This window comes from Podarcis vaucheri (genome assembly GCF_965113315.1).
Source record: "Podarcis vaucheri genome assembly, chromosome: 1".
Lineage (NCBI taxonomy): Eukaryota > Metazoa > Chordata > Lepidosauria > Squamata > Lacertidae > Podarcis > Podarcis vaucheri.
Genome location: NC_138759.1, coordinates 22,494,510 through 22,566,598, shown reverse-complemented (window position 1 = coordinate 22,566,598; position 72,089 = coordinate 22,494,510). Strand labels below are relative to the sequence as shown.

The following is a 72,089-nucleotide window of genomic DNA, read 5'->3' as shown; positions in this document are numbered from 1 at the left end:
ACTCTATTACGAAGCGGCGTGTTTGTGTTGGACAAAGGATTGGATAACCCAGGAGAACCCAGACTTGTTAGATCTGGAGGGATACAACAATAGATTTGGATGGCACTCCTACCTCTGGTATGGTAAGGCAAAAGTGCATAAAGGGTTTACAAACCATGTGCTAAGGGGTGCTTTATTTGAAGTCTGGGATAGAAATAAGAATTTGTTGGAAAGGAAAACACTGTGGTGGGTGTCACCAATTGATATGTTAACAGTCAAAAAATTGAACACAGAAGGGAGAGGTGCCACTTATGAGGAGATTCTAATGAAATCAGAGAAAGGTTGGAAATTGAAGCCCTATAACTGCATTGCCGGAAAATTTTAAGTACCGTAATTTTCGCTCCAAAACACACACTTTTTTGCTCCTAGAAAGCAAGGGAAAATGCCTGTGCGTGTTATGGAGCGAATGCACTCGACTGGATCCATGGCTGCCGTCAGTCAAGCAAAGCGGGAGCCGCTTGCAGGGCTTTGCACGGCTCTAGCTTTGCTTGCTTTACAACCAGGAGGAGGGGGAGGAGCCGAGGACGGAGGGAGGGAAGGAGAGCCATGGCAGCAAAGCGGGCAGCAGCCGCTTACACGCGAGGAGGGACAGACAGGAGCCATAGGGAGCCGGAAAAGCGCCGCGTAGCCAGCAACAGCTGCTGCAGCCTCAGCTAGCAACGCTCTCTAAACGGAGCAATGAGGCTGCAGAGGGACAGCAGGGCACAGGAGGGCTCTGAGCCACGAGCGCAGTGAAAACCAGTAAAAAAGTTTTTTAAAAGGCTGCTGGGGACAGGAGGGCACGGGATGAGGGAGAGGGGGAAATTACGATTCTCCCAGCGTCTCAGCTGATCCGCTGAGCAGGACTTGGGTTGCAGGGGATTCGCCATTAGCTGCGTAAAGCAGCAAAGAGGGAGAGAAGGAGCAAAGTGAGAGAGGAAAGGAGCTGCTTGCACTGCTGTAAGTGGCTGCTGTCTGGTTGGCTCCTTTAAAGCAACAGTGCTCTTTCCCTCCCCCCTCCCCTCTCAGCTCATCGAAAAGCTCCTTTTCCACACACCCCACTCGAGCTCCTTCTCCCCTTAAACACCTCTCCTGCATTATTAGCCACATCCTTCTCTACACACCCCACGCGTGTTCCTTCTCCCCTTTATTCCCTCGCCTGCATCATTAGCCACATCCTTCTCTACACACCCCACACGTGTTCCTTCTCCCCTTTAACAGCTCGCCTGCATCATTAGCCACATCCTTCTCTACACACCCCACGTGTGTTCCTTCTCCCCTTAAATCCCTCTCCTGCATCATTAGCCACATCCTTCTCCACACACCCCACGCGTGTTCCTTCTCCCCTTAAATCCCTCTCCTGCATCATTAGCCACATCCTTCTCTACACACCCCACGCGTGTTCCTTCACCCCTTTAACCGCTCGCCTGCATCATTAGCCACATCCTTCTCCACATTCCCCACGCATGCTCCTTGTCCCTTGAATGCTTTTCCTTCCCTCCCCACTTAAAACGTGGTTACAAAGCACGGATCCACATGGATCCTCAGGATTTTTGCACTGGGTCACCCCAAGTTCACCATCAGATCACATAGCATGTCCATGGCTACAGCCTGCACCAAAAAAATCACGCACCCACTGTTTCATGGGGCTGCAATGGCGCAAAAACGTGGTTACAAAGCATGGATCCACATGGATCCTCAGGATTTTTGCATTGGGCTACCCCAAACTCACCGTCAGATCACGTTTGTGGCCACAGCATGAACCACAAAAATCTTACATCCACTATTTCGTTTAGAATACTTTTTTTCTTGCTTTCCTCCTCTAAAAACTACGTGCGTGTTATGGCCAGGTGCGTGTTATAGAGCGAAAAATACGGTATATGTTTAAGTATAGTTTTCCCAAAAAGCCGGAAGAATTTTTGCTAGGTTTGGTTGGAGAAGGTATTAAGAAGATAGACCAAAGATTATATCTGTTTCGCTCAAAACACACAGAGCAGCAATAGATGTTGGCAAAAACACCTGGTGCACTTTGGTTTATGAACTGAACCACGAGTTCAAATAAGGTTATGCAAACTGAACTGACAAGTCAGTTTGAAAGAGAATTTAACACTGGTATAAGGGAGATATTATCTCCGCTAATTACAATAATTTTATGGATGTCTATAACCTGTTCCAGGAGTATGTTTAAGCTGTGAATCAGTGTAAAAAGGCCAGCTAATATACACAACGGGATATTTACTCTCTTCTTTTTGACATCGTTTTTTGAAATGATTGAGGGTATGATCACTCCTGTTTTAGGAGCTACCCCTTAAAAGGGGGCCGCTCAATACTTTAAATAAATAACTTGGCAGGCTTCCATCATCTGCATGCTCCCCTTTTGTACTAAATATGATTTCCAGATGTGGATGGAAGAATTGGGCTAAATGAAAACAAGAAGTTAATGTTCTGTGTCACCACGGACACTAGTGACCATGGTTTTGTCCCCACTAGGGCACATGTGAGTCACAGTTTTGATGAGCACATTAGTGTGTCTTATCAATACAAAAGCACTTCCAGGTTTATGTCTCCAAAATCTATCTTGGTGTGTCCTGTCCACATTAGTGGGTAGTGCTAGATGGGATTGTTGGGGAAAGCAAATAAACTTCCTTCTCCTGAACCTCTAGGTAATGCACGTACTACTTTAAACCACACAAGAGCACTGTTTGTGTAGCAAGCAAGCCAGCATTTGCTCGTAGTCTTTTTCTAAGTTAACTCCACCTGTAAAAGCTGAACCTTTTGTTGTTCTCTCCTGAAAAGATGCCCACTATTTCTCTCTCTTTTTATCTCTACTCATCCTGTAAATCGTTTTTGCCAAGATAATTCTGTTCCTGCATGAATAAATCTGTAGAAATAAAGAAACTGTACATACACTTCTCAGTTTACTTCATCAAAGCTTCAAGGTCTGCTAACAGGGATGTATTTTGCTGAGGCTGAGCTCCATTATGGACCTGCCTTCAAGCTTATTTCAAATATGTGTGTTCCAATAGTCCAGACTTGTCCAAAATTGCAGTAATTTATTTTAAATGTGTGTTGCTCCAAGCCATGAAATCTGTTGTCTTTTTTTGTTTGTTTGTTTACCTGTCTGGCATACATTGTTTGTTGTTGTTGTTGTTTAGTCACTTAGTCGTGTCCGACTCTTCGTGACCCCATTGACCAGAGCACGCCAGGCACCCCTGTCTTCCACTGCCTCCCGCAGTTTAGTCAAACTCATGCTGGTAGCTTCGAGAACACTATCCAACCATCTCGTCCTCTGTCGTCCCCTTCTCTTTGTGCCCTCCATCTTTCCCAACATCAGGGGCTTTTCTAGGGAGTCTTCTCTTCTCATGAGGTGGCCAAAGTATTGGAGCCTCAGCTTCACGATCTGTCCTTCCAGTGAGAACTCAGGGCTGATTTCCTTAAGAATGGATCAGTTTGATCTTCTTGCAGTCCACTGGACTCTCAAGAGTCTCCTCCAGCACCATAATTCAAAAGCATCAATTCTTCGGCGATCAGCTTTCTTTATGGTCCAGCTCTCACTTCCATACATCACTACTGGGAAAACCATAGCTTTAACTATATAGACCTTTGTTGGCAAGGTGACGTCTCTGCTTTTTAAGATGCTGTCTAGGTTTGTCATTTCTTTTCTCCCAAGAAGCAGGCGTCTTTTAATTTCGTGGCTGCTGTCAGGCAGTGAGAGATTTTACTTTCTTGGGCTCCATGATCACTGCAGCTGGCATACATACCTTTGATTTTTTAAAATAAAAATTAACATAAGTTTTCTCTACACTTCTGACACAATTTGTCACATTTCTGGGCATCTAAGGTGCAAGAAACGTCCAACCAAGCACTCAGAGTGTAGAAGAAGCTCTCCTGCAGGAACCTTAAAAGCAGAACCATTTGCCACAAGGCTACATTACAATGTTTAATAAGTTGGAGAGTTGGAGTTCTTGTTATGAAATATACTAGCTGATGAATGTGAATACATCGAAACAGGGCCCTGTAAGAATTTAAATGTATTTTCATGTAATATTTGATACTTCCAGCTGATGAAGGTGAATACATCAAAACAGGGCCCTGTCCTGGTCTCCAGTCCATAACTGACTTCTGCTTAACGGTTGAAACTGAGTATCCATCTGCAAGCTGATAAATTATAAGGATCAACATTATTGTCGAGTGAAAAGGAGAAACTCTTTGTAACGAATTATTGTTTTATACATATCTCCTTGAGTTTGAGTTTGTAATCTCTGTTAGAGTTTGTAATCTCTATTTGAGTTTGTAATCTTTATTAGAATACATACTTTTGAATGGATTGGTTTTTGTTTCTATTGACTAATGAATTGTGAGTAGGGACCACCCCCACTATTAAAACTTATATTGATCTGAATTCTTGGTTTGCTTCTTTCTTGGCACATTACAATGTTTGGCAGAAAAAACTGAACCCCTGGTTGTCTTACATCACAGACCTTGTGTACAGTAATGCCGTTATCATTGCCTTAATAATCAATGAAGAAAAAGAAGTTCAGAGAAGATCATTTCTTGATTCTGCAATCTTATCTACTTAATGGCTAATTTCATTTACTCAGAGAAACCTAGAATTTCTATTGGTGAAAATTCATGTATATGTGACCTCCTCAGAGTATATAAAATTGGAAAGCAAATTAATTCATCTAGAGTCATTTCAGTCACTGTTAGCTGGTGCCATGGAGCCTCTAGGGACATTGACCTCTAGGGACCTTGGGGACAGGTAGGTGCCATCTGGTTAAATGCATTCTTTTCCACAAACTCTAAAGTTTACTAGCATGTAGAATATTTATTTTATGTAAATACTGCCTCTGGATGTGGCCATTTTCCTGTTGTTTAAATGTCTTGCTTCCAGGCTTCTCATGGCCCATACTGCCTCTGCCTCTTAATATTTCTGTTAATGTCCTAGTTGCAGGCTTGCCATGGGTAACTGGTTAGCCACTGTGACAGCAGGATTGGCCATTGGCCTGATTCAATAGTCTCTGAATACGTTCTTATGTTTTTAATTTGGAGATCCAGTCAAGGCCGGTGCATACAATGCCAATGCTTGGGTCTAGTAACCAAGGTTTGACTTAACAGCAGCCCAGTGGAACAGGAAGTAAAGATTAACCAGTAAAACCCACAGGCTCAAGTTTATAACTGGAACTAATCACTTGGGATGTATATACACTGCCATTGCCTCTGCATCCAGTGTGCTTCCACTACTGGTTTAAGAAAGTGTGAATACATGACGTTAGCCACAATCCATATCTATTCTGCCTTGCTGCCTTGCTGTACACAGCCTGGTTTCAACAGGAGGAGCAGATGGGACTAAATTTAGAGATATGTATGTAACCCCATAGTACAGCTTTACACCATTTGGCTTATTTATATAGGGTCCCAGAGTCAATTCCTAGTAGCATCCCTAGTTAGGAATGATTTTTGGCAATTGAAATTCAAGTTCAAGGTGAAAAATTTTTGATATTAGGGATTTATGCACCTAATGAAGGGAAGTCGGAATTTTTTAAGAAGTTGCATGAGATCTTACTGGACTATTTGGACTATAATTTAATCATGATGGGAGATATGAATGGAGTAGTATCTACAAATATGGACAAATCACAAAGACAGGTAGTCTCCAAAGATGGGAGACTACCAAAGACTTTTTTTGAAATGACTGAAAACATGGACCTGATTGACATTTGGAGAACAAAGAACCCTCTCGAGAGAGAGGGAACTTTCTTTTCTGAAGCTATGATGACCTGGACTAGAATTGACCAAATATGGATTACTAGTGGGATGGCCCCAAAGATTAAGAAAGTGGAAATCTGCCCAAAGACTTGCTCCGACCATAATGCCATAAAGATGGAGATGAAATTAACAACAGTTGGCTCTTTCAGATGGAGGATGAATGACACCTTATTTAGAGATGAGGAGGTCTATAAAAAGGCCCAAAAAACATTGAAGGACTATTTTGAAATAAACTTAAAAACAGACGTGGAAAAAAGAGTAATCTGGGACGCAAGTAAAGCTGTGATGTGAGGATTTTTAATACAACAAAATTCAATAAAAAAGAGAGACCAAAATGAAAAGAAGGATAAGATCTTGGAAAAGATAAAAGAAGGAGAGAAGAAATTGAGATCTAAACCAAAGTCCCAGGAGATCCTGAGAGAAATTAAGTTATATCAGACACAATATATGGAATTGATGAACCAAGAAATAGAATGGAAGATCAAACAAATGAGGCAAAAGACATTTGAATCTGCAGATAAATGTGGTAAACTTCTGGCTTGGCAATTGAAGAAAAGACAGAAATTGAATACGGTTACAAGCCTAGAAGTTGAAGGAAAGAATATTTATAAGCCAAATGAGATTAGAAACTGCTTCCAGAGTTATTTTAAAAAACTATACTCACAAGGGCTGCAGAAGGAAGAGGACATAGATGAGTTTCTTAAGAAACATGGACTACAAAAAATCTCTCAGCAAAGTAAAATAGACCTGAATCAGAAAATAACTGAACAAGAGATAGAAGGTGCCATTCAAAACATGCAATCGGGCAAATCTCCAGGACCAGATGGGTTGACTTCCAGATATTATAAAGCTTTGAAGGAGTGGTTGTTACAACCTTTGAAGGAAGTCTGTAATGAAATATTGGAGGGGAAGAAGGCACCAGAATCGTGGAAAGAAGCGTATATCACACTCATACCGAAAACAGAGACTGAAAAGACTCAGCTTAAGAACTACCGCCCTATATCACTACTTAATGTGGATTACAAAATCTTTGCAGACATTTTGGCAAAAAGATTGAAAAAAGTATTGGCGGAAGAGATTCATAAGGACCAAGCAGGCTTTCTCCCAAGAAGACATTTGTCAGATAATGTGAGGAATATAATAGACATTTTGGAATTAGAGGTGAATATAAACACTAAAGCAGTTTTGATATTTGTGGATGCGGAGAAAGCCTTTGACAATATTTCTTGGAGTTTTATGAAGAAGAATCTACATGGGATGGGGGTAGGCCAAAGATTTGAGAATAGTATGGGTGCAATATACTCTGAACAAAAGGCTAAGTTAATTGTAAATAATGTGATAACTGAAGAATTTAAAATAGAAAAAGGGACACGACAGGGGTGCCCAATCTCCCCATTACTTTTTATATCAGTCCTGGAGGTTTTGCTAAATATGATTAGAAGTGACCAGCTGGTTAAAGGGGTTCAGGTCGGAGCTAAACAGTATAAGTTAAGGGCTTTTGCAGATGACTTAGTACTTACTTTACAAGAGCCAGACACTAGTACGAAAAGGGTTTTAGAGTTAATTCAAGAATTTGGTCAAGTTGCCGGATTTAAACTGAACAAACAAAAAACTAAAGTTTTGGAGAAAAACTTAACAGTCATGGAAAGGGAGAAGTTCCAGAATGAAACAGGCTTGACAGTGGTTAAGAAGGTGAAATACTTAGGGGTTAATATGACATCTAAGAATGTGAATCTATTTAAAGATAATTATGAGAAATGTTGGACAGAAGTCAAAAAGGATCTAGAAATATGGTCAAATCTGAAGCTTTCCTTGTTAGGCCGAATTGCAGTTATAAAGATGAATGTATTGCCTAGAATGTTATTTTTGTTTCAAGCATTGCAAATCCTTGACAAGATGGACTGTTTCAAGAGGTGGCAGAAGGACATTTCGAAATTTGTCTGGCAGGGCAAAAAACCCAGAATAAAATTTAAAATTTTAACGGATGCAAAGGAAAGAGGGGGATTTGCCCTGCCGGACCTAAAACTTTACTATGAATCAGCAGCTTTCTGCTGGTTGAAAGAGTGGATGCTCCTCGAGAATACAGATATCTTGGACTTGGAAGGTTTTAATAATGTATTCGGATGGCATGCATATTTATGGTATGATAAGGTTAAAGCGCATAAAGCCTTTAAAAATCACATTGTTAGGAAAGCATTATATAAGGTCTGGACCAGATATAAAGATTTGTTGGAAAATAAAACTCCAAGATGGCTATCACCAATCGAGGCTAAAGCTGTGAAAAAACTCAATATGGAGGCTAAATGGCCAAAATATTGGGAAATTTTGGAACAAGAGGGTGATAAATTGAAACTACAGAGCCACGAGAAATTGAAGACCAAAGTACGAGATTGGCTCCATTATTATCAAATAATGGAGGTGTATAAACAAGACAGGAAAATTGGCTTCCAGGTGGAGAAATCAAAATTAGAAACAGAATTGTTAGAACCCAATGTTAAGAATCTGTCTAGAATGTATAACTTGTTGCTGAAATGGAATACACAAGATGAAACGGTTAAATCAGCTATGATTAAGTGGGCACAGGACATTGGTCATAATATTATGTTTGCTGATTGGGAACAGTTGTGGACCACCGGTTTGAAATTTACGGCATGTAATGCCTTAAAGGAAAATATTATGAAAATGATTTATAGGTGGTACATGACCCCAGTCAAGCTAGCAAAAATTTACCATTTGCCTGATAATAAGTGTTGGAAATGTAAAGAAACTGAAGGTACTTTCTATCACCTTTGGTGGACGTGCCCAAAGATTAAGGCTTTCTGGGAAATGATATATAATGAAATGGAAAAGGTACTTAAATGTACTTTCCCTAAGAAACCAGAGGCCTTTCTCTTGGGCATTGTCGGCCAAATGGTGCCAAAGAAAGATAGAACTTTTTTATGTACGCCATCACAGCAGCAAGAGTACTCATCGCAAAGCATTGGAAAACTCAAGATCTACCCACTCTGGAAGAATGGCAGATGAAGGTGATAGACTGTATGGGACTGATTGAAATGACTGGCAGAATCAGTGACTAGGGGAAAGAGATGGCGGAAGAAGATTGGAAGAAATTCAAAGTTTATCTTAAGAAGCATTGTAAAATTAACGAGTGCTAAAATGTCAAGTTTTTAGGGGGGGGAAAGGGATTACAGCTGTAAAAGATTAAGTAAAAGAAAAGAATGAGGGTAAAATTTGATAAAACCAAGTGTTAGGATTTGCTGAAATAATTTTGGAAATTGGGATGTAGAAAGGGGAGGTATGGGGAAGTCGGCGAAGTAAGGTTTAAGAAAAAGGGATACGAAATTATACATGTTTGTGTGTTTGTTTGTTTGTATTGTGTATTGTTTGTGTTTATAAAAACTGTGAAAAACCAATAAAAAATTTATTAAAAATAATAATATATATATTGATCTGAATTCTTGGTTTGCTTCTTTCTTGGCACATTACAATGTTTGGCAGAAAAAAACTGAACCCCTGGTTGTCTTACATCACAGACCTTGTGTACACTAATGCCGTTATCATTGCCTTAAAAATCAATGAAGAAAAAGAAGTTCAGAGAAGTTCATTTCTTCATTATACAACCTGATCTACTTAATGGCTAATCTCATTTACTCAGAGAAACCTAGAATTCCTATTGGTGAAAATTCATGTATATGTGACCTCCTCAGAGTATATAAAATTGGAAAGCAAATTAATTCGTCTAGAGTCATTTCAGTCACTGTTAGCTGGTGCCATGGAGCCTCTAGGGACAGTGACCATTTTGACGATCATATGTATCTCTTGCCTTGTTTTCCTTGCAGTCAGGAGCAGGACGCCAGAGAATGCAAAGCAGCTGCCACCTGGCCCACCTCCACTGCCCATCGTAGGGAACGCATTGCAGCTGAAGACCAACAACCTGCCCCAGGTTCTCCAGGAGGTAAGCCAAAGATGAGCACCTTCCTCAACAGCTGTCTGTTGATGACCGTTACCTGTTTGCAAGCCTCGTTCCATCTGACTCTTTTGGAAGGGGACAATCCATTGTCAGTTTGTTTATTTATATATGGTACCATCTGTGTGCAGGGCACATTTGCAGAGTATAAGGCAACAGACTCTGCACTTTGACAGAGGAGAGGCAAGGGAGGGAGGGGAGGCACCCAGACCATAAGAAAAGAATAGCAGAATCGCTGTGATGTCAGTGGCATGGACTTGTGCTTGGCTACATCGGCAGGGATGGGGAGCAGGGACTTGTCCCAAAGGCTCCACAGAAAAGAGGTGGACTTTGAGCAGGTCCCACAACTCCACAAAGGGGGTGATTTTATTGTCATTTTATTGTTTTATCCTTAAAATAAAAGCCATAAAGCCCCTTTCTGAGTAAAGAATGTTAAAAAGAAATAGTGCAGTTTGCATACTATATTAGGGACAGGGGGCGGGGGCGGGGGCGGGTCCAATTCTCCCTCCACACATGGATGGTTTGGGCATTTTTGCCCTCTGAACATTTTAAGCTTCTGCTGGACAGTGGGGAGTTCATAGTCTTCTTGTATTTTGAAAAGCTGCTCCTTTATTTTCCCCAGAATGTGCTTGGTTGGAAGGTACTTTAAGAATTCCCTTAGAAAAATGAGTGTGAGGGGGACATAACAGAGCAGTATAATCATATTCATGGTATAGAGAAAGTGGGCGGGAAAACACTTTTACCCCCCTCTCATAATGCCATACCCTCCAACATTTCTCCAATGAAAATAGGGACATCCCATTCCATAAAGATAATTTTACTATAGCCCACAAAGCTTACTGGGTTGCCCCAGCAACTCCGGACAGCTTCTAACATATATAAAAACATAATGAAAACATTAGAAATTAAACAGAAAAACACTTCCCTATTCAGGATTGCCTTCAGAGGGGGTCGGATAACTCTATACCCTCCAACATTTCTCCAATGAAAATAGGGACAGCCTAAGGACATTCTGTGATCAAACTGGGATGGCTTCTCTAAATCAGGGATGTCCCTGGAAAATAGGGACACATGAAGGGTCTGTAATGCTAAAACATGGAGCCTTCAGTTAAAGCTGAGTGTTAGAAGATTTACAACACACACAAGATAGTAGTTCTTTATACAGTGCATATTGAAACTGTGGAATTCACTGTGGAATTTTGTTAAGACGACGTTCATTGAAGATAAAGCTACCCATAGCTGCTAGCAATGATGCTGAACCTCCACCAGTTCCAGGGACCTGCAGGAGGGGAGCGTGCTATTGCACTCAGGTCTTGTTTTTGAGCTTCCCAGAAGAACTGTGTTGGCCACTGTGATAACAGTCATGGACTAGTTGGCCTTTGGTCTGATCTAGCTGCAGAACTCTTCTGTATGTTATTAAGAGTCATGTGGTTCAGATGCCCATAGTGAGTCTGGGGGCAGCGGGGCTCTCCATCAGCTATATGACTCTCTCCTAATCCGTAAACCCACCTAGATGTCCTTCTCTATCTTTTTTCCAGTTTGGTGAGAAGTATGGCTCTGTGTTCACAATGTATTTTGGAACAGAACGGGTTGTGGTGCTGCATGGCTATGATGCAGTGAAAGAAGCGCTGATCGACCGTGGAGATGAATTTGCTGCCAGGGGACGCCTGCCATTAGCTGATGATGTCAACAAGGGATTAGGTATTTTATGCTGGTTGACCAGTGGAGGGGAGGGGACGCAGGAAAATCCCTCTATTCATGAAAATAAAGCAAAAAAGGTTGCAAAGACAAGTCATTGCATTTTGAGACAAACTTTCCTAATTAATGTTCCCACTGGACAGTAGAAATAGATAATTATCAGCCTTTTAATGGCATAGCTATATATTGGCCATTGCCATTTAAGAGAGAAATGAGCCATCTCATAAAAGTACTTAAGCAATATCTAGGGCAGTAGCGGAGAAAGGTGGGTGTGGTGGGTGCTGGCCGCCCTGGGTGCAATCCCTGAGGGGAGTGATATTGCCACAGGTGGCGCCCCCCCTGGGATGTGCGTTGCTGCTGGCACCCGCCGGAAGGTCCCCGCCGCCGCGCGACACCTTACACCCAAGGTTGCTTACCCCTGCCCACGCAGGCCACTCCAGATGCCGGAGCAGCTAGCTCCGCCTCTGGTTTAGAGCAAGCACCAAAAATTAAAGCAGGATTGAATGAGTCTCTAGCCTTTAAAAATAATGGTTTGGGGTAATTCTGGTGTGGGCAGTAAGTGCTTCAAAGTTACTGCAAACTATCTATAAATTTGTTACCAAGAAAATAAATAAATACAAATCAACACATTGCACTTATACAACTAGCAATGTAGTCCAGTTTTCTTTAAGTTCTTTCTGGTTAATATAGTCCAAGAACTATTGCTTCTTCATTATACTGGCAGCTTCAGAGAGAGACCCAGGCTCCAAGAGATGAATTACCAGTTAACATAAATATCGAAACATTGAAACCTCTTTTTATGTTTTAGCTGCAAAAATGGACATTCTGCAAATGCAAACCTCCACTATGTTTTATACACAACACACACAAACATAGCATTTTATGCACATTAAACACATATATTTTACGGTAAGGGCATGTATCAGAAGAATGGCCAGCTACTGATTATGAACTAAGGAGGCACCAAAGTACCAAGTCTCCAGGTGGTCTGGAGCCAAGAATAAGAGCCTCCTGCTCTTCCAACCTGCTTCTTCTGCTCTCTCTTTCAGTCCATCCATCTCCTTTATGCCCATTTCCTCTTCTGCTTTCCAGGAATTATATTCAGCAATGGGGAGGCGTGGAAGCAGCTCCGACATTTTGCCCTTACCACCCTGCGCAACTTTGGCATGGGAAAGAAAAGTATTGAGGAGAGGATCCAGGAGGAAGCACAGTTCCTGCTAGAAAAGTTCCGGGACACACAGGGTGGGTAGCCACTGCCCTTCATCGACATAGGCTTATCAAGCAGACCCCCTTAAACATCACAACAGATTCTGGGGTACATTACAACAGATTATTAACCACCACCTGGTCCTAGGTCACTGAAGGCTTCATACACACCAGTAATGAACTGAACTTACCTTGTCAATGTACTGGCAAACAATGCATAGCTTTCAGCAGGGGTGTAATATGCTGACACAGACCAGTTCCATCTAAAGCCCGGCTGCTGCTTCTCTATCAACTGCAAGAGTGCTCCGCAGATATTGTTGAATTCCAGCTGCTTTCAGCCCCAACAGTCAACAGTAGTCCAGAAGTTAGAGTCTAGCAGCATCTGAAGTGCTTTAGATTCCCTAGTTTTAGTCTAGACTTCACCAAGGCCTGCACCACTGTGGTCACTCTTTCCTATCTAAGGATATATTGGCTGAAGCTGGAAGAAAGCACCTTGGAAAGTCCTTGGAAGAAACCACTCATAGCCACTGAAGATGCCCATGCCTCCAGAATTGTTGTGAGAAAGGCAGCTCCCTGTCTGACCACTGAGGCCAGGAGCCAGGAAATGGCAGCTCAGAAATTCCAGATTAGATTATTGCCTAAAACCTGTAATGGGTTTAATTATTTTTTTCTTGTTCTTCCAGAGAAGCCCTTGGATCCAACCTTATCACTCAGTTGTGCCATCTCCAATGTCATTTGTGCAATTATCTTTGGGAAACGATACGGTTATAATGACAAGAAGTTGCTATCCATGCTAACCTTAATAAGTGAACTCTTTCAGGTTTTTAGCTCTCCTTGGGGACAGGTAGGTGCCATCTGGTTAAATGCATTCTTTTCCACAAAGCCTAAGTTTTCTTGCATGTGGAGTATTTATTTTATGTAGATACTGCCTCTGGCTGTAGCCATTTTCCTGCTGTTTAAATGTCTTTCTTCCAGGCTTCTCATAGCCCATACTGCCTCTGCCTCTTAATATTTCTGTTAATGTCCTAGTTGCAGGTTTGCCATGAGTAACTGGTTAGCCACTGTGACAGCACGATGGGCCACTGGCCTGATTCAGTAGGCTCTTCTTATGTTTTTAATTTGGAGAGCTAATACGAATACCTGGGCCTAGTAACCAAGGTTTGACTTAACTCAACAGCAGCCCAGTGGAATACGAAGTAAACTTAACGAATAAAACCCACAGGCTCAATACTGTAACTGGAACTAATCACTTGGGATGTATGCACACTGCCATTGCCACTGCATCCAGTGTGCTTCCACTAATGGTTTGAGAAGGTGTGAATACATGATGTTAGTCACAATCCATATCTAACCTGCCATTTCTTATGAAATGTTGCGCCTTGCTGATTTTTAAGCCAGGGATGTGTACACGGACTGGTTTCAGTAGGAGAAAAAGATGGGACTAGATTTAGAGATATATACGTAATCCCATAGCTCCGTTTTAGAGCATTTGGCTTGTTTATATAGGGTCCCAGAGTCAATCCCTAGTAGCATCCCTGGTTAGGGATGGGACTTCTGAATGAAACCCAGCAGAGCTGCTGCATAGGCAGTACTGACCTTGGGAGAACAATGGTTTCATTCAGTACATACCTTTTAGCATGTGGAGTTTGGCGGGGTATCTGGGTTGTTGTTTTTATTTTGATTATGAATTTTCTGGTTTTATATTTTGATTTTACTCTACAAACCGCAGATATAAAATAATAATATAAGACAGCTGATGGGGAACATCTATATAGATTTGGGAGGCATTGGTAGTGAAAATGCTGGTGTGTGGACCACAGAGTTGAAATGCACACAAGGCAACAGTGGCCAACATTATACTGAAGCCCGAGTGTGGACAAACCCTGACTGAGGTTGGTGCCAATGGGTCTCTTGTGGTGTTTCTTCTAGCTCTACAACATCTTTCCTTCTTTGATGAAATGTATCCCTGGGCCCCACCGCAAAGTGCTGAAAAACAACTTGGCACTCAGAGAGTTTGTTTTGGAGGAAGTTGAAGAGCACAGGCCCACTCTGGACCCCAGCTCACCTCGGGATTTTATCGACTGCTTCCTTATGAAAATGGATCAGGTAATCATGAAAACTCACAGAACTCTCCACGTGGGTTCTCCTGCCACTCCTGAAGCTTCCCAACCAGCAGACATCCATCCAGCTTCTTGTGGGGAATGCCAAGGAAAGAGATTCCTGCTCACACCCCATTGGAGTAGATTCATTTCCCATTGCTGACTTGTTCCTACAGTAAGTGGGAAGTTCTTTCTAATGATTAGCCCTCTGGGCAAGGAATGTCCAGAGGAACGAGCTATAAAAAGACTTGAGATAAGATGTGTCTTGGGAAGAGAGCTGGTCCCAGTGGCGCAATTAAATTCTTGTTATGTTGTACTCAGAACAATTGAGTTGACTCCACTGACTGTGTTGTGTGTTTCTGCAGGAAAAAGGTAATAGTGCATCCCATTTCACCATTGAAAACCTGGCCATAAGCACTGTTGACTTGTTTGGGGCTGGAACAGAGAACACCAGCATCACACTGCGATACGGGTTCATGATCCTCCTCAAATACCCAGAGATACAAGGTAAAACAGATGCGTTATTAGTACTTATTCTAGTTCTCTCCTAGATTTATGTGGCACAGGTCCAAGAGGTTGTTGTTCTGCCACTTTCGCCAGGAAAACCCACTGTTCATCGCTGAATGTTAATCATCGCTGACTGAAATCAGCAGTAGACAGAAGGCTTTCCTGGAGACAACAGTGGTGGGGGGGGGGTGGACAAAATGCTCAGTTCCATGCCTAGTAACCACAGACCCGTGCCTAGAAATCCCAGCAAAAACAGACGTGTGGATGAGCTCTTATAGCTGACCATATTGCAAACCCCAGGATTTTATATGCAAACAGTAACAACTTGAATTTGACTCCGTAGTGTTCTGGCAGCCAGTGAAGATCCTTTAGATCAAGCATGTCCAAAGTCCATTTTGGGGACCTAATTGGGCCTGCTGGTCGGTTTAATCCGGCCCCAGCAGCAGGTTATTTCCTGGGGGTAAAATACTAAAAAAAAGGTCACCAACTTTGGTTTACTTCATCCTTTCTGGCCCTCTTTGAAAAAAGTTTGGACACCACTGCTTTAGACAAAGGCACAACCACAAGGGCCAGGGGCCAAAGGGCCCTCGGGTAGTATCAGAATCACTGCTGGACAGTGCCTCCAATAGGAATCTCTCTAAACTAGACCATCACTTGCTCCTATAACATCCCTAAAGCTTTTGTCCCGCTGGGCTCCTTTGGGATAGAAATTAAATTAATATATAAATAATTGCAGTTATGCTATGTTTCTCTGATTATAGATGGATTGCTGAAGGTAAGCTACAATAAATTGCCTGTGGTGACGAGTTAGTAGAAAGTTGGCATCAGAAAACAATTGAAAGCTCCAAAATGTGCAGGGGCTGGCAGGCACTCCCACTGAGTTTCCGTTTCTTCTGAGTTATTGGCCGATCATGAAGTCCTTGCATGGCAGATCGTGGGGCAATGCCTTATAGAAATTGGTATAGAAATTGTTAAAAAAGTTGTCGTTGGAAGATCCCCAAAAAAAGTGTCAGTAAAGTGATAGATCTGTTAGAAGAATTTCGAAAGCTATCCGGCTTCAACAACAGGCATATAAAAGTTATGACACTGGAAGATGAGCCCCTCAGGTCGGAAGGTGTCCAACATGCTACTGGGGAAGAGCGGAGGACAAGTACAAGTAGATCCAGAGCTGATGAAGCGGCTGGGCCAAAGCCGAAAGGACGCTCAGTTGTGGATATGCATGGAAGCGAAAGGAAAGTCCAATGCTGTAAAGAAAAATATTGCATAGGAACCTGGAATGTAAGAACCATGAACCTGGGTAAGTTGGATGTGGTCAAAAATGAGATGGCAAGAATAAATATTGACATCCTGGGCATCAGTGAGCTAAAATGGACGGGAATGGGCGAATTCAGTTCGGATGACTACCATATCTACTACTGTGGGCAAGAAACCCGTAAGAGAAATGGAGTGGCCCTCATAGTCAACAAAAGAGTGGCGAAAGCTGTACTGGGATGCAGCCTCAAAAATGATAGAATGATCTCGATACGAATCCAAGGCAGACCTTTTAACATCACAGTAATCCAAGTTTATGCACCAACTACTGGTGCTGAAGAAACTGAAATTGACCAGTTCTATGAAGACTTACAAAACCTTATCGAAGTGACACCAAAGAAGGATGTTCTGCTCATTATAGGGGATTGGAATGCTAAAGTAGGGAATCAAGAGATAAAAGGAACAACTGGCAAGTTTGGCCTTGGAGATCAAAACGAAGCAGGGCAAAGGCTAATAGAGTTCTGTCAAGAGAACAAGCTGGTCATCACAAACACGCTTTTCCAACAACACAAGAGACGACTCTACACATGGACATCCCCAGATGGGCAACATCGAAATCAGATTGATTATATTCTCTGCAGCCAAAGATGGAGAAGCTCTATACAGTCAGCAAAAACAAGACCTGGAGCTGACTGTGGCTCAGATCATCAGCTCCTTATAGCAAAATTCAAGCTTAAACTGAAGAAAGTAGGAAAAACCACTGGACAGGTAAGATACAATCTAAACCAAATCCCTTATGAATACACAGTGGAAGTGAGGAACAGGTTTAAGGATTTAGATTTGCTGGACAGAGTGCCTGAAGAACTATGGATGGAGGCTCGCAACATTATACAGGAGGCAGCAACTAAAACCATCCCAATGAAAAAGAAATGCAAGAAAGCAAAGTGGCTGTCCAACGAGGCCTTACAAATAGCGGAGGAGAGAAGGCAAGCAAAATGCGAGGGAGATAGTGAAAGATACAGGAAATTGAATGCAGATTTCCAAAGAACAGCAAGGAGAGACAAGAAGGCCTTCTTAAACGAGCAATGCAAAGAAATAGAGGAAAGCAACAGAATGGGAAGAACCAGAGATCTGTTCAAGAAAATTGGAAATATGAAAGGAACATATCGTACAAAGATTACCATAATAAAGGACAAAAGTGGTAAAGATCTAACTGAAGCAGAAGACATCAAGAAGAGGTGGCAAGAATACACAGAGGAATTATACCAGAAAGATATGGATGTCTCATACACCCCAGGTAGTGTGGTTGCTGACCTTGAGCCAGACATCCTGGAGAGTGAAGTCAAATGGGCCTTAGAAAGCACTGCAAATAACAAGGCCAGTGGAAGTGATGGTATTCCAGCTGAACTGTTTAAAATTTTAAAAGATGATGCTGTTAAGGTGCTACACTCAATATGCCAGCAAGTTTGGAAAACTCAGCAGTGGCCAGAGGATTGGAGAAGATCAGTCTACATTCCAATCCCAAAGAAAGGCAGTGCCAAAGAATGCTCCAACTACCGCACAATTTCACTCATTTCACATGCTAGCAAGGTTATGCTTAAAATTCTACAAGGAAGGCTCAAGCAGTATGTGGACCGAGAACTCCCAGAAGTGCAAGCTGGATTTAGAAGAGGCAGAGGAACCAGAGACCAAATTGCAAACATGCGCTGGATTATGGAGAAAGCCAGAGAGTTCCAGAAAGACATCTACTTCTGCTTCATTGACTATGCAAAAGCCTTTGACTGTGTTGACCACAGCAAACTATGGCAAGTTCTTAAAGAAATGGGAGTGCCTGATCACCTCATCTGTCTCCTGCGAAATCTCTATGTGGGACAAGAAGCTACAGTTAGAACTGGATATGGAACAACTGATTGGTTCCAAATTGGGAAAGGAGTACGGCAAGGCTGTATATTGTCTCCCTGCTTATTTAACTTATATGCAGAATTCATCATGCGAAAGGCTGGGCTGGATGAATCCCAAGCCGGAATTAAGATTGCCGGAAGAAATATCAACAACCTCAGATATGCAGATGACACAACCTTGATGGCAGAAAGTGAAGAGGAATTAAAGAACCTTTTAATGAGGGTGAAAGAGGAGAGCGCAAAATATGGTCTGAAGCTCAACATCAAAAAAACGAAGATCATGGCCACTGGGCCCATCACCTCCTGGCAAATAGATGGGGAAGAAATGGAGGCAGTGAGAGATTTTACTTTCTTGGGCTCCATGATCAGTGCAGATGGTGACAGCAGTCACGAAATTAAAAGACGCCTGCTCCTTGGGAGAAAGGCGATGGCAAACCTAGACAACATCTTAAAAAGCAGAGACATCACCTTGCCAACAAAGGTCCGTATAGTAAAAGCCATGGTTTTCCCAGTAGTGATGTATGGAAGTGAGAGCTGGACCATAAAGAAGGCTGATCGCCGAAGAATTGATGCTTTTGAATTATGGTGCTGGAGGAGACTCTTGAGAGTCCCATGGACTGCAAGAAGATCAAACCTCTCCATTCTGAAGGAAATCAGCCCTGAGTGCTCACTGGAAGGACAGATCGTGAAGCTGAGGCTCCAATACTTTGGCCACCTCATGAGAAGAGAGGACTCCCTGGAAAAGACCCTGATGTTGGGAAAGATGGAGGGCACAAGGAGAAGGGGACGACAGAGAATGAGATGGTTGGATGGTGTTCTTGAAGCTACTAGCATGAGTTTGATCAAACTGCGGGAGGCAGTGGAGGACAGAAGTGCCTGGCGTGCTCTGGTCCATGGGGTCACGAAGAGTCGGACACGACTAAACGACTAAACAAACAATCCGGCTTCAAATTAAATAGAACAAAAACTAAAATGATGACTAAAAATATGAAAGAAGAGCTAAAAAACCATCTTGAATCTTTTCTGTACCTTACTTGGGGACTTTCTCCTCTGCTAGACCTTTAAAAACTTTAAAGACTTTAAAACCCCCAGTCTCCGGACTTGCAGCGGGACAAAAGGCTACTTTGCGGATACATTTACAACCTGAAATGGATATTTAGAGGCATTACTGTTGGATACAATTAAACAACTGTACCTTGCACCTTTTAAGAAACTTGTGGCAACATTGTGAGAGCTCTGCCAGAGGGAAAAGGTCTTTTCCAAGGATTATTGTTAATTTACTTAACTGAAGGAACTTTAATGGCGACTGAAACTTTGTTTCTTCTTTCCTGAACTGTAACATCACTCCCTCTAGTGGAGTTTGGGATTTACAACTTTCTGGGAACCAACTTTGCTTTGTCTCTCTGTGGTTTGGTTGTTTACTCCAAGGCCTGTCTTTCTCATGAAACTTTTGACAGTTTGACCTTGAATCCTAAGACAGGTGTGGAATGAGTGACAGAGTGAAAACAAGAGCTGCGTCGAAGGCAGGGAAAGGCAAACTGACACAAACAACCCTGTTTTCTCAGGGACGTAGATCTTCGGTCCCTGCTGTTTTACAGACTGCACCCTCGCCAACAACTCCAGCTGAAGAAGCTGAACAATTAACAGGCGAGGATATGGCATCTGGAGGATCTAACACTTTGCTAGAGGAAATGCTACAACAATTCGCAATTTTGAATAAAAAAGTGGATGATCAAACTGCAAAAATTGACTTAGCCACATCCTCAATTACCAAACTTTCAGAACAGGTGGCTAAACACTCACAAGATATTGGTAATCTAAACGACGTAACATCTGAAAATCGAAAATTGGCGGAGGCTGCGATTGGGAAAGCAGAGGCTGCAGCCAAAGGAGTGGAGGAACTGAAAGGAGAGGTAAGGCCGCTCCACAAACATATTACGGACCAGCAGGCCTACCTGTCTTTGGTGGAATTGCGAAACAGGGAAAATAATTTGAGATTACGCTCTATCCCAGAGATTGAGAAAGAGGATTTGACCGGTTTCTTAACGGCAGAATTTTCCAAATTCTGGGGTATAAATCAAGATACAGACTTCAAAATAACGACTGCATTTAGATTGGGAAGAGTTGCCGGGAAGGACAGGCCTAGAGACTGTTTGATTATTTTAAGGACTAAACAGGAGAGAGACAAGCTACTTGATTTACATTTCAACAAAGCACTTGTGATCCAGGACAGAAGAGCACAAATTTACAAGGATATTCCTAAACAATTACTGGATCTAAGAGCTAACTATACGGACCTAGCTGGACTTTTGAGAGGTAACGGAATACCTTACAGGTGGGAGTTTCCACAAGGTCTTTCGTTTAAATACAAAGGAAAGAAGATAAAAATCAAAACGAAAGAGGACAGCCAGAAGTTTCTACACGATCACGGAGAAGACTTACAGAAAGGAGCGGCAGCTATTTGGCCACCACCAGAGTTAGGAAAAGAGTTACCACCTTCGGATTCGGACAAAAAAGAAGATACCCAACAAGAGTAACAACAGATTGACACAAGATGTCTTTGCAGCTGTATAGTTGGAACATTAATGGCGCGAATTCCCCTGAAAAACGCAAAAGGATCTTCCATATTTTAAAGAAAGAGAATTTGGATATAATTTGTTTGCAAGAAACACATGTGACCAGGCTACACAGGAAGGTGTTAACAAATAAAAGATTAGGCCAAGAATTTATCTCATCAGACAGAGTAAAGAAGAGAGGCGTGGTGATTTACGCCAAAGAGAATCTTTCACCAAAATTTCTGTTTAAAGATGAACAAGGAAGAATCCTGGCTATTGAAATTTCGACCCAAGGAGAAAAAGTTTTGATATTGGGAATTTATGCACCAAATGAGGGGAAATCAGAATTTTATAAGAAGCTGCATGAGACATTATTGGACTATCTGGACTATTCCAACATCATTATGATGGGAGATATGAATGGGGTTGTCTCTACTTTGATGGATAAGTCACAGAATCAGAACTTGACTAAAGATGGAAGACTACCAAAAACTTTCTTTGAACTAACTGACAATATGGATTTAATCGATCTATGGAGGACGAGAAACCCCCTAGGTAAAGAAGGAACTTTCTTTTCTGAAGCCCACCTGTCATGGACAAGAATCGACCAAATTTGGACAACTAGAGGGCTGGCACCTAAGACTACAAAAATAGAAATCTGCCCAAAGACTTGCTCCGACCATAACGCTTTGAAAATGGAAATGAGATTTACTACTGCCGATTCCTTCAGATGGAAAATGAATGACAACCTGCTAAGAGATCAAGAGATTGTAAAGAAGGCCCAAAAAGCTTTAAAGGACTATTTTGAAATCAACTTAAATACCTCGGTGGAAAAAAGAACAATCTGGGACGCGAGTAAAGCTGTTATGAGAGGGTTTCTGATACAACAGAATACGATTAAGAAAAAACTCTGGAATGGTAAAAAAGACAAGATATTGGAGAAGATAAGAGACGGTGAGAAAAAATTAAGATTGAATCCAAAATCAAAAGAGACTCTAAGAGAAATTAAATTCCACCAGTCACAATATGCGCAACTGATCAACCAAGAAGTGGAATGGAGAATTAAACAAATGAAACAAAGATCATTTGAGTCGGCAAATAAATGTGGGAAACTGCTAGCTTGGCAGTTGAAAAAGAGACAAAAATTAAATTATGTTACCAATCTAGAAGTTGAAGGAAAGAACATCCAGAAACCCGGAGAAATTAGAAAGTGCTTCCAGAAATATTTTAAAAAACTATACACACAAGGATCCGAGGATGTAGCCGAGATAGAACAATTTTTGAAAGAAAATGGCCTTCCAGAACTATCTCAAGAGAAGAGATCAATCTTGAATTGCAAAATAACACAACAGGAAATTGAGGATGCCATTCAGAATATGCAGTTGGGCAAATCTCCAGGACCGGATGGACTCACCTCCAAGTATTATAGGATGTTAAAAGACTATTTGATACAACCACTAGAGGAGGTTTGCAACCAGATTATGGGGGGAGGGAAGGCACCAGATACGTGGAAAGAAGCATTCATCACACTGATACCTAAAGTGGAAACTGAAAAGACTCAACTTAAGAACTACCGCCCTATCTCACTCCTAAACGTGGATTACAAAATATTTGCGGATGTTTTGGCTAACAGATTTAAAAAAGTATTAAATGAAGTAATCCATAAGGACCAAGCAGGCTTTCTCCCAGGTAGACATTTGTTTGACAACACCAGGAATATTATCGATATTCTGGAACTTTTACAAACAAATATTAACACCAAAGCAGTGTTAATTTTTATTGATGCGGAGAAGGCCTTTGACAATATTTCTTGGAAATTTATGAAGAAAAACTTGGAAGGGATGGGAGTGGGAAGGGGGTTTGAGAATGGAATAGAGGCAATCTATTCTGAACAAAAAGCTAAGTTGATAGTGAACAATGTGGTGACAGAAGAACTTCATATTGAAAAAGGAACACGCCAGGGGTGCCCCCTATCCCCTTTATTGTTTATTTCGGTCCTGGAGGTTTTGCTGAACATGATAAGGGAGGATCGGCAGGTACAAGGAATACGGGTCGGAGCGAAACAATATAAACTGAAAGCATTTGCAGATGATCTGGTTTTAACACTACAGGAGCCAGAACCCAGTACAAAAAGAGTTTTGGATCTGATCCAGAAATTTGGTCGGGTGGCGGGTTTTAAGCTGAACAAGCAAAAAACTAAGGTGTTAGGGAAAAATCTGACGGCTATGGAAACAGAAGGGTTTCAGAAAGAGACAGAACTAAACATTGTTAAAAAAGTGAAATACCTGGGGGTGAACTTGTCTTCTAAGAATTTGAATTTATTTAAAGACAATTATGAGAAATGTTGGCTAGAAGTTAAAAAAGATTTAGAAATTTGGTCAAGACTGAAATTATCCTTGTTAGGCCGAATTGCAGCTATAAAGATGAACGTTTTGCCAAAGATGTTGTTTTTGTTTCAGGCCCTGCAGATTGTGGACAGAGTGGAATGTTTTGGAAAGTGGCAGAAGGATATTTCTAGGTTTGTCTGGCAGGGCAAAAAGCCCCGAATAAAGTTCAAAATATTAACTGATGCAAAAGAGAGAGGGGGGTTTGCCCTGCCGGACTTAAGGTTATATTATGAAGCGGCGGCCTTCTGCTGGATGAAAGATTGGATTTTACTAGAAAACACTGATGTCCTAGATCTGGAAGGCTTTAACAATTCGTTAGGTTGGCATGCGTATTTGTGGTATGACAAGGGTAAATCATATGGAATGTTTAAAAACCATATTGTCAGAAAAGCAATATATATGGTCTGGAAAAAATATAAAGACTTATTGGAGAGTAAAACTCCGAGGTGGATTTCACCAATAGAGGCCAAAGCTCGGAAAACAACCAATATGGAGGCATATTGGCCGAAATATTGGGAAATAATAGAAAATATTGGAGGTAATTGGAGACTGCAGAGCTTTGAAAAACTAAAGGATAAGGTGCAAAATTGGCTGCATTATGCCCAAATTAATGAGGTTTTTAAGTTAGACAAAAAAACAGGTTTCCAGGTGGAAAAATCGAAACTTGAGACAGAATTGCTTGAACCAAAGACCAAGTTATTATCGAGAATGTATAACTTGCTGCTTAAATGGAACACTCAGGATGAGACAGTTAAATCAGCAATGATAAAATGGGCCCAGGACATTGGTTATAATATTATGTCTGAAGACTGGGAAAGGTTATGGACCACCGGTATGAAATTTACTGCATGTAATGCTTTGAAAGAAAACATTATGAAGATGGTATACAGGTGGTACATGACCCCGGTTAAGCTAGCTAAGATTTACCATTTGTCTGATAACAAATGTTGGAAATGCAAGGAAGCTGAGGGGACATTCTTTCACCTCTGGTGGACTTGCCCAAGACTGAAGGCCTTCTGGGAAACGATCTACAATGAGTTAAAAAAGGTGTTTAAGTACACCTTTCCCAAGAAACCAGAGGCCTTCCTTCTGGGCATTGTCGGCCAGAAGGTGTTTAAAAAGGATAGAACCTTTTTTATGTACGCTACAACAGCAGCAAGAATTCTTATCGCCAAGCATTGGAAGACCCAAGATTTGCCCACACTGGAGGACTGGCACTCGCAATTGATGAACTACATGGAACTAGCCGAGATGACTGCAAGGATCCGGGACTTGGGAGAAGAAGCAATGGAGGAGGACTGGAAAAAATTTAAAGACTATTTGCAAAAGTATTATAAGTTATATGAAACATAAGATGTCGTATGATTGGGAACTTAGCTCCAGTAATGAAACTTGAATATTTAAGAAATTTGATAAGATTTATGAAAGAACCAAGATTTAAATGGGTAAAAACGATATTATGGTATATTTTTAGAGTATATGGTGACCAAGAGATTTAAATCTAAATTGCAATTGAAAATATAAAGAAATACACGAAATAAGGGTATAATTTGCTGATAAATTTATTGTTAAGAATGCATTGTGCGGGGGACGGGGGAAGTCCAATGGAAATTTGAAATAAGTCATTGAAGTGGTCGTGTTTTTTTTCTTTTTTATTTCCTTTCTTCTTGTCTTTTCTTTTTTTCTTTGATTGTTCTGTTATTTCTGTAAAAAATATAATAAAAATTATTATAAAAAAAAAAAAACCATCTTGAATCACAGACTGGGATTAAAGTAACTAAAAAAGTAAAATACCTGGGAATTTGGCTAACGATGAAGAATATAAATTTAATGGAAGACAATTATACAAACACGTGGAAAGAAATAAAGAAGGAGCTGGATACCTGGAACAGAATAAAACTCTCTTGGTCGGGAAGAATGGCGGCAATTAAGATGAGTCTATTACCGAAATTGCTGTTTTTATTTCAAAATATACCGATAATCAGGGGAACTTCAGTATTTAAAGATTGGCAGAAAGTACTCTCTAAATTTATTTGGCAAGGAAAAAGGCCAAGAATTAGATTCAAATTACTTACGGATCAAAGAGACAGGGAAGGATTTGCGGTCCCAAATTTGAAGTTGTATTATGAAGCCTCGTGCCTTTGCTGGGTTAAAGATTGGATTACCATTAAAAACACAGACTTGTTAGATTTAGAAGGCTTCAATATAAGATTTGGCTGGCACGCTTACCTGTGGCGTAATAAAGAAAAGGTCCACAAAGGATTTTCTAATCATATTATTAGAGGGCCACTGCTGGAAGTATGGGAGAGAAACAAAAACTATTGGAAAGAAACACCCCCTGGTAGTTATCACCAATCGACATCCTAACAATAAAAAAATAAACATTGAAGGAAAAAGATGGACTTATGAAGATTTGCTTGTAAAAACAGAAAATGGATGGAAGATTAGGCCATATGAAGAGATAAAGAATAAACTGACAGGCTGGATCCAATTTCATCAAATCAATGCTTTATGGACTGAGGATAAAAAGATTGGGATGAACGGGAAAAAATCCAGATTCCAGGTAGAAATATTAGAAAATAAATCAAAACTCCTATCAAAAATGTACAGCCAGCCAGCTGCTTGAATGGGACACCAAAGATGAAGAAATAAAAGAAGTAATGGTGAAATGGGCGATAGACTTTGGATACAACATAGAGTTTGATAAGTGGAAGAAACTCTGGAATGAAGGTATGAGGTTCTCGGCATGTACAACACTTAGAGAGAACATGGGAAAAAAGATGTACAGGTAGTACATCACGCCTGTAAAATTAGAAAAAAATGTACAAAACCGGAGACAAATTATGCTGGAAATGTAGGATCAAGGAGGGCAATTTCTACCACATGTGGTGGTCTTGTGAAGTAATTAGAAAGTTTTGGGAACTAATCTACAATGAATTAAAAAAAATATTTAAATATACCTTCACAAAAAAACCCGAGGCCTTCCTTTTAGGGATAATTGGAGAAGAAATTAAAAAGAAAGATCAAACACTTTTCCAATATGCAACAGTGGCTGCTAGAATACTAATTGCACAAAAGTGGAAGACATCAAAAATCCCAACTATAAATGAGTGGCAATCTAAATTATTTGATTATATAGAATTGGCAAAAATGACACAGAAAATAAGAAACCAAAAAGGTACAAAGTTTAATAATGAGTGGAATAAATTTATGACATATATTGAAACAGATGTAAAAAATATAAAAAATCACAGTAGGCTTGACGTAACGCAAGCAATGTAAAGAGTTTTAAGAAAACGAAACTGCAGATAGAAAACCCTTTGTAACATATGCCGAAACCGAGTTGAGGGGAAGTCAATTATTGTTGTGTTATTTAGTTATTGTAAGTTTAATTTGTTGGTGTTTTATGTTATGCAATGTTTCTTTTTTCTTTGTTGTTTTTCCCCCTCATTTTTTGTTCTGTCTTTTCTGTTGTCTTAATGTTTGGTTTTGTATAATGAATTAAAACTAATAATATATATATATATATATATGTAGAAAGTTGGCATCAGAAAACAATTGAAAGCTCCAAAATGTGCAGAGCCTTGCAACAATTCCCACTGAGTTTCAGTTTCTTCTGTAATGTTTCCTGCACTGGCGTTAAACCTCATTCTTCCCATTGCAGAGAAAGTGCATGAAGAAATTGACCGAGTTATTGGCCGATCACGAAGTCCTTGCATAGCAGATCGTGGGGAAATGCCTTACACAGATGCTGTCATCCATGAGATCCAGAGGTTCATCTCCATTGCCCCACTGAGCGGCCCTCATGCAGTACTCAAAGATACACTGTTCAGACAATATGTCATTCCAAAGGTCAGCTCTTTTCAAGGCTCTAAGTAGTAATAGTAGGCTGCTAGCCATGATGGCTATATTCTACCTCCATAGTGAGAGGCAGCATGCTTCTGAATACCAGTGAGTGGAAACCACAGGAATTGAGAGTGCTGTCTTGTTTAGATTATGTTGATGGGCTTCCCATGGGCATTTGGTTGGACACCATGAAAACAGGATGCTGGACCAGATGGGGCCACTGGACTGATCCAGCAGAGCTTTTCTTCTCTTCTTATGTACAAGCAAGGGAAGTAGTTTAGGCCAAGTCCTAAAGCGTAGCTGGGCATCTTGAAGCCTGGACTTCATTTGAAACACCCTATTGCCTTCTGAAGCTGCTCCATTATTCTTCTGTATCAACAAAATGCCTTCCTTCTTGTTAGTGTCTTCCCACACCATTAGTTGCGTGTCATGGCCATTCAGCCCATTTCTTTGCACTCTCTGCAGGGCACTACCATATATCCAAGTCTGATATCTGTGCTACATGACAGCAAAGAATTTCCAAACCCCAAAGAATTTGACCCAGGACATTTCTTGCACAAAGATGGCACCTTCAGGAACAGCGACTATTTCATGCCTTTCTCAGCAGGTAAGATCTCTGCTTCCTCAGTTGGCTGCAGTCTTGGCCAGCTCAGGTCTTTCCCGTCTCCCTAATCGGCTGGTGTCAGGGCAATGAGGGTGAACCTTCTTCCTCCTGCTGCCTAAACTGGAAGGGCTCCCAGTTTGTGAGAGAGGGGCAGAGGCTTCTGGGTCCATCAGAACTCCTTGTACCTTTCCTGTGGCCAGCTGAAACAAAAGAAATGGTGGAAAGAGTGACTTTCCCAGGAGCATCTTACACTTTGGGTTTCCTTTGCAGGGAAGCGGATATGTGTGGGGGAAGGTCTGGCCCGTATGGAGATCTTCTTGTTCTTGACCACCATATTACAGAACTTCACTCTGAAGTCCATCATTGACCCCAAAGACATCGATCTCACACCGGTGTTGAGCGGCGTAACCAACTGCCCTCGGCCCTATCAGCTCTGCATTGTCCCTCGATGAAAAGCCTGCCTCAGGAGGGCTGCACATGTGGAAAAGTTGCAGCCTGGCAAATCTTTGTTCAAAAAATCCGTAACACAATATCTCCTCATGTGTGGAGTCTTATCTTTTTACCTGACTAGTTGTGGTACTCTTACTTTGGGGATCTTGCTAGAGACTATTGCACATTGAAGACATTTTGTAAAAAAAAATCATCTCTTTATTGATTAAAAAAATTGCATGTCTATACAGACATTATGTACTATCTCTTAACAGGTAAAAAAGAGAAAATTATATAAAATTTATAAAAATTTATAAAGAAATAAAAAATAAAGAAGTAACAAAGATAAGAAATAAAGAAATCAAAAATAGAAGAAGACAAAGTTATTTGCATAGTAAAAGTACTCATCGGCACGATCCTTCCCATCCTTCTCATTATACTGTTTGGTATAACATTCTTTCTTACACAGGTTTACATTATATAATATCATTTCTTTCTGTTTTGTATACATTCCTTTGATTTTTTTTCTTTACAAATATCACTCAATTTCTGCTAATATGGAATTAAAAAAGGTAAAGGTACCCCTGCCCGAACGGGCCAGTCTTGCCAGACTCTGGGGTTTGTGCGCCCATCTCACATCTATTGGCCGGGGGCCAGCGCTGTCCGGAGACACTTCCGGGTCACGTGGCCAGCGTGACAACGCTGCTCATTTGTACAATAAAGTTTTACATAATTCTTAAATATTATCCGTTCTCTAGTTGTTTTTTGTTTCGATATTCCTCTAACTGATCCCGTCAGTTTTGCTAATTGTAGATATTCTAACATGAGCATCTGCCAATCTGTAATCTCTGGGAGCATTTCATTTTTCCAATTCCTTGCTATAAGGGTCCTAGCTGCTGTTATAACATACATAAACAATGATCTTATATCTTTTTAAATTTCTGATGGTAAAATACAAAGTAGGAAAATCTCTGGGGTTTGTTTTTTTAAAAAGTAATTTTAAATAGTTTCTTAAACTCATTATAAATATCATTCCAGTATCTGCCAATGGCTATACAGGTCCACCACATATGAGAGTATGATCCCTCCTCTTTTTTACATCTCCAACAGGTTGATGTTTTTCCTTTATACATTTTAGCAAGCTTTTTGCGGGTAAGATGCCATCTATATACCATTTTATGGTATATTCCCTGAGATTATAGCATGCTGTGAATTCAATGTCTGCCGTCCATAATCTCACCCATTGTTCCATAAGTATATTATGCCCGAAGTCCTGTGCCCATTTAACAATGATTGTTCTTCTTTTGTTTCCCATTCCAGAAGATAATCATACACTCGTGAAATAATTTTCTTTTTGTTAAGTATTGATTCTCTTTCAAATCTAGATGTTTCCTTTGCAATTCCTTGTTTTGAATCTATAGCTAGTATTTGGTGTAGCTGGAAATATTGTAGCCAGTCTGTTAGCAAGTTTTTAATTTCCTCATATTGCTTCAATGTTGGCTTATCCTTATCTACTTCTAAGACTGATGTTGGCCATTCCCCTTTCATATTTCTTTTTTAACTGCCATGGCTTCTGTGGGTGATGAGCACAGGGGTATCTTGGGCTCCAATATTCCTTTATATTTAATCCATATTTTGTATAATGATTTCCACATTGAAGACATTATTGCAATGGGCAAATAGCAGGATTTAGAAATTAGTCACACACAAAAAACCCCATTCTTATCTTTCTTGCCACTTCATGTGCATATGTGTGCAGCGGAGTAGTTAGGGGGCATGTCGAGTCACCCATGTGGGCAGGGCAAGCCTCTCTAACCCTTGGAGCCTCTTCACTGCCTCCCCCTCAGTTGTAGGGCATCTGAGGGAGAGGCAGTAGGCAGACGCAAGTCCCACGCTGCTGTTTCAGGCAGCGCGGAACCTGCAGGTGCCTAAGCCACCACCTCACTCCTAAAAGGTTTCGTGAGCACAATTTTTTAAAAACTCATTTTGTCACACAGTGATGACATCTGAGGCAAACTGCACCCCTGCACCCCCCCTCCTCCTCCACTGTATGAGAGTGATGGGTGAGAAGAAGTCTTGTGACTCTTTGTGCTAAATGAAGCCAATCAGAGTGGAAGGAACTGAGTCAACCACTGAGGAACTGGTGACCCTCAATGGTGGTTGGACTCTTGCGCCCATCACCCCTGATGTTGGCTGGGGCAGATGGGGGCTGGAGTCCAGGAATATCTGAAGGGCTGCAGGTTCCCCATTCTTGCCATGAGGGCTCAGTTGGGACAACTCCCATAATCCCATTTCATTGGCTAGGTGGCTGGAGATAATGGGAGCTGCAGTCCAGCAGTAATTCTCCAACCTTGACTTGGTGGGTTGAAGTGCTGCAGGCTGTAGAAGCTGGGTGGGTCAAGGCCCCTGTCTGAGATGACCTTTTGATTCCCTTGCATGTCCTACCCAAGATACAGCAAAGCTGTTTAACTGAGTGACAACATAAGCTTTTTTGGTAACCCTTCTATAAATCTGTATGCTGAGATTGGCAGATGTGTCAATGCTAAAAATAAAGCATAGGCAGACAATTGTATTTGGAGAGATATTCCAATAAACTCAGTTTGGAGTCTCCCAATGCTAGAACAAACTGTCTAAAATAACTTTCACTTTTTGCCTATGCACAGAGCATAGATGGGCAAGATCTCCCAAGCCCACCTTGGATGAACTTGGATGAGAAAACTTTTTTTTTTCCTTCTCCTGAGCCCAACTGAGGCTCTCACTGTCTTTAAAAATCTAGAACAGAGTGAAAATGGCCCTCCTTCAAATTCTCCACTTACTTTGTGGGTGGCAAAATAAGGAAGGTCATTTCACTGAATATTCTCCAAGGGAGGATGAAAAATCTCCAGGAGGAATTGGAGAGGGAAAACTTTCAAAGAATTGTCAAGATTTCTTTCCTCTCAGCCTTCCTTCAACCCTGCTCCCATTCAGTGTAAAAGAAAAATGTTTCCCTAGTACAAATTCAGAGGCAGCATGGGCAAAATTGGTGAGGGGAAGTCCACCTATGAAGTTAACCAAGGAAGAATGGTCTTCCTCTTCTGTATTCAGATTTTTTGTTTTGGGTTCCTCCACCCTCTCCATTATGCTCCTATTCAAAGTAATGAAGTAATGTTTCTCCATTGCACTGAATGGAAGGGGCAAGAGGAAGGAACTTGTCTCTGATTTGCATTTTCATTCAAACTGGAGAAGTATTCAGGTCTTGAAATGCATGTCCTCTGTCCGCTTTGAAACTCCTGAAGGTCTTCTCCAAACCGCAGTTTGGAGAAGTGTGCTGGTTTCACTTGCATAGAAAACCACTGCTCCACTTCTTCTGAAGAATAAGAGCACATCCAGATGTATGTATTTTTTTACCTGTTTCTGAAATGGAATGGCTTTATAGATGTACTTCACCCTCCCAGAGCTAAATAAATACCGTAATACTATGACAAACTGAATACTGTCACTTGTAATGATTATGCAAGTACAGCAATTTTATTATTTTATCCAACATCCTGTTCTCACTGTGGCCAACCAGATGCCTATGAGAAGCCCTTAAGGAGCAACTGAGCGCTACAGTGCTCTCCTCCCCATTTGCAGTTCCCAGCAACATTTGAGGGCTATTCCTAACTGGGTAGTGCATCAATGACAGCTCCATAATGAAATCCAGAGTCAGGCCACCGGGATTTAAATATCTTGCTTTTCTAACACATTGCTTTAAAAAATACCTCCACCTTAAAAACACAGACATTCACAACAAATTACTAATAAAATCTCAGGATTAAATTTATGGCACATGACTGCAGTTCTGTGCATGGTTGGGAGTAAGCACCATTGAACACAGTGGTGCGTATTTCTGCTGTATAGTTTCAATTTTTAAAACACATTTGGTTTTAGCAAATGACATCCAGACAGCAGAAACGCAACCTTTTAATTAGCAATGCAAACAACTTTTTGTTATTTATTTTTGGAATTTTACAACAAAATCCAACAGCCCCCTGTCTCCCCACCTCCCCTATGCATCCTCCCCCTTCCTCACATGCCCCCAAACCTCTGTATTCCTCCCTAGCCCCAATTGCCCTTAATCCTCTTCCCCTCCCCATCCCATAGCATTTTTATTTCTTTGTATGATCAGTGGCAAACCTGTGCTTTCACTACTGATTCCCCTGACACATTAATAATAATAATAATAATAATAATAATAATAATAATAATAATAATAATAATAATAATAATTTATTTGTACCCCGCCCATCTGGCTGGGTTTCCCCAGCCACTCTGGGCGGCTTCCATAGAAACAAAAAATACAGTAAAATATCACAGATTAAAAGCTTCCCTGAACAGGGCTGCCTTAAGATGTCTTCTAAATGTCAGGTAGTTATTCATCGCTTTGACATCTGATGGGAGGGCGTTCCACAGGGCGGGCCCCACTACCGAGAAGGCCCTCTGCCTGGTTCCCTGTAGCTTTGCTTCTCGCAATGAGGGAACCGCCAGAAGCCCCTCGGCGCTGGACCTCAGTGTCCGGGCAGAACGATGGGGGTGGAGACGCTCCTTCAGGTATACTGGGCTGAGGCCATTTAGGGCTTTAAAGGTCAACACCAGCACTTTGAATTGTGCTCAGAAACATACTGGGAGCCAATGTAGGTCTTTCAGGACCGGTGTTATGTGGTCTCGGCGGCCGCCCCCAGTCACCAGTCTAACTGCCGCATTCTGGATTAATTGTAGTTTCCGGGTCACCTTCAAAGGTAGCCCCACGTAGAGCGCATTGCAGTAGTCCAAGCAGGAGATAACTAGAGCATGCACCACTCTGGCGAGACAGTCTGCGGGCAGGTAGGGTCTCAGCCTGCGTACCAGGTGGAGTTGGTAGACAGCTGCCCTGGTTACAGAATTGACCTGCGCCTCCATGGACAGCTGTGAGTCCAAAATGACTCCCAGGCTGCGCACCTGGTCCTTCAGGGGCACAGTTACCCTATTCAGGACCAGGGAGTCCTCCACACCAGCCCGCCCCCTGTCCCCCAAAAATAATACTTCTGTCTTGTCAGGATTCAACTTCAATCCATTAGCCGCCATCCATCCTCCAACCGCCTCCAGGCGCTCACACAGGACCTTCACCGCCTTCACTGGTTCTGATTTGAAAGAGAGGTAGAATTGGGTATCATCTGCATATTGATGGACACCCAGTCCAAATCCCCTGATGATCTCTCCCAGCGGCTTCATATAGATGTTAAAAAGCATGGGGGAGAGGACGGAACCCTGAGGCACCCACAAGTGAGGGCCCAGGGGTCTGAACACTCATCCCCCACCACCACTTTTTGAACACGGCCCAGGAGGAAGGAGCGAAACCACTGTATGAAAGTGCCCCCAGCTCCCAGCCCCTCTAGACGGTCCAGAAGGATGTTATGGTCGATTGTATCAAACGCCGCTGAGAGATCCAGCAGAACTAGGAAACAACTCTCACCTTTGTCCATAGCTCGCCGGAGATCATCAACTAGCGCAACCAAGGCAGTTTCAGTCCCATGGTGAGGCCTGAATCCTGATTGGAAGGGATCCAAATGGTTCGCATCCTCCAGGCATGCCTGGAGTTGTTCAGCAACCACACGCTCAATCACCTTGCCCAAGAATGGAAGATTTGAGACTGGGCGATAGTTGGCCATACTGGCTGGGTCTAAAGATGGTTTTTTAAGAAGCGGTTTAATGACCGCCTCTTTCAGCGGATCTGGGAATGTTCCCTCACAGAGGGAAGCATTCACCACCCCGCAGAGCCCATCGCCCAGCCCTTCCCGGCTTGCTTTTATTAGCCAGGATGGGCAAGGATCAAGGAGACAGGTGGTTGCTTTCACGCGTCCAAGCAGCCTGTCCACATCCTCGGGGGTAACGGATTGAAATTGATTCCATGCAACTTGACCAGACAGGGCTCTAGCACTCTCCCGCCCCAGCCCTGCTCCCACGGTGGTGTCTAGCTCCTTCCGAATATGAGTGATCTAAGGATGATCTAAGGATGACCTGCTGCTTATGATGTAACAATGCAAGCAATCCAGAATTTACAGACATTTATAGACCACATCCACAGGATTAAAGTGTCGTATTTTGTCTCAAACTGCCCCACTGAACAAGCTCCCATGCCCACACTTTTAAGCAGTTTGCCATTGCTTCTTTTTATCTAAGTTGTATATAAAAATATGAGAAGGTCTGTGGCAATTTAAAGACTTAACTGTATTTATTTGTAAAGGGAGTAAGATTTGCTAGGGGATACTTCCTCTGATGGGAAAGGGGTGGCTACAACAACAACATAGTATTAATATTAATAATAATATACAGTGCTTTTTTCTGGGGGGAACGCAGGGGTAGGCATACTCCTAAACATTTTGTGAATCTAATGGGAGAAGAACTAAAAAATTTAAATATTTAATTTCTTCTCTAGCACAGTGAATCAGCAGTTCTGTTGCTACCTCCGATGGCGACCTTTTTGTCCATTTACTGCTTTTATTTTTCCGGATTTGAACTATAAAATTGTGATTTTCTTGAGTCAAAATGAGAGTACCCCAAAACATTTCTTTAGGGAAAAAATCACTGACAATATGTAGTCAACTCAACTTCGTGGCCATTCAATTTAAGGTTACAGATAGTGATTACGTTCAAAAATTCAAGAAGCGTGGCGTATGGCTCCATTTAGACTAAAATGAATAACAATTGATGGTTTGATTCTTTGATTGTTGTAAAACTGTTATTATTTAAATTATCTAATCTGAGGTCTCCGGCCTACAAACGCTTACGCTTTATATAAAGACAGTCCTTAAAATTCCCTCAGACTCGTTGTTTTTCATGGTGACAGACAGACACCCTCAACTTTGGGAGGGGGGGGCGATGGTTTTTGTCCCTGTTAAATGCATTGAAGCTTTTGTTTCTATTTAATATTAGGGAGGCTGTCAGCTTACCTGGCTCAGTTTCCTTCACGGCTTTGCAATCCGTTGGGCCCAGCCTGAGGCCTTGCAGCCTGTCACTCCCAAGGAAGTTTGTAGAGCCAGCCGGGTTATCGGCCCTTCATGGCAGGGTATAAATTCTTTATAAACACAAAGAAGTGCCGGCAAACAGGAATAAAGTCCCAAAGAAGCATGGAAAATGTGGTGCGACACAACAGAGAGATGGGACGGCCCGGTGCTGCAGCTGCGAACCTGCAAACTTGTCAATTTCCTGGCCCTGCCTGCTTCCTGAGGGGAGCTCAGCCCCTCCAGAGGAATATGGAGTGGGCTTAAGCCCCACAGCCCTCCCTCCAAAGTTAATACCTATGGTATCACTACTACCTCTGGGAGCAAATCCCACAGTTATTGTTTTGTTAAATAATTTTTATAAAAGATGTTCCCTTGCTACAAAACTAACAAAAACGGGGGTGGGGGTGTTACATTTTTCATCTCCACTTTCAATTCATAAGAGTCTTTTTCAGTTCATTTGCATGTACTTTTGTCGGGGGTGGGGATAGCATAGCTGTCAATGTTTTCCTTTTTTTCAGGAAAATTCCCTTATTCCGAATAGGATTCCTCACCAGAAAAGGGAAAAGTTGACAGCTATGGGAGATAGTTATGTGTCCCTATTTTCCAGGAACTGTCCCAGATTTACCAAAGCCACCCTGGTTTCTTATTTGATCCCAGAATGTTCCCCTTTTCCTTTGTACGTCCCTATTTCTTCAGAGAAATGTTGGAGGGAATGCTGTTGTCCGACACACACACACACACACACACACACACCCAGCTGTCTGAAGGCAGCCCTGTATAGGGAAGTTTTTGGATGTTTAATGTTTTGTTACGTTTTTATATATGTTGGAAGCCGCCCAGAGTGGCTGAGGCCAACCAGTCAGGTGGGCAGGGTATAAATAGTAAAATAGTCCCTATTTTCACTGGAGAAATATTGGTGGGTATGCAACACACAGCTTCAATGGATGTGCACAAGTTCTGGTGTTATGAAAGAGAAAAGCTTTTACCTATTCCCTTTCTACACACCATGTATAATTTTATACGCCTCTTACTTGTCTTTTCTGTGAACGAGAGTCTCACATGCTACAACCTTTCCTCATAGTTAACTTGCTAATAGCCTCAAATCATTTTGGTTGCCCTTTTCTGAAGATTTTTCAGCTCTGCAAGATCCTTTCTTAGGGTTGGCTTAGCCTGGAGCCATGAAACCCTACAACCCTGTGTCCTAAAAACCCCCACTATTAGCCTAAAGTAGGACTCTTTAAGAAATCTAAGCCGTTATCTCCTCTCATACAGAAACTTGACCCCAAGAGAGTGAGCAAGAGAGTTATAGCCATGAAGCCACAAAGACCTGCAATTTAATTTTTAAATGCTGTTTTATAATTTTTAAGAGATTCTGATGACCGGTTTTACAAATGCAGCTGAGGTCTTAAATGTGTTGACCTAATCTCATTAATTACTTGATGACAGTGGCAGTTAATATTCGTGTTTGAGTGATAAATAGAAGAGGTCGGTGAAGCTTATTATCAGTGTCATAAATCTCACACCCAATTACATTAGCAGTCAGTGGTTTTTCCCCCCCTGTGAGGAGGAAATTACAGTAACTCATAAAAACAGGATATATGGTGTAGCGGTTTGTGTGCTGGATTAGGACTGGGAGGATTTGAGTTGCCCATTCAGCCCTGGAGAAAACCACTTGGGAAAACCACTTTTTGTTAGCCTAACCTGCTTCACAAGGCTGTTGAGGGAATAAAACGGGTTCCTTGGAAGAAAAGATGGATATAAATGTAACAAAACATCAATTAATCCCAGCTCTTCCTGTAGGGAGAAGCTTTCTCTTCATAACCATAAATAAATTTGACAACATGCAACCCCTCCTTTGCTTTAAACGTTTGTTCAGTCAATTATTTAAACTGAGATAGACAAGCGGTTGGACATATTATGCAGAGGTAAGCTCAGGTTTATCACAAAATGAAATCTCAGCAAGCAGCTGCAGCTAATCATATGCATAGTGAAAATAGGTCCCGAAAGCTGGGAGCAGGTTGGCTTCTCAGGTTCTACAAATGCCGGAAACGTAAAAAAGAATAAAGAAAATACTAAGAATATCATATAGTAAAAGGCCAGAGGCATTCCTTTTAGGAATTTTAAACGATATTCCAAAAGACAAAACTAATTTTTTCTTATATGCTACGTCTGCAGCAAAAATCCTGGTGGCTAAGTATTGGAAAGGGAATCAGTTATCACTTAGGGGAGAATGGTTATGTAAACTTTCAGAATATTTAGAATTAGCCAAATTGACAGATATAATAAGATAAAAACAAAAAAGTGAAGTGAAAAAGGAATGGGAGTGCCTAAATGAATACCTTAAAAGCCAAGGTTCGAGGACAGAAATCTGGCTGAGTTTGGAATAACCTTGTGAAGTGAAAGGATAAGAAAGAGGGATTTATATCTAGATGTTAGGATAGAGATGATCAGGAAAACAGTAAGATACAATGAGAGGTAAAGGAGGTGCTATGGGATTGGTGGAAGTCAATGTTTGTTTTCCTTTTTAGTGTTTATATTATTAATTTGTAAGATTTGGATTTGTTTTTTTATATGCTTGTTTTTGTGTTTTGTGTGTTGTTATTTTTCTTTTGTTGCTGTTGTGTGGAAAATACTAATAGAATTTACTATTTAAAAAAGAAGGAAGGAATGCATTTATTGGCTGAGGGAACACAAGGGGGCGTCAGGGGGGTGACTACAGCCATGGAACTTTTCTAAATTCAACCTCAACTTGCCATTGGTGTGGAAAGGAAAACCTCGCATTGACTCTCTAATAATAATGACACGTGAGGTGATGACAGTCAGCTACACATTCACTCTTAAAAAATATTGGATCAAAACAGCAACTATTCCACTATGAATGGTATGTGAGGAAAAGTCCCAAGTCTTCAGATTACAGCAATATTAGATACTGAGCCATATGCATTGCTTCAGCACTTTCTCTTCAAATCCTTAAAGAACCACCTTGCAAGGTGGTCAGTATTATGATTATCTCCATCTTCTCCCTGTTTCCTGGGGTAAAGTGGCCACTGTTTTCATGAAAGAAAGAGGAATTGGGTTAAGGAGCAGGCTATGTTCGGCGTTCCTCTCTCCCCTGACCTTATTCAGGGAGTTCCAAATAAAAATACTAACTAATAAAATAGGGATAACACAAAGCCTGACCGTCTAGGATGCTGCTTTGAAGTTACCAATAGAAATGTGGTGCTTTACCACCACCTAGTGTTGGTTTATGAGACCTATCAAAATACCATTTCGTGAAATAATTTCCCTTGCTTATTTTTGGATGGCATCCCCGTTTACGCTGTATTATTGGATAAGGTGAATGGGGAATGTGCATAGGCTCTCCCAGTGTGATTCACATGACACCTCTCCCTCCAGTTGCTTAAAAAGCATGCGAGGGAGATGTTTAATAATGGGTGTGATGGGGGCGGGCACAGCCAGTGGATTCAGCTTCCCCTCTCCTGATCATTGCCAATTTAAGATCAGGTCCAGCCTGTAATCCAGAGGAGCATCATTTTTGGAGGCAACCTCCATTTGATCAATTTTTGAAAGCCTTCATTTTAATAGCATTTGCAGCCCCAATAGCAAAATCTGCATGTAGGCTTTAAAAATTGAAACTAGATACTGCTTGCTCAACAGAGGTAAGGTAAGGTAAAGGACCCCTGGACAGTTAAGTCCAGTCAAAGGCAACTGGGGTTGCGGTGCTCATCTTGCTTTTAGGCCGAGGGAGCCAGTGTTTGTCATAGACAGATTTCCAGATCATGTGGCCAGCATGACTAAACCACTACTGGCGCAACAGGACACCGTGACGAGTGCCAGAGTGCACAGAAATGCCATTTACCTAACAAAACACGCTCCACCATAGTGGCGTACATTAATAACCTTTTTTTACACCTGGGAATTTCCATCTGAATTATTCCCAACAAAAAGGACTCTGGTTTTTCTGGAAAGGTGCTTTTAAACATTCCCCCCCCCATTCATTATAACTTATTTCCTAATAGTAATTTCCCTTTTACATGTCCACCACATATGAAAGAGCATACCCTCGACCTCATTACATCTCCAGCACTTATCTGATTCAGTCTTAGACATCTTAGCAAGTCTGCTTAGAGTTAAATACCATCTGTAAATCATTTTCGGGTAGTTCTCCATGAGTTATACTGTCATGGGAGGGAGGAACTTTTCTCTATGCACATTCTCCAGTTTAGAAACTTCTATCATGGCACTTCTTACTCGCCTTATCTTTAAATGAAATCCCCAAATGCTGATGATGATCTCCTAATGTCTGCTTTCAAAGGCAGAGAGGTTTCAAAAAATAAACCCTACCTACATCCAACCTCCATGCGAGGGCAGTGACTTAAAATCTGAAGGTGCCAATGTTTATTACATCTGGGATTAGGTGTTTGCATTTTACGGCTCTTCACGGAACACCTCCTGGGTACAGCTATATTTGTAACAATGCTAATTGGAAATGTGGCCTAGAAAATAATAGCTCTATAAGTCACTTAACAGTCCCAGGAGCTCCCTTGCTTTTTGTAAGGTTGGTCTGAAAAGCTTCATAGCCTGAAATTGACAAGGAGATACTTGAAACTGTCAAGCAAAACCAAAGATTTGCACAGCCAATGTGGTGTGCCATCTGTCCTGCCCGTCCACAACTCCTATGCATTTAAATAAGGGTATGAGAACAAGAAATCCCACTGGAGCAGCCATTTCTGAATTCTTAACAGTGATGGCAGAAGCTTCACTTCACTCAGGGTACAGAACTTGTGGCCCTCCAGATACAGTTGGGACTACAATAGCTGACCTCCAGCTACTGCTGACAAAAGACCCTCAATTTGGGGGATGGACTATTGCTCCAACTTTCGGAAGTCTTGAGGATCCAGTTCTTTCTCATGGTCATGTGTAACACAGGAATACTGCAAGTCCTTTTTCAGCAACCAGTTGGCATCCACCTGCCTCAAGAAACAATGGAGTGTGCCTCTGGGGGTGAAGTCAAATCAAAGGAGAATCACAGCACCTGCTGTGACTGCAGAGACCAATACCTCAGAACTGCAGTCTCCTGCGTTGTTTTTGCTGTGTTAGCAGCACCAAAGTGACCCCTCCAAAGTGCAAGTCTGGGCTGCCCAGAAGACAAGACCCCTCTCTCAGCCTCACTGATGTGGTCCAAAGGAAAGCAGAGCAATATATTTGGCACCAGCTTGACTGCAGAAGTTGCTGGAATGAGGCATACAAGGCGTCATCCAAGCATTATAGGGACTTAACTCTGGATTTGTGCAGGATTTACTCCTTAGCCTTTTCTTTTCCTGAAGCCATCCCACAAGGCAGTTTTACGTGCAAGCTCCTTGTGTCTTGAATGAGTTTCATTTAATTATTATTTTATTACTGAATATAGCTTCACAGAGCCTCCAGGGCAGCTGGCTAACACAAATAATAATAGAAATATCCCCTGAGTTTGAGAAAGGTATACATCTTTCTTCAGGTAGGAAACAGCTGTAAGACAAACAAATTTTGGTAAACTATTCCAAAGTTGTGAGTGGTAGAGCATATATGTAACCAAATGACCTTGTAAAAACTGTCAAGCAGGATAGTCGTGCTTATCCTCCTACCCACCTGTTTTTCAGTCAGTAATTTTCCATTGCAAACTAGAAATATACATAACTTACTTGAACTGATTTCCTGCATGAAGTTTCTAAGTTGCTGAGGGCAATGAATTCTGAAAATGTAATTTGCTTTCGAACGCCTCCATAAAGCTACCCTTCCCCCTGATCTTTCTGTAAACAAGCAAACAAACCCACCTCTCCAGTGGATCAGGGATTTTCCTGAACAGCAAAAAGAGAAAGATGGGCTGTACCTTCTTCTCCCACAACCACTGGATATATTGGAAAGGCCAATATTGTCTCATTGCCTCTGTTTTATGTGCTTTGTGTGTAATAAAAATGCTAAGAAAAAGTTTTACAAATATTTTAATAAAGACTTCAGCTGGGCAAGTTAAGAACAGGAAGAAATTCATTCTCTAATTTACTTTAGGGTACAGTCTATTCCCCCCCCCCGACATGTTTTAGTTTCTTCTTTCCGCAGAAGAGAAGATTCCCCACGGCTGCTACGATTTAAAGCATCAAATGCTAATGCAAAATTCGAAGAATTACAAACATAGGGTTTTCTTTAGAAATGCATATGCAATGCCCTGCAACACCCTGCAACTTAAATGAATAAATGAACTTGATTAAAAGGATACAGAACTGATACACACACATTTATGCTTACCTGCTCCTCTGGGCTCACTGCTACCTCTGCAGTTGCTTCCACACAACCCCAATCACATGCAATGATTTCCACTCACCTGGTTCTTTCAGGTGGCATGTTTTACACAAAACTCAAGACACTGGACACCACCTGCATGTCAGGTAAACTCAGCACCAAGAAGGACCATGTGGGTGGGTGTCTGTACATGCACATTGACTGACTTGAGAGCAGCAACAGGAGAGGAAGCAGCAATCATTCTAGAACAGGTCTGTGCTTAAAAGGAGTCTGAATATCCAATGGCTGAGAAGGGGAGAATTAAGTGTTCCTTATCCTGCACCCCCGAAATGTCCCATCACTTCTTTAACTTCTATGCATTTTGCTGTGGTTTCTTCTTCTTCTTCATCTTCTTCTTCGCTTTTGCTTTTGACATGGTGTCCAACGCAGACTGAGAACGTTCTTCCGAAATATCGGACAAGAGCAGTTTCCCAGACTGAGTTGGGTATTTGGTCTTCATCAAGCTTTTAAAAACGGACTGAGAGAGCAAGTGTTTCAGATGTTTCTTCATCCCCTTTAGCATCTTCTGTTTTTCACTCTCATTTTGCTCGTCGGGTCGGCCTCCTGTAGACACACACACACAGGGAGGGGGGAAACATAAATCCCAGCACAAATAATCAAGAGGGGTTCTAGAAGTTTTGTTACTTAAAGCTGGGGGCTGGTGAAAAGCATAGGGAAATCTACTGATAGATCACTGGACAATTTACAGTACATAGTTAAGGGTTTCTGACTCCCAATAGTTAAATGATGACATGTAAAACAAGATTCATTGTACACCTTTAGGCACCCGGCAAACCACTCCTCTTTAATCTTGCCTTGGCAAGATGAAACATGAACATGTGCTACACTTGGACTCCAAGTGCATTGATCCTTCAGGAAGCATTAAAATATGAGACTGGCATTACTGAGGTTTGCAGCTTTTTCTTTTTCTGAATGTCTGAACTAGCGCTAAGCTGTGCCCACTCTTGCTGAGTTTGAATGAAGCTTATGCCTTACCTGCTCTCCCCCCACTGCCCAACTTGTATACAACCTCAAACATTTTCCAAATGCATTTTAGATAAATACAAGAGTCCATAAATAGAGCTCTTTAGATGTGTGAGAGTACCCAGGTTATTGCCTTCATTGCTGCATCCAGAAGATATGCCCCTTATTACACCTTTCTCAGGGTGGTTCCTCCCTCCCAAGCCCAAACACACACACACACAAAACTGCTGCTTGCCTATTAGCTCATCATCATCTAAATCAAGCTCCAGTGCTTCTGCAGCTTGCTGGAGCCATGAGTTGTGCTGCTTCGCTCGGCTGTTGAAATATTCCACCTTCTCAATCTTTCTTGCCAAGTTCACCCGCTCCTGCAATGAAGCACAGTGAGGTTATGCAGGGACAGGATGTGGGCACTCAAAGCAGCACATGGACAAAGGCAATATAAGGGCTAAGTTAGACGTGGCACTGTTTTCACTGGGTGGGACTTTCATAATTGCTTTTTCTTCAACAAATAGATGGTACAGGTCTGTGGATGTTTCTGGCCATTGTTATTATTATCATTATTAATATTTTAATTACCTGCCCTTCACCTTGTTAGATTGCTTCTCTCATAATAGCAGGGGAGATGAAAAAGCTTTCACACACTTTGCCTTTGTAAGGAATTCACGAATTCTAATGAACTCATGGGACCCTAGGTTAACCATTACTCCCTAAATTTTGCCATCCCTGTTATCTTCTGGACATACTTCAAGGTGATGGTTTGTAAAGTAACCCTTGGACCTCAGTCTACAAACATTACTGGCTTACAAAGGGGTCAAGCTGACTTGGAATGAGGAGACCACCTGGGTTGGAACTGGCACTCAGTTGCAAAGTTCACTGGGTGATCTTGGGTAAATCATGGGCTAGTTTGTCCGGCTACCTTGTTTTGCAGGACTGCCATTAGGCCAAAATGGAAAGGGGGTCTAAGTATGTTAAACTTAAGCTCCAGCATGCCTTACATTGGTCTTTTATGGAACATCAGCAGACTCAAATGGGGAAGGAGGAAGCCAACAATTCTGAATTAGAAAAGCTTTCCCCAATGACAACAATTAGTTATCTTCCACTTGTAACATGGTGATGTACAAGCTCGCCTTAAGAAGTTTGGGTACAGTGTAACTTAAGTCAACCAAGCTCTGTGCATATAAACATATCCTATGTTTCGGTGGTTTAACTGGACTTTTGTTCAACTGCAATTATTAATAAAAAGATTGGAAAATTATTTGTAAGACTACTGCTGCTTCCTCTATTTTGTTACCCAAAACATTTGGGATGGAGCAAGCTACCACCTCAAAACAGACAGAAAAAAATAATATAGACCCAGCTTCAAATTACATAGCATTCAAAACAAGGAAAATGACAAAGAAACTGGAGGGGAAATATATTTATTTTTCACTGTTATTTTATTAATTGAATTTATATTCTGCTTATCCTCCTAAAGGAGCCTTTTCTACAATGCAAAGCAATGGAAGCGTTTATGCTCCACTAAGTTATATCGGAACCACTAGAGCAATTCACAAAGTCTTTTGCCCTTAGCTTTCAACACATTTTAATTCAACCATTCTGCTAGATGAATGTTCTAGATGAAAAATGAGATCTGGCAGGGCCCTGCCAACATTAAGAGCTTAGAATGTAGGCACCAAAGAAAGTCCCACGCAAGTCTGCAAATGGGACATGGTGATTTATCTATGCCTATATTCCATATTTAATAAGGGATTAAATTATTAAAGCCGCAGAAGTGACAGCAGGGTGATGAGCAATTTGAAATTCTTAAGCAGCCAAATAAAGGAAAAATTAGTCCTGAAAAACATTCATTACCTGCAATCAACTACTGAAAACTAAGCTCATTAAAAACAGCTTTGATTTTAATGTCTCCACATAACTCCTGCTCTCCTCTTGTCTTTCCTCTACGTGTGATAACATAATGTCTTATTTTCTGGTCTTCCAACCCTGGCTGGCAAGATCTAAAGGAGAGATGAGCACTGAAGAAGCTGAACCCTGGCTCTACTCGAGTGCAGTAGCACATGTCTGTCATGGATGCTTTTGTTTAGATTCCTGCATTGGCAGGGAGTTGGACTAGATGACCCGTGGGATCCCTTCCAATTCTACAATTCTATGATTCTATACCCAACTTTATGCCACCCTGCTTTCAACAACTTGTCACAGGTGACCAGGACATTAATGCGGGCTAATATGTTGACTGGTAGAGAAGGGATGGATCACTATGTCTCTCCTCCACCAGCCCACTTGCTAGAAGCATTTTTTAAAACAAAAAAACATTACAGCAAGCTTGGCTCATGAACAGCTATCTCAGTCAGAACCACTGTTCCAGATCTCACTTCCCAACCCAGTTCCAAAATCAGGTGTTAGGAACAGACATCTGTTACGAAGCCTTGAGCAACTGTGAAAAGTGCTGCGGTTGAGAAATAAAATAAAAACCACGAACACACTACTTTCAAAGGAAAGATCTATTTCACCTTGATTGCCGTCATGCATTTTGTTTCGACGGGGAAAAAAGGAAGCTCTTCGTTCTTCCCCAGCGTCTTGTAAATCCTTTTGAAATTCATCATGTCACTTGGGCCAATCAGAAGCAAGCTCAGGCCCTCATTGGCAGCTCTGGCGGTCCTGCCGCTTCTGTGCACGTAAATCTCAGAAGTGCGAGGAACCTGCAACAGCGAAAGAGATTAAGCACTTCTGTGGGAACGGGTCTGAAGTACACCAAAAGAGAACAACGCATAGCGCTCCCCAGCAGCAAGCAATTTCACACCTACTATGGCACTGTTTCAGTTTATCTCAATGTGCGCTAACTCTTGGGAGATATTGGATTCCACAATTATGTGCAAGCCCAGAAATGTCAGAGATATCTGAAACGACAGGCTGGTTGGCACATGCCACAGTTACAAACAATGCTACTAACCAAAAAAATCATTTCTGCAGGGCTGAGCAACAGCAGAATAAAGCAGAAAGGAGCAACACTCAGAAGGTCCAAGTGTGTCTGTTCCTACATTCTCTTAAGTTTACCTAACAGACTACTAGTCTTGAGAACCTACATGGGAATATTTTAATGACAGTCCATCTATAGGTAGAAGAATGGAAAACATACAAATTATATTGTGGACATCTGTCTTGGAAGGCAATGGAGGAGTGTGCCTTTGTTATATACAGTGCAACAAACAAACACACACCTTGGCTTTAAGAATTAAAAAAAAGTGTATATAATAACCTATTCAGTTGCAATTAAGAGCTAAATTTGCACCATGAAGTATAAATGGAAAACTTGATTTTCAATGCCCCTTAAATCAATGATTTAAATCAGCTTCCCTGCCTCCCTGGTAACTGAAATCATCTTGATTTAAACCAATCCACCATGCCTCTCTTTCTTCTTCTGTGTTACAACCCAAAGACAGGTCACGAAGATCGCTTGTGGTCTTCAATTTACCGCCAGCCATCAATGTATTACAAATTCATGAACAGAGAACAGAAGTACATTTTGTTCTGGTACCTGGTAATGTATGACATGCTGCACGTGAGGAATGTCAAGACCACGAGCGGCAACATCTGTTGTCAAGAGGGCACAGCTGAAATTGCAGAAGTGGAGACAATGGTTGTTTTATTAAGGAAAGAGGGGAGGGAGAGCTCCCTAAAGTGTCCCTAAAGTGCATTAACACTGAATTCAGTATTACCAGAAGACCAGATACAGTAACATAAGCAAAATAGGGCTGTGTCATAAGTACTGCAGAATGAAAAGAAAGACAAAAGGGACAAAAAAGATAACCTATCTATTTAAGACTGCTTTACTTAGCCTGTGAAGCATGTGTAGAGAAACCTTCAGGGGCTACTGGTTTGTTTCCAGTTACAATTCAGACCGCTAGTTTTCGCCTGCAAGTCTTGGGAGTAAGGTTATCTGAAAGGCTTCTTCCATGTCAGCCTGCACAGGTTTTAAGATCTATGGGGGAGGCATCTGAAGCACACAGGGCAAATGTTCAGTAGAGAGCCTTCTTGATGGCTGCTCCCAAGCTCTGAAAAAGCCCTGGACACAAATTTTCACAGCCCTCTAGCAGCCACGGTGCATAGCTGTCAATTTTCCCCTTTTCTTGGGATGAATCCTATTCGGAATAAGGGAATTTCCCTTTAAAAAAAGGGAAATGTTGACAGCTATGCTATGGTGGCTCATCTACCAGAAGCGATGTATTTAGCGATAGATCTTATACCCGATTCTGACCAAACTAAGCCTCCTGATGCAAATCATGCTCTTGGAGGCTTAGTTTGGTCAGAATCAAGTATAAAGTTCCATAAGGTAAAGGGACCCCTGACCATTAGGTCCAGTCGTGACCGACTCTGGGGTTGCGGCGCTCATCTCGCTTTATTGGCCGAGGGAGCCGGCATACAGCTTCTGGGTCATATGGCCAGCATGACTAAGCCGCTTCTGGCAAACCAGAGCAGTGCACGGAAACGCCATTTACCTTCCCGCCAGAACGGTACCTATTTATCTACTTGCACTTTGAGGTGCTTTCGAACTGCTAGGTTGGCAGAAGCTGGGACCGAGCAACGGGAGCTCACCCCGTCGCAGGGATTCGAACTGCCGACCTTCTGATCGGCAAGTCCTAGGCTCTGTGGTTTAACCCACAGCGCCACCCGCGTCCCATATACTTCCATAGTTAATGCTAAATAAACTACTTCTAGTAACTGAGCCACCATAGCTGCTAGAGGACTGTGAAAATGTGTGTTCTGGGCTTTTTAGACTCGTCTACCCATGTACTATCTGAAACCAGATGTGAAATATATTGGCATTATTTTCAGTTCTCCTACCCACACTATGTAAATAAGTCTAATTTGTCTTTTATGAAGTTTTACCTGCCTTGGGGTTTTTTTTTTTACTTTGTATCTTTTTCGTTTCATTGCAATTTATCATTTGATTTCAGGAGTACGTTACTGCTGCTCGCTGCCTTGAGCAGCATTTGCTAAGGAAACCAAACATCCAACCCACGTCAGTCGCTCCAACTCACGTTAAGTTTGCTTACTCCCCTGCACAAAACAGCTGTCCTGTACACTAGGAGTCTAGGGGGAAAAAGATGCCTGGCCCAATTCCAGTGGCCCTGAGGGAGGTGCTGCTGCCGCCTGGCTCTCTAGTTGTCACCCTAGAGGCAAAAGAAAGGTGGTGTACACACACTGCGTGTGCAGCCGCAAAACACTGTGTGATGCCGACTTTCATGTGTGAAGTTGAGGCCCGCTAGCTCTCACCCCTTCTCTAGCCAGTCCTCCGGGACAACTAGCCGTTAATCAAAGCTATACAGTGTGTGTGAGACAACTACACATCATAGATTCTTGCTTTGTCTGCACTGGTTGGTAGTTTTGTTTGTGGGAGCGATTCAAATGCTCAGGACTGCAATACTTCAAGGGCTGCCTCTCCCCCTGTGTTCAGCATCTGAGGCCCTTCTTCGTGTGCTTCCTCCAGGTGAGGTCCAGAGGGCGGCAACACGAGAACGGGTCTTCTCTGTAGTGGCTCCCCAATTGTGGTATGTTCTTCCAGGTAAGGTTTGCCAGGCACCTTCACACAGTGCTGTACCAGCTGCACTGGCTCCTGGTGGAGTACAGGATGAGGTTTAAGGTGCTGGTTTTACCTTTAAAGCCCTATATGGCCTAGGACCCTTGTACCTACGGAACCGCCTCTCCTGGTATGTCCCAGGGAGGACCTTACGGTCTTCAAACAAAAACAACTTGGAGATCCCAGGCCACAGGGAGGTTAGGCTGGCCTCAACCAGAGCCAGGGCTTTTTCGGCCATGGCCCCGATCTGGTGGAACGCTCTGTCACAAGAGACTAGGGCCCTCCGGGAATTGGCATCTTTCCACAGAGCCTGCAAGACAGAGCTGTTCCACCAGACCTTTGGCCAAGGCACAGACTGACCCCCCTCTCGCCTTCTGTAATCCACATAGAACTCTAGCCCAATGGTTGCCATTAATTTGATTCTGAATTGATTTTAGAATGTATTTCAATTAATTGATTGTGATTTTATGAAAATGGTGCTATCTTTACTGTTGTTAGCCGCTCTGAGCCCGGTTTTGGCTGGGGAGGGTGGGATATAAATAAAAAGTAGTAGTAGTAGTAGTAGTAGTAGTAGTATATATTTTAGGCGCCAGGAGAAAACGTTTCTGTTCAACCAGGCCTTGGGCTAATTAATATTCTATAGCCTTTTAAATGTGCCTTTGGGAAGGGTGTGTGTGTTATTGTTTTGCTGTTTAGTTTTTAATTATTTTGTATTTTATTCCGTGAACTGTGCCGAGATCAAATCATTCAATAAATGTTCCCATTCTTACTGACAAAGCCCTAAAGGTATTCGAAGGTCCACCTCCTGTTCTTTAATTCATAGCTTGACGTTCCTCCCTGAAGAGTCCCCAAGGAAGTCAACAGCACCACCTCAAACCACACAGTATCCAGGACACAAGAATTAAAATGAAAGGCATGATACCCCTCAGCCTAACATTGCCAATCCCCTCCCAAAGGCCTGGATAAATAGAACTGTCTTCAAATTCCTCCCAAGCACAGCTAGGGGATGGGGACTGCACCATTACTTTCAGGAGGGGTTCTAAACGTGGTGGCCCACTACGGAGAAAGCCCTCTTGTGCACTCTCATCCTCCTTGCCACTGCTTTCAGGGTGTCTGCCCTCCACCGCAAATAATGGGTTGCGGCATATGGAAAATATGGCTTCTTCAAGTACCCATTTAAGGCCTTGCACACTAGTTCCAATACCTAGAATTGGGCCAAGTATCTCCCCAGCACCCAGTGCAGTGCTCTCGAAATTGGAGCGATGTGCCTTTCTCCGGCAGCTCTGCCCTGCCCAGAGCTACTGCATTCCTCTGCTGCAGCTTCTGGACCATCTTCAAGGGAAGCCCCATGTAGAATGCACTGCAGCAATCTGCACGGGAGGTTAGCAGAGCATGGGAAACTGAGGCCACGCTATTGGATCCTGTCATTCAACTGTGTTCAATATCAAGGGCCTTGCTCTGTGTCCTACCTCCGCTGCAGGTGTAGCTGGTTGGGACTTAAGACAGGGCCTTCTTTACTGCGGCCCCCATGCTTCCCACAAAGAACTCCTTCCCAAATTGGATCCCTCCGTTTTAAGCTTTAGGCGAGTCGTTATTACTTTTCCCCTTAAAAGTTTCGCCCACCTTTAAATTCTGGTAAGTTTTTCAGCGTTTACTTGCTAATTGTGCTGCAGCGCATTACTCCGTTCTTGTTCTCATTGTGTTTTTGTCAATTCAAGCAATCCACTTTTGAAAAGCGGCATGATCTTAATTGATAAAATAAACCAAAGGGGGGAGAGAGATAGAGAGAGAAAGAGAAAGAGAGAGAGAAACCGACCTGGGGCGTTCAGCAAACCTCTCCAGGTTTTTCAACCTTTGCTTTTGGTGCATGTTTGCATGAAGAGGCAGGAGGTCGCAGTCCAATATCATCAGGAGGGCAGTGAGCCGCTTGATGCAATCTATACTATTTGCAAAAACCATGGTTCTGCCTGGGTACTGAAGGAGGAAATAATACAGGTAGTAGTCTTTTTCCTCTGTATCGCAGTGGATCCTGGTCTCGGTGAGGGTCTCCACGGTGGCCTCTTTCCTGGTCAAATCTATCACTTTGGGCTTGCCCTTGATGCCAACTTTTTCCATCAGCATTTCCAGCTTGGTCTTCTTGTCTATTTTGACAGCTCTCTTCTTGTGGAGAACCCTAGTCGGAGCCTGGTGGATCAAAGTCAGGGTGGCAGAAAAGACAAACGTCTGGCGTTTTGGGTTATATTGCGAGTCGCTCAGCATTTCCAGCAACTGAGAGAGTTCCTCGAAATGCCCCCTCTCCACCATCCGGTCCGCTTCGTCGATCACCAGGCACCTGTCAGACGGACGCGAGAGACAGTTTTAAGAGCGTTTCGTTTTGAGATAAGAGGAGATCCGACACGCTTCAAAAGAGCCCTACCTGCTACAGCGCACACAGAAAAGAACAATGGCCTGCGGTGAGTGAACAGAACCACAAGCCGATTCTTATTCCGTATGCTTGTATAGATACCAAAGTGGGAAACCAAGGTGCAAGGAAACAAAAGTCTGGTGGAATTTGCACCAGCAAATTCAAGGACTTTGCTGTTGCAAAGTGACGACCGCTAGGCCTGGTGTATCAATGCATCTCCCAGGACTGGTTTGAGGGCCAGAGCATGATGGCGCCTTCACCCGACGGTAGACTGTGAGTGAAACTGCCACCACTCCTGACCGTAAGGTGCCAGAGCTGATGCAGCTTGTTATTCCCTTAGCACACTGGTGGCAGAGGAACTCTCTGTCGCCAGCACCTGGTAGAACAGGTTCCATCAGCGCTGTGGCCAATGGAGGTCATTATTCCCTTGGCATGCCAGGCACTGGCAATGGAGGGACTCCCTCTGCTGCTACTGCTTGGCGCACCAAGGGAGGAATGAGCACTGGTTGAGGAAGAGGAGTGCGGGGGGAGTGCCCCGCCTCCGGCAGGGTGCCATCACAATTGCCCCCTGCCCGTGCTGGGCTCCCCACCCCCACAGGCGGAACCCCCCATCCCCAGGACGTGTGCCATGCCCCAGTGGGCGGCGTGCCCCATCCCCAGGATGCGCCCCACGCCCCTGCGGGCGGCGCACCGCACCCCAGGATGCACGCCAGCCCTGTCCCCTGGTGCCGGAGCGTGAAACTCCGCTACTAGGAATGAGCTGTAGTCTGGGCCCAGGGGGAACCAGGGTGAAACTGATGCCACTCCCGCTAACCCGCAAATGAAATCTTAAATGTAGGTTGTGGTTGCCACCATGGAACGTCTAGGCGCCATTTCTTTTCAATGGGATTTGTTATCATCATCATCTTGTTCATTTCTATACCACTTTATATTTTAAAAAACAAATCTCAAAACGGTTTATCTCATATTGAAACATCAAATAAAGCAATCCGGAATACAACAAATTCAGGCTTCAAGAAAAATATTTCAGACCATTCCCTAAGTGACATTTTGGTTTCCCCAGAGATCTCCAGGTGATCACAGCTGGACCCACGGCAGTCGCAAAATGCACCTGGCGCCTGGCTGATTTCTAATACTGGTCGCCACTTGCCAGTGCCTGGAAATTTGCTTTGAAACGTGGCATGAGCTGGGTGGAGGAGAAAATCTGGTAAGTCAGGCCAATTATGGAAACCGTTTCCATCCTCCACCCACCTCAATTGTTCTATAGTAGCTTCATGGTCTCTGCTGTTCATCTGAATGAGCCACAGTATGTTCAGGCAGGTGCAACAGAGCTAAGCAGTCCAAGTGCAACATCAAGCATGCGTAAGTGTCCCCCGATTCTCAAAGCAGCAATTGTGAACTTCAAGGGAAAACCCTGAAAGATCTTGCAAAGTGTTTACTGCAGAGGTGGCTAACCATGGTGCCCTTGGTGTTGCTGAACTCCAAATCCCATCAGCCCCAGTGAGAACCACCAACGGTCAGGGCTGATGGGAGCTGTAGTCCAAAAACATCTGGAGGGTGATACACTGACTACCTCTGTACTATTGCTTAAGCAGGAAGTTCTTTAGCACTGATGATCTTAAAAGTACCCAGATAGTATTTGCTCGTTTGGAAGAAGGAAGACATATTAGAAAAGGGATCTTGAGTACCTGAGTTGCCGCAGGTTTGAGAGATGTGGCTGCTTCTCCTGTATTAGCTCCCACAGGCGCCCCGGGGTTGCGATTACAATCTCGGGCTTCCTTTTCAGAACTCGCTGCTGCTTCTGAGGTGCCATTCCTCCAACAAGAATGGTTGCTTTAATGCCTAAAAGACAGAAGACCAATAGGACATTAAGGTCCCTGGAGTATTGTTGCAGCAGCTATATTTCATAAAATGTTCTGGCATGGAAGTCATGAGATGCTGCACCATGTTTGTAAGAAATCACTGGATTTACCTCCCCTCTTTTTAGGAGCACAAACCTCCACAAAAGTATTTCCCAATGTTTTTTTTAAAAAACCAATGAACTACAAAGATGACCTGCGTCTCCAAAACAGCATTTATCCCGTATTCAAGATGGTGTGCGCTCCTCCTAGTAGTGGATCATTTAAAAAAATTTAAAATCCTTACTGATGCGATGCTGAGCCCCCCCCCAAAAGTGGAATTCTCAACCTGTATAAATTATGCAAATAACAACCACTCTTATTCTGAATAATTTATCTTGGCTTTCTAGTTGTGTGAGAAAATGAACCGGGCAGGTCATTGAACCGCCACCACCAATCACTGGACATCTTACTCAACCACCTCTCTGGGTTCTCAGATGTCCACAGGCCATGCCCAGACACCTTCAAACACAGCCTCACAGCAAGGAAGGTCAGAAAGAAAAAAAACACACTAAGGATTTTCTCAGGAAACTGATTGTGCATACCAGTACCATAGTCTGTGCTTTCCCTGCAGAGAAGACAGAGAACTGTAGGAAACTTTCTCTGCAGAGCATGTTTCCATTTTAGGAAAGGGAAACTGAAGCAATGTACTTCAGCAGCAAAGTAAATAACGGAAGACAGACCTTTATATGTATCCAGTTACAGATAGGTAGCCGTGTTGGTCTGCCATAGTCAAAATAAAAAAATTCCTTCCAGTAGCACCTTAAAGACCAACTAAGTTAGCACCTTAAAGACCAACTAGTAGACCAGTAGCACCTTAAAGACCAACTATACCAAGAACTAACTTAGTTGGTCTTTAAGGTGCTACTGGAAGGAATTTTTTTCTTTATATGTATGTTAGAGGAAAATAAAAACTGATTTTATATATGCTATTGTCTCATCTCTCTTCACTCTATTGTAGAATCACTTCTAGATGTGTTATAGGAAGCGATTCACAAATGAAATAATAACCACAACAATAGCATTGATGGATGGCCATCTGTCATGGGGGCTTTAGTTGAGATTGCTGCATTGCAGAGCGCTGGACCCATGGAGTCCCTTCCAATTCTATGATTACCAGGAATTGACATTACCTGTGAATCTGTTCACCGCATCAATGTGATGTTTCACTTGGACAGCAAGTTCTCTTGTAGGAGTCAAGACCAATCCCAGAAGAGGATTGTTTTTATGTGCAGCAGTGTTAGGTTTTGGGGAACCCAGATCACGTTCTGCACCCTCCGACACCTTCAGGTTTCCTGCTGCCAAAGACTTGTCACCATCGCCATCGCCACTAGCTTCACCCCCATCAGGGCTCAAGCCTCCTGTATCCACACTCTCTTCCTGCTCGGGTACCTCATCCTCACCGTCCTCTCCTTCGTCAAGCGGGCTGTCCCTTCCACTTGCCAGTCCTGTTGACTTGCGCCACTGCAGAATGGAATGGATCATTGGAATGGCGAAAGCAAGAGTCTTACCACTTCCTAAACATGGACAAATGAAACGCAGGTTAGAAACCTAGGAACACAAGAGAAGCCTGCTGGATCAGGCCAATGGCCCACATAGTTGTCACGGGGTTGCCAGGGTGCGCCTTTGAGGAGCGGGAACAGTCAGAGGGAGATAGAGAGGAAGGGACGGATGGGGAAGAGGGAGAGAGCCAGGAGGCAGGAAGGCTCTCTGATGCTGAAGCAGAGCCCCAGAACCGTACTGGAAGTTCAGGAACAGATGGGGAGCCTGTCCCTGTGCCGTCTGCACAGGAAAGGAGAGGGTTAAAACGCAAGGATCAGAGACGTCCCATGAAGCTTCCCTGCCTTTTGTGTTGGAGGAGAAGCCGAATCTCCCCGAATCTGAACCGGACGATTCGGACGCATGATTGTAATGTGCTGCTTGTACATATGTAAAATAAAGAACTGTAAATACCTCTCTGAATGAGCAGAGGGTGCTTATTGTGAAGAGCAGACACAAGCCATCACACTAGTCCAGCATCTTGTCACAGCAGCCACCCAGATGCCTGGGGAAAACTGGCAAACCCAAGAGTCCCCCCCCCCCATGTAGTTTCCAGCATTGCTGCCTCCAACCATGGAGGCAGAGTCTAGACAACATGGCTGGTAGTCCTTGGTAGACTTGCCCTCCATGATGTTGCCTAACCCTCTTTGAAAGCCATCCAAGCTGGTGGCCATCATTGCCTCCCACAGAACTAAGCTCCAGAGTTTAACTAGGCACTTTCTTTACCCATCCTGAATCTTCCAACATTCAGCTTCATTGGATAAGTTCCAGTGTGAGGAGCAAGGGGGGGGGGACATTCCTCTATCCACTTTCTCCATGCGTAATTTTATGAACTTCTACCATGTTGCCTCTCTTTGCCTTTTCCCTAAACTAAAAAGCCCCAAATTCTGCACCTTTTTTTCCACAGGGGACTTGCTCCACCCCATTTCTTGTTAACACATCTTTATTTTTGTTTTTAAAAAAACTCATATAACAAACCATCCCCATACATCCCCACACCCCAAGAAACACGCCATCCATATATAGTGTAAATGAGAGTCAAACATTCAACAGGTTACTCTTTTCTGAATGTTTTCTAAACTGCCTTACACCAGGTAATTCCATATCAACTTTTTTACCTCGTGTCATCCAATTTTCTTAATATTTTGTACACTTGTTGAATGATCAAAACTAAGCTTAAATCTAAAATTAAGAAACCAAACCAGCTGATTTCCCCCACTCGTCTGGTATTGTCTACTCTTCTTTGACTGCCAGCTCTTTTCCAGGATCTCAGGCAAGGGATTCTTTTACTTCAGCAGCTTCCTGCTCCTTGAAGTTGATGAGGATTGAATCTCAGAAATTCTGGATGCAAAGTATATGCATTATCCCTCAGCCAGGGCTCCCTCTCTTAATTAAAGGAAGGTAAAGGGACCCCTGACCATTAGGTCCAGTCGTGACCGACTCTGGGGTTGCGGCGCTCATCTCACTTTATTGGCCAAGGGAGCCGGCATACTGTTTCCGGGTCATGTGGCCAGCATGACTAAGCCGCTTCTGGCGAACCAGAGCAGCGCACGGAAATGCCGTTTACCTTCCCGCCGGAGCGATACCTATTTATCTACACCTATTTATCTACTTGCACTTCGTGCTTTCGAACTGCTACGTTGGCAGGAACAGGGACTGAGCAACGGGAGCTCACCCCGTCGCGGGGATTTGAACCGCTGACCTTCTGATCAGCAAGTCCTAGGCTCTGTGGTTTAAACCACAGCATCCCCTCTCTTAATTAAAGCCATGTCATATATGTAGTTGCCTTATGATGAGTCAAATTGGCGCTTCTTAAAGCAGGCACCTGTCGTTGCTTATCTCACCAAGGCACTTCACAGTGGGTTCCTTTTCAACAGTAGCAATTAATAAATATAAATCATTGTGAAATCTTTTGAACAGATACATATTTTTTAAAACCAACAAACAAGTGCTTGGACTCTTAAAAAGTACTGGTTCCTTCGTAGGCTGCTAGTCTGTAATAAGACTCATCGCAAAGCAAAATGGATGCTGTGCTTAAAAAATATATTAAAAATTGCAGTGGTTTTTGGCCTGCTTGTTGTTGGGTGTGCAAAGGCTGCTCTGAGGCTTCCACCATCCTAAGGTAACATACAAAGTAGTGTAATGCTATTGACGTGCAACATGTGTACTTGGTTGGATTTTTCCTTCTACTCTCTCTCTCTTTTAAAAAGCTCTATAAAAGGAATTGTCTTAATTGACAGCTCTGATCAGCGCTCTCCACACACAGAAATGAAAACTAGGCCAAGGACAAACTGCATTCTACTCAACTCATCTCTCGTGATGCAATTATCTGTTGCTGCCATTGACATTTTAACTACTTCTGTAGGACCCAGTGGTTTCCCTCATAAGGAGTGGAGGGACTTTTCCCAAGTGAAAACTGGCAAACAGGAGGGTCTCTCTTAATCCCTGCCCCCCACACCAAGTGGTCCCTGCCCCCAGGTCTTATGGTAAAGGTTGTTCACCCAGGCTGGCCTCTGAATCTGGAAGACAGTCCACCTAGGGAAGGGGGAATTGGCAGACATTTCTTCTGTCACGCCAATGCTCCCCCTCAGTAAGTGTTGAGATAATGTGAATTCAGGGGAAACGAAGTTGGGACCTTCTCAATTCAAGAAGCCAGGGGTGGTTAACCTGCAGCCCTCCAGATGTTGCTGAACTACGAATTTCGTAAGTCCCAGACAGCATGGCCAATGGTGGAGGATTATGGGAGTTGTAGTTCAGCAACATCAGCAGAATGGCTCTGTAGCTTTAGCTCTCCAAAAAAATGAACGAATCTCTCCCCACCAAAATGAAACAAAACCGAGAGGGGAGATGCCAAAGCTCAAAAGGGGAGGGGGTGCAATCTGTCATGTTGACAGACAGGTCTTGGCTTGAATCACAGATAATCATTTTCTCAGGGCACTCCAATCACAATGTAGAGGTCTTTCTCCTAGGGAAGAAAAGTTGCAATCCCTAAGTCTTAGAGGGCATGGGGGACACACTCCACCAATAAACCTTCTAGCACCACCTTATGATTCATTCTGAAATTCAGAAGGCTTCATCCCCTCAGAAGGGGTGGTGATGCCTGCAAACTGCATCCAGTTTGGCCAGAACATCAAAAAAGTAATAGACTTTTCCTTTAGTTTAGATTCATCAAATTTTAAAGGCGCCCTTCATGAAAATTTCTCTATCAGTCTACAATTTGGCAGGCTCACTGCATTCCGGAAGGGCATTTGTCTCTCAAAATTTTATCCACTTTGGCCAAAAAGGGGAAAATGTTATAGTCACTGCAGGTTCCCCATTACAGTGAATAAGGAAAACACAGAGCTTTGTTTTAGGCATAGTGGCTTAGAAGCCAGAGGACAGATTGAAAAAGAGAGTACAAAGCAACTCGGAACAGATTGGAATATTTAAAAACACACAAACACACAGATACGAGTTGAATCTTAGTGCCCATGCAGCTGTCTGTGATTTGTTATTGACAATTGGCAGGTTATAAGAATCCATATTTGATGCCTGCCAAATTTAGCTGAGAGATGCCAACAAATCTAATACACTGAAATTGCCATATAAAATTTTACAATCAAAAAGCATGTTTCAAAGTTGAAAATTTGCACTCTTGCTTTTAACTTGTATTTTATTCTGTGAGCCGCCTTGAGATCTTACGATGGAGAGTGTTATATAAATTTAATAAATAAAAATAATAAATGTTGTGGGGAAGAGGGCATTGCTGGTCTTGCCTACAGCAGTAAAATGTCTTGGGCTGGCCCTGTCCTCACCACTGATGTCCTGTTGGCCCTCTTCAATTTCACCAGCCCCTGCACCCAAATATTTTTCACCCACAAAAGAAAAAGATGAAATTCTCAGCACACTGTACTTTGTGCTCAATTACCAAAATCCATGCTTCTATCATGTGCTTATGGAGGTACAGAATCAACGCATCTTGGACAGTGGAAGCGAAACAACCGCTGTAGCAATGAATTATACCTGTCTCTGCAGCTCCAAGGATGTCCATGCCATCTCGAATCGCAGAAGGCAGAGCCAGGGCCTGAATCGGAGTTGGAGCACTGAACCCTAATTCACTCAGTGCCTGAAGAACAGGCTTAGGAACGAAGAGGCCTTTCCATGCAGACATGTCCACTTCCTGACCTGAAGATAAAGACAGGACTTCTGCCGTCCAGTTTTTAGCCTTTTTAGAAGCTTTAGCTGGTTCAGCAACATCTTGGGGAGGACATGTTTTCTTCTTCAACTCTCTCTTCCTCTTTTTCTTCGCTTTCCTTTTCAGGATTGTGGTGTCTCCTTCCACTCTCTCATCTTGCTCAAAGCTAGGGATGGCCTCTTTATATTCAGCCTCCTGCTCAGTTGTTACCAGTTCCTTCACTTTGGGTTCATCACCACTCCTCACCTCCTGTTCCAGATTTTTCTCCTTCTTCCTCTTCTTTTTGGGAATTGCGCTATGTTCTTCCTCTTCTCCAGGCCTCCTACTAGATTTTCTCCCCTTGGCATTTTCTTCTCCCGCTTTTGAGGAAGACACCAGCTTATAATCGGTAAGCTCCTCAAAGCATACTAAGCCTCCAAGTTGCTCGTCGGCAAAGAGATTTGGGTCTATCTCAATGGGCTTCCATGTCCCTGTCACTTCGATGCCTCTTCGCTTAAGTTTGGATGGAGTCTTAAACTTACTTGAACCTCGCTTGAGCTTCATGACTGACCTTCAAAGAAGAACAAAGGAAAAAAATTCAAAAATGGCTATCAGTTAAATTCATTATATAAAGTACATAACATGAAATTGCACAAAAGGAAGAGATAAAAGAAAAAAGGATACCACTGGACTTCCAGGGTGGCGCCATCGGTAATGGCGGATTCCCTCTGATCCGGAGGGACTGGCTCTACGGAAAATGGGTCTGTTCCGCTACGGCGAAGCGGGGACCCTTTAAAAAATCACAGGCGGATGAAGCCTGTGACCATGGGACTCGGTGGGCACCTTTCGCGCCCCCTCAATTCGTAAAAGGAACCCAATTATGGGCTCCGGAGCGAAGAGGGGCTAGTGGCGCGGTGCTGAGAGTCAACTGCTCTTCCGTGGAGCGAAGCCGCACAGCCGTTGCCGGAGAGCGCTACCTTTTTCCTGGGACAATTTGGATACAAAAACAACTACCCGTGAGCAGATCAAATTTGGACAATTGGACTTTAAACAACGATCTGTGAGTAGAATGGAAAATTGGATTAAGAAATTCTCCTTAATTTGGCACTGAAGCGGGAAGGTCTAAACAGGAAGTCAGCCTTCTGTTTCTTGTAGATAGATTAAAGCAAAGACATGGCAAACTAGAGTTTAGAAAATCGTTTGCAAAGGATCAACTTTCATCATCTAAAATTACTGAACCCCCTTTGGAAGCAGGAGAAGAGGGAGGATTTTTTCTGGATTGTTTAAAACTGCAGAAGAGAGTGAAAGAAAAGTAATTTTCCACCGTCTTGAACCTGGGAGCGGGGTGTCAGGACAGACGTTTTTGGGAAGTTCATTGACTACAGACAAATGTTTTTGACAGACAGTTAAAAGAAGAGAAACATAGTGATTCCATTGTTCTCTTTCGCATTTTAAAGGAACAAATATTGACAAAATATCTGAAAAAGGAAACTTTGTTGTTAGATCTGCTGTTAAAAAAAAATAAGAAGAAGAAAAGAGATGGATACAAATAGTTCTTCCCCTAGAGGGAGCTTGTGAAACTTATTAAATTTGAACTGGGGAGCTTCGCAGCTGCAATAGATTAAGATCGTGGGAACAGACTTCTGACCTTGCATAACAATGTACTCAGAGGCTCTGGTGCGTGCTTTCTGCAAGACAAGTGCTTTATTGGAACAGTTACATGAGAAGACAGATTTGATGACTGTTGCAATTAGAAATTTTGGACAGGTAGTGGGTATCTATATAGAACCCACCCAGGAATCAACTCAGGAGTGTGCTCTGACAGATCAGATGAAGGAGGAGGTTGTTGCTGGACCTCGGGTGGCAGAGATGGAGGGAGCTGTGGCCCAGCAGGAACATGAGTTGTTGGATCTGACAAATGAACTTGGAAAAAGCCAGATTTGGAGAGATAGAGTTTTGTTTGGCTTGGAGATGGGGGGCTGGATAGACCCCCCTATGCAGGGATGTCTTGACTTTTCAAGTCTGGCAATGGGCCGTGAGGAGTTTGGGGTTGTGGGGGTCCTCAACTCTGGAGGGACCTTGAAACATGCTTTTGAATACCACATGGAGTTCAGTGTGGACTATGGAAAAGGGGCTGATCTGTCGAGAAGGGACAAAAATACTGTCAAATTGGAGTTTCCACGAGTGAAAGGACCAGGAGACAAAGTAAAGTACAGGTATAAATATGAAGAAGATCTGCGGAAGGGACATGGAAGAGACTTAAGGGCCTTGGACATAAGATTACCAGGTTAATGAACTAGATGGATGGGATAGAAAGGACTGACAAAACCCGGGACCAGGAGGAAGAGACGTTGGGTGAAGATTGGAAGAAAGTTTTAAAATTTTTTATTTAGGATTTGTCAGGGAACTGACATCGGAGGAAAGGGAAGTGGTAGGACTCCCAGAGACTGGGAGAGAGTCAACAGCCAAAGCAGGGACCAGCAGGGGGAGCGCGGGGTCTCTGGAGGAGGATCTCAGTAATGCTGAGAGAGACGCAGCAGCCCAGGCAGGAAGCAGCAGGGGAGAGAAAGGGGTGAGAGACACTTCGAGCGAAAATAGCGGGGAGGTGTCAGAAGCAACTGCAGGGAGACCTATGCTTCGCCGGAAGCTGTCACGTCGTGAGTCCAGGAGACGCGTTTCCGTTAAGGAACTTCTTTGCTGGAAGCGCTTCCGCAGACAGCCACTGTCGGACTCTACAAGTGACTAGAGCAGACATGTCTGAGGAGCTCTGTCACACACAGAGGTTTGTGGGGTCGCACAAACTCTGAAGGGGCACTATTTTAAGCACAAGCAGCTAATCATCCCCTGATAGCAGTCCGACAGTCTCTGTACGCTGCCTGTGCAGGAGAAGGCATCATGAGCGACCCAGCAGGAGCCGGAGCCGCAGGGGGTGGAGCTGGTCCAAGCTTGGAAGACAGATACCAAGCATTGGAGGTCCAACTTGCGCTGCAGACGGCGAGGCTCGAGGAGAGGAGGGCTCAAGATGCAGACAAGAAGGGGAGAACCACTCAGTTCCCCAGAAAGGTACCAGGATTAGTGCAGAAGTTTGGGGGGGACCCCAAGGATTACCATGCCTTTAGGACTGAAATGCAATATGCCCTGAATGTGCAGTTTGATGAGTTCCCTGATGAGGAATCCCGAGTTGCTTTCGTAATTGGGCATCTTGAGAAGGGGGCGCGAGATTGGGTTCGACCCCTGATGGCAACGCACAACGATATCCTGAAGGACACTATGAAATTCTTTCGTGCAATGGATATCATGTTCTCCAGCGATATTGAGGAGGGGGTAGTGCGCAGACAGCTAATGGCTTGCAAGCAGGGAAGCAGATCTGTCCGTGAGTACTGGACTGACTTTACCATGCTGATTCACAAATTGGGGTGGGATTTATCGGCAGCACCCATTCAGATGCTATTTGAAGAAGGTCTTTCTTCAGCTGTGAAAGACGAGCTGGCCAGGAGCCCCAGGGCGGTGTCTATGGATCAGCTGACCAAATCTGCGCTGACCATTGGAGCGCGCCAGGAGGCAAGAGCCTTGGAGAGGCGGGAAGGGAGAGGGGAACGTTGGAAGGAGTTACGCATTCCAGACATTCCTGAGCCAGCTTTCCCGCCGGCAGAGCCGATGGAAATCGGAACAGCCCGCGCGCGCGCAGTTTCAAAGCCCAGTGAGGGGGCGAAGAAGGAGGGAAAGGGACCCCGGAAATGCTATCTTTGCCAACAGCCAGGCCACTTTGCCAGAGTCTGCCCCCAGAGGAAGGAATGGCAAGGGATGGTGGGAACTGTTGAGGGGGAAGAGCAGGGAGAAACGGAGCAGGTAAAAGCCAACGCCTGGTTGCCAGCAGGGCACTGCAGCCAGGCCAAAGAGCAGTGAAAGTGCCCCTTCCCCAAGTGCCAGTGCCAGAAGCTCCTCGACCTGCTCTAGTGATTGAAGTGTCGCTAGAGTTGCAAAATGGACACCCCCTAAAAATAAAGGCGCTGTTGGACTCAGGCAGCTCCTGCAATTTCATGAGCAAGGAGTTTGCTGCTGAACACCAGATACAGACTATCCCCTTAAGCAACCCCCTGCAGGTGACCACGATCGATGGCAGAGAACTGTTGGGAGGAGGCGTCAGCTTGCAGACCATCCCAATGATAATGAGGGTGGCAAGGCACACAGAACTGATAGCGTTTAATGTGGCCACCTTGGGAGGCGCTCCCATTATTTTGGGAATGAGCTGGCTAGCCCTACATGATCCGCTGGTGGGCTGGCATCAAAGAGTGGTTTCCTTCGGTTCCGCACATTGCTTAGAACACTGCAGGGGGGAAAAGGGGTCAGCAGGGGCCCAAGCCACCCTAGCAGGGACGGAAGTGATGGAGAAGGGGAAGGTGCCATCACAGTATGCTGATCTCAGCGACGTGTTCAGCGAGAAGGAAGCTGACCAACTACCCCCGCATAGGCCCTTTGATTGCCAGATCAATTTACTCCCTGGAGCACAGCTTCCTGTAGGCAGGTTGTATGCCATGTCAGACAGGGAGATGCAGGAGTTGCGAGCGTTCATTGACAAGAACCTGAAGAGAGGCTTCATCAGAGAGTCCAAGGCAGCGGGGGGTAGCCCAGTGTTTTTTGTGGATAAAAAAAACACGGACAAGCCGAGGCTGGTATGTGACTTTCGGGCCCTAAATGCAGTGACAGAGCCGGTGGCTTTTCCTATGCCCAGGATTGATGATATTTTGACCAGGGTGCGAAAAGGAAAGATTTTTACAAAGCTGGACCTAAGGGGGGCGTACAACCTGATACGTATAAGGAAAGGGGATGAATGGAAGACCACCATGTTCACCCCTTTGGGGGCATTTGAATATCTCGTTATGCCTTTTGGATTACAAGCAGGCTCCGCGTGTTTTCAAGCCTTTATGAACCATGTACTGGGGCCTTTGCTCTACAAGAATTGCGTGGCCTTCTTAGATGACGTGTTGGTGTATTCGGAGAATGAGGAGCAACATGTGAGAGACGTCAGAGAAGTGTTGAGCAGGCTGCAAGCCAACAGACTGTGGGTGAAACTGGAGAAGTGTCAGTTTCATACCAAGGAGGTGGAATTCCTGGGGTACCGCTTGTCAGACAAGGGGTTGGCCATGGACCCCGGCAAGGTTCAAGCGGTGCTGGAATGGAAAACACCCAAGACTAAGAAGGATGTGCAGAGGTTCCTAGGGTTTGGAAACTTTTATCGTAAGTTCATCCGAAACTTCGCTCACCTGACGGCGCCCATCACGGACTGTCTCAGCAGCAAAAAGAAGTTTGTTTGGACGGGGGAGGCGGAGCGAGCGTTTGAGGAACTGAAAAAGGCCTTCGCCTCTGACGAACAACTTCTACATGTGGATTTACAAAAAAAGCTGAGGGTCGAAACAGACGCTTCTGACAGAGCCATAGGGGCGGTGCTTCTTCTGCAGCCGGGGAAGGAGGGGTCCGAGTGGCGACCGTGTGCCTTCTTTTCGCGAAAGCTGAACAAATCTGAGAGAAACTACACGGTGTACGACCGGGAACTTCTTGCGATTTATGAGGCCTTCCGGAGATGGAGGCACCTACTAATTGGTGCACAACAGAAGGTGCAAGTGCGCACGGACCATAAGAATCTAGAGTATTGGAGAACTGCGCGAGTGCTCAACCAACGGCAGTTGAGATGGGCCCAGGAGTTCTCCAAATTTAACTTTGAGATTTGTTACGTACCAGGCCCGGAGAACGTTAGGGCGGACGCTCTCTCACGCAAACCTGAATATTTGGAGGGAGAGGGTGCACCCGAAGAAACCCATGTCATTCCTGAGGACCGCTGGGTGTGTGGGGCGGCATTGGTGGGGCTAAGGGAACTGATAGAGGGAACGGTGCAGGATGAATATGCCCAGGACAAACTCAGGGGTCTCAGGAGGGAGGGAGACAAACCCGGGGGTTTTGAGGAGAGAAACGGGGCGTTGTACTACAAGGGAGCGTTATACGTACCTGAAGGAGAATTGAGGGAAAAGGTACTCAAGCAACTGCACGATAGCCCCACAGCAGGGCATTTTGGGCAACACAAAACCATGTGGCTGGTTACCAGGGAATTCTGGTGGCCCAAGGTCAGGGAAGATGTGAGGGAGTATGTGAGAAGGTGTGACCGATGTCAACGAGCCAAGGGGGAGAGGCGGGCACCGGCAGGTTTATTAGAACCACTACCCACGCCGGAAAGACCATGGGAGGCAGTGGCAATAGATTTTATGACTGATCTGCCCAGGTCCAAAGGGAAGACAGCCATTATGGTTGTGGTAGACCTGTTAACCAAGATGGCCCACTTTATAGCCTGCTCACATGCGGTCACAGCAGAAGAAACCGCTAAATTGTTTGTGGAAAATGTGTTTAGATTGCATGGTGCCCCCTTGAGGGTGGTTTCGGACCGAGGGAAACAATTTACTTCCAGGTTCTGGAGGAAGCTCATGAGCTTATTGCATGTAGAGGTGAATTTTTCCACTGCCCGCCATCCAGAAACCAACGGGCAGGCGGAAAGAGCTAATGGTGTCCTCCAGCAATATTTGAGGTGTTATGTGAATGACAGAGAGAATGATTGGGTGGAGAAGCTGGCGTTGGCAGAATTTGCCTATAACAATGCGGAGAACGTGTCCACGGGAATGAGCCCTTTTTTGGCCAATCACGGGTGTCATCCCCGAGCCTTCCCAGGGGGGGAGGGGGAGAACTGGAGCGTTCCAGCCGCAGAACAGTTCGTTGAAGAAATGGAAGCGATCCATCGCCAGCTCCAACTTAATTTAAACAGGGCGAAGGAGGAATATAAGAGGCAGGCAGACAAAACCAGAAGGGAAGGAGAAAGCATTAGGGTGGGGGACCAGGTGTGGTTGTCCACCCAAGGGTTACCATTTAAAGGAGGTTGTAAGAAGTTAAGACCCAAAAGGCTGGGCCCATTTGAAGTCACGCAACAGGTCAACCCAGTGGCTTTCAGACTCCGGTTACCGAACCACATGAAGTTGCACCCAGTGTTCCACAGATCATTGCTGTCACCGTATATAGGGGACAGAGAGGGGAGGGTCAATAGGGGACCAGCTATGGAGGAAAAAGAACACAGCTACCATGTAGCGGAGATTCTCGATTCCAGGTGGAGGGGAGAGCAAGTAGAGTATTTGGTAATGTGGGAAGGGGAGCCGGAGTCGGAAAACACCTGGGTCAGGGCAGAGGATGTAGATGACGAGGTTTTGATTGAAACTTTTCATCAGAGATTCCCTCGGAAACCCCAGCCAGTGGCGAGGTTCCGGAGGGAATACTTCGCCACCACCGACGAAGAAGAAGAGTTGGAGGGGTTCGCTGATTCCGAGGTGGAGGAGGATTCAGCGAGTCGGAACGAAGACCGATGGAGGGAAATGTTCGAGACATCGGAAGATGAAGAGGATTCTTTTAGGGGTTTCAGCTCCTCACCGCCCAGAGGAGAGAGTAGGGGCGGGGGAGAGGGGGGCCCTGGAGGGGAGGTGGATGTCAGGGAACTGACATCGGAGGAAAGGGAAGTGGTAGGACTCCCAGAGACTGGGAGAGAGTCAACAGCCAAAGCAGGGACCAGCAGGGGGAGCGCGGGGTCTCTGGAGGAGGATCTCAGTAATGCTGAGAGAGACGCAGCAGCCCAGGCAGGAAGCAGCAGGGGAGAGAAAGGGGTGAGAGACACTTCGAGCGAAAATAGCGGGGAGGTGTCAGAAGCAACTGCAGGGAGACCTATGCTTCGCCGGAAGCTGTCACGTCGTGAGTCCAGGAGACGCGTTTCCGTTAAGGAACTTCTTTGCTGGAAGCGCTTCCGCAGACAGCCACTGTCGGACTCTACAAGTGACTAGAGCAGACATGTCTGAGGAGCTCTGTCACACACAGAGGTTTGTGGGGTCGCACAAACTCTGAAGGGGCACTATTTTAAGCACAAGCAGCTAATCATCCCCTGATAGGATTGTTTTGTAAAACTAATGAATATCAGAAAAATGTTGGAATGAAATTATTTGGCTTTAGCAGAAATGTTAAAAAGAACTATGCAAGAATATGCTATGGTTATGAGAAATTGGTATAAATAAGATTTAGGTTTTAAGTTTTAGGGTTTTTTATAGTAAGATAAGGTTAAAATAGATTAAGGTAATTTAATGACAGAATATTATGAAAAATGGGAAGGATTTGCTGTGATAATTAACAACTAGAATATAAAAAAGGGAGGTGTGAGGAGGTCGATGAAATAAGGTAATGACAGTTAAGGATTTGGGAATATTGGATCTGTTTTTAAATTTTTGTGGATTATTTTTGTTTTTTGATTTTGATGTGTTATGTGATTTGTTTTTGTTTTTTGATTTTGATCGATTTGTATTGTTTGATTGCTGTTTGTTTTTCTCTTGTTTTTTTCTTCTTTTTCTCTTTGTTTTTTTCTGTAATTTTAAAATTCTTAATAAATATCATTTTAAAAAAAGAAAAAAGGATACCACTGTGCACTGTTTTAACACTTTATGCAATTATTAAATCTTTTTTTTAAGTGACTCATAATGCAGAAAAAGTGATATATGGCAGTACATCATGAAATTTGTTGTTTTTAGAATTAATAAACAAAGTCTGTTTTGTGCTGCTATAATTGCTTGTAAAAAAAAAAACCAATCTGGATGTTAAAACCATGTCCCAGATTTTCTTAAGCCAATCAGAATTTGTGTGGTTTTCAAGGACTGAGCTATATATTCCTGCCACTGTCAATGAATTTAATATTAATTGTAAATCTACTTTGCTCTGCCTCTTCTTTGATTTGATGGAAGGGGGTATCTTTATAAACTGGACTAGGCAGGTGTATCTGATGAGGCCATTTCAAATCAAAATGTAATTCTCTGCAACTCCTAACTATGAGCATCTCTCCTTCACTCATTCAGCAGTCCAGTTTCTCTTCCCCTCTTAGGTCCTCCCTAAGTTCATTCAGACCATTCCCACCCTCCTTTCCTAGTCCTTCCCTGCTTCCCACGCCATGCTACCTTCTCCCAAGACCCTGTCTTTCCCTAGACCAGAGTTTCCCAACCTACTGCATTCCAGATGTTTTGGACTACAACTCCAATCATTCCAGACCATGGGTGAGCGGGGATTTGAACCCTGGTCTCCCTAGCCTGACACCCTAACCACTATTCCAACAGCATTTAGAGGGCACCACATTGGCTAACTAGCACAGACCGTCCCCATACAGTCGTCCTTACCAGCCTGCTAAGTCCATTCATATGAAAAGTGACAACAGCTACTAGGACTTTTACTGTTAACATTTATCTTGGGGGCTGGGGGAGTTGAATAATCACTCATGTGAGCAACTCCTACAGCAACATGTCTCAATATGCCCTTCATAGGCTTGTGTTCTCTTCCTGGTTCTTTGAACATTTGGTTCTACATATTTTGTTCTGAACAACAATCCTCTCAGATTTGGTAGTGACTGTATTTTTTTTAAAAAAACCTTTCAGGCAGCAAGCATGGACAACGCTAGCTATAACTGGCAGCTGTGGCACTGGATTCATTAGACTCAAAAGCTGGTAGAAGATTACATGTACAAAAGGAATAAAAATTTTCCTTCTGAAATTTGCAAAGGGAAGACATGAAATGAAGTGGTGCCTTGTACTGTCAGCTGCATATTCCCTTATAAAGGATCCTAAACATACAGCTGGGCATTCACAGAATCATAGAGTTGAAAGGGACCCCAAGGGTCATCTAGTCCAACCCCTGCAGTGCAGGGAATCATAATCTGAATAATATTTATTTGCATCAGCCACTGGCCGTAGCAATAAAATAAAATGTACTGAAGATAGACGTAAAAGCTTAACTATACAAAATAAATTTGCAATGCAGGATCTTTTACCCAACGTGGGGCTTGAACCCATGACCCTGAGATTAAGAGTCTCATGCTCTACCGACTGAGCTATCTCAGGCATTTGACCAGTCCCATAATGGTCACAAGAAGGTTACAGCAGGAGGACAAATGCTAATCAACAGGTCTGACACTTAGATGGCCCTTACAGTGGTATCTTGGGTTACAGACGCTTCAGGTTACATACGCTTCAGGTTACAGACTCTGCTAACCCAGAAATAGTACCTCGGGTTAAGAACTTTGCTTCAGGATGAGAACAGAAATCGCGCCACCGCAGCAGGAGGCCCCATTAGCTAAAGTGGTGCTTCAGGTTAAGAACAGTTTCAGGTTAAGAACGGACCTCCGGAAGAAATTAAGTTCTTAACTAGAGGTACCACTGTACTAGCTGGACCATAAAGAAGGCCGATCGCCGAAGAATTGATGCTTCTGAATTATGGTGCTGGAGGAGACTCTTGAGAGTCCCATGGACTGCAAGAAGATCAAACCTCTCCATTCTTAAGGAAATCAGCCCTGAGTGCTCACTGGAAGGACAGATAAGCTGAGACTCAAATACTTCGGCCACCTCATGAGAAGAGAAGACTCTCTGGAAAAGACCCTGATGTTGGGAAAGATGGAGGGCACAAGGAGAAGGGGACGACAGAGGACGAGATGGTTGGACAGTGTTCTCAAAGCTACCAGCATGAGTTTGACCAAACTGCGGGAGGCAGGGGAAGACAGGAGTGCCTGGCGTGCTCTGGTCCATGGGGTCACGAAGCGTCAGACTAAACAACAACACCACTGTACTATGAAAAAATGACATCAACTTTTAAAAAAATGTGATATATTATTTTAATTCTGCCCATCCTCCACAGGACCCACATTATCAAGCATACTACCCATTCCCCATTATTCTCCTTGGAATAGCCCTGTGAAGCAGGCCGTGCAAACTGTGTGCAACTAACCCAACATCACACCATAAGCTTCATGACTGAATGAGGAACTGAACCTGGATCTTTCCAGTCCTAGTGGCTTCTGTAACTCATGGCAGCTTACTTACAGAAGCTTGTGTGGCTGTTTGGAAATGCCTACAGTTACATCTGGTAGCCAAACGGGTACATTTTTCCATGCTCCTAGGTCCAGCCCCGCCAACAGAGCTAGGGAGCTGAAATAAAAGAGTGGTCTTCTACACCTTTATTCAATGTCAGTCATACTCAGAACAGCCCCACTTAAATAAGCTGACTTAAATTACTGAAGTCCACTGGTTTCAATGGGTCTACTCAGAGTATGACTCAGCTGGCTATCGCTCAGGGGTTTACCGTATTTTTCGCACTATAGGACGCACTTTTTCCCCTCCAAAAATGAAGGGGAAATGTGTGTGCGTCCTATGGTGCGAATGCAGGCTTTCGCTGAAGCCTGGAGAGCGAGAGGGGTTGGTGCGCACCGACCCCTCTCGCTCTCCAGGCTTCAGGAGAGCCCCACCGCCAGCCCCACAAGCTCGGGGGACAGCGGGAGAGGCGCAGCGCGCCGTTCCCGCTGTCCCCCGACTTGGTTAGAAGGCTGGCGGGGGGGGGAGCCTGCTCCTCCCCGTCGCCAGCCCCGCAAACTCGGGGGACAGCGGGAGAGGCGCAGCGCGCCCTTCCCGCTGTCCCCCAAATTGGCTAGAAGGCTGGCGGGGGGAGAAGCCTGCTCCTCCCTGTCGCCAGCCCCGCAAACTCGGGAGACAGCGGCAGGGGCGCAGCGCGCCCTTCCCGCTGTCCCCCGACTTGGCTAGAAGGCTGGCGGGGGGAGAAGCCTGCTCCTCCCCGTCGCCAGCCCCGCAAACTCGGGGGACAGCGGGAGAGGCGCAGCGCGCCATCCCGCTGTCTCCCGACATGGTTTGGAGGCTGGCGGAGGGCTTCCTCCTCCCCCAGCCCCGCAAGCTCCCAGAGCGATGCCAAAGCTGCGCGCAGCTTCGGCATGGCTCTGGGTCCCGTTCTGGGGGAGGGGGAAGCTCTGGCTTCCCCCGCCCCAGCCCCACGCCTGGCGGGGGGGGAATAATTTTTTTTGCCTCCCCCCCCCCCCAAATCTAGGTGCGTCCTATGGACCGGTGCGTCCAATAGTGCGAAAAATACGGTACTTCAAATATCTGAGTATTTAGCATGGTTAATTGTCCAACAGGTCGATTCTAATCCTAAACTACAGTTTTTGTGGGATTCAGTGTCCAGGTTTAAACATACAGTTGTTAAAACAGGGCTGCAACTTTGGGAAAGTAAGGCAGAAGTACCCACATTAACAGATGTACAATAGGTGGAAATTAAATAGCTGCATCTTTCTCCATCCTATACTGTACCTGCAATGATTTATTTGGTAGGGGGCACTGTTCACATCAAATTTGGCTGTCACCTATGCTAAGGTCATGTGATTTTTAAAATATATTTTTATTTTTTTTATATTATTGTAAAGCCCTGTGAGATATATATATATATATATATATATTAATAAGCAAACAAATAAATAACAGAAAATGTTATTTACCCCAACCAATTTGCAGGTGAACAGAGGATAAGTAAGAATAAAAAATAGAAATGAACTGTAAGTGTTCGGTTTTCAGAGAATGAGAGACTTTCGGATCTCTGCTAATCAGCAACCTCCCAATTGACCAGTCCACCCAGTAAAAGTCGTACGCAACAACATTAAGTTGTGAGCTTGCGTCCAACACGCAGCCAACTGCACGGATTAACAGTTGACCAGGAAGCCATCCTAAATATGTTTTATTCAGAAGTATATTCAGAAGTTTATTCAAAACCGGGGATTTACTTCCAAGTACTGAGAACAATCTCCAAATCACCACAGCGCCATGAAGCTCAGTGGGGTGAACCCCAGCTGATCCCCCTCCCCAGCCGTTTCTCAACCAATCTTACCGTTACTGTCGCGAGATTAAAGGGGGGGGGAGAGGGGAGAGAAAGGAAGGAAAGAGAGAAGGTATGTGCCACTCTAGGCTCCTGAGAGGAACAGCGAGGCATCAAAGCGGCAATAACAAGCATTTTTAAGGATGCAACCTTATAAATGGTAATGAAACTACAAGAACAGTGAATAGCAACCTCGATTTTGCTTCTTTGGGGTCTGCCGTCTGTCCTTTCCTGCTACGCGGTTATCTCCTTCCAAATTCTTATTATATATTCTTATTAGTTGAACTTATTAGTCGCTTGTCACCCAAGGTCTCCAAGAGACTTACACTGAAATATCTATATGCATAAATATATTACACCACACAAATCTCTACGACTGCCAAAAGTAATCCTTGCCTTCCTTCCTCCGCTGGCCTCCGAGGCTACTTCAGCGCGCTTGCCGGATTTAACAGCCCAGCGAGAACCGTTTGCACCCGCCGAGAAAAGTCCCTGCGAAGATCCCACCAGACACTGCACAGCGACGCTTCCGCGAAATCCCACCACGTGGGAGCCTCACGGGGGCGGCCATGATGCCGTGACGTCATCCCTCAGCGCCGGGCTCGCTTCAGAACTTTTATCAGGCTGCCTGCCTGGCTGCCTCTCCAGCATTGGGGAAGGCTGCGGTTGCTGCGTTGGGGCGGTCATGTCTCTGTGCGAAGGGTGGGGGAAAGCACAGGATGAGGCATCCGATTCTGCTGGTTGTTGTTATCCGATGGTCGGTTTAGATGAGCGTTATTGCTCTGGGATAAGTTGAGTGGAGTTTGGGAGGAGTTATGTTATCAGGAAGGGCTCTTCCCCACCCCCGTTGCTTAATTATGGCTGTTTTTTATTGTTGTTGTTATTATTATTTTATCCTCAGAGAATGTTCAGCACTTCATTAGCTCGAGTAACCGAGGCATAAAGGTAAAGGGATCCCTGACCATCAGAGTCATGACTGACTCTGGGGTTGCGGCGCTCATCTTGCTTTATTGGCGAGGGAGCTGGCGTGCAGCTTCCGGGTCATGTGGCCAGCATGACTAAGCCACTTCTGGCGAACCAGAGCAGCGCACAGTAACACCGTTTACCTTCCCGCCGGAGCAGTACCTATTTATCTACTTGCACTTTGACGTGCTTTCAAACTGCTAGGTTGGCAGGACCTGGGACCGAGCAACAGCAGCTCACCCCATCGCGGGAATTTGGTTT

The 72,089-nt window shown here is 43.7% G+C and overlaps 2 protein-coding genes across 2 annotated transcripts; one reads left to right on the top strand and one right to left on the bottom strand.

Moving 5' to 3' along the window:
- Positions 1–9,537: 9,537 nt before the first annotated feature.
- On the top strand, positions 9,538–28,555 carry LOC309538200 (cytochrome P450 2C19-like). Its single transcript, XM_082233536.1, has 9 exons — positions 9,538–9,742; positions 11,293–11,455; positions 12,545–12,694; positions 13,342–13,502; positions 14,588–14,764; positions 15,123–15,264; positions 27,023–27,210; positions 27,670–27,811; positions 28,079–28,555. The coding sequence occupies exons 1-9, from the start codon at positions 9,560–9,562 to the stop codon at positions 28,258–28,260; spliced, it is 1,488 nt and encodes a 495-aa protein (XP_082089662.1). The 5' UTR covers positions 9,538–9,559; the 3' UTR covers positions 28,261–28,555.
- Positions 28,556–41,203: 12,648 nt separating this feature from the next.
- Positions 41,204–71,851, bottom strand: DDX24 (DEAD-box helicase 24). The gene is given in 10 exon segments (XM_082232682.1): positions 41,204–42,117; positions 42,773–42,902; positions 45,048–45,236; positions 46,073–46,148; positions 49,932–50,447; positions 52,208–52,361; positions 53,551–53,934; positions 57,959–58,680; positions 71,373–71,455; positions 71,457–71,851. Coding segments are annotated over 10 exon segments (2,601 nt in total). The 5' UTR covers positions 71,553–71,851; the 3' UTR covers positions 41,204–41,866.
- Between the last annotated feature and the right edge of the window lie 238 nt (positions 71,852–72,089).

What these genes read in the sequence shown, in the direction of transcription:
- LOC309538200 (XM_082233536.1), top strand. Translation starts at nt 9,560, where the DNA reads ATGGAGCCTCTAGGGACAGTGACCATTTTGACGATCATATGTATCTCT. An exon ending in AAAGTTCCGGGACACACAGG is followed by an intron (nt 12,695 to 13,341) that starts GTGGGTAGCCAC and finishes TTGTTCTTCCAG; the next exon opens with AGAAGCCCTTGGATCCAACC. An exon ending in TTAGCTCTCCTTGGGGACAG is followed by an intron (nt 13,503 to 14,587) that starts GTAGGTGCCATC and finishes TGTTTCTTCTAG; the next exon opens with CTCTACAACATCTTTCCTTC.